Raw genomic sequence first — 72,089 nt, 5'->3', positions numbered from 1 at the left:
TGAAGTTTCATCTTTCAAATGTTAATAATAAAGCCTATGAGTGCTCTTCTGGTGAATCAGTTGCCATGGGTATTGCTCAAAAGGGCTCAGTGTTGTCAAAGATTTGTCTCAGTGTAGGAGATCAATATTAAGCAGGTTCTCAGACAAAATACAGGTTTTGGAGCAAAGGAGTGATCTTTCTTATGATTATGAAATGGCTTGGTTGCTGCTATTGGGTTGATGGTACTACAGCAAGATCTATTCTTCTAAAGTTGAGGTAGGGAACTTACAGCTATCCAAAGGTTTATCTAATGCTTAAATGCATTCCCTGTCTTTCCTTCAGGTGCTCAAGGCAGTGTATGGAGTGCAGCCTCTTCCCAATCCCCCTCTCTCCCAAAACAATAACCCTGGGAGGTAGCTACACTCCCAGCTACATTCTGTGGCTGTGGCTGTGGCTGAGGCTGGACTTGAACCTGAACCTTCCTGGGGCCAATCCAACCTCTTAGCTGCTACACTATGCTGGCTGTCTTACAAATGCCCATTAACCCCAGTGAGCTTCTGCAGAGCAGATAATGGATGGTAAGAAGGCTGTGGTCACATTGGCACTAATGTCACTGAGAAATGTTGGAATCAACATTCCAATCTTAGAAGCCAAACTGAGGCAGTTAAGTTACTAGGATGTTAGGAAGTCTAAAGTGGGCAAAGGTAGCATTCTCAGAAATGCTCTATGCCCATGTGCAGGAACATCTAGACAAACAGCACGAAGGCATGGATGAGATGTTGGAGGCCAGAGGAATGTTTAGATTGCTTAGGCACTAGGGAACTTTTTGGGATAAACTAAACCTAATGGAAGATCCCTAAACCTAGGTGGTCCCAACAATCACAGCTACTCAGTCTTGGTAGGACTGAATCAGAGTTGGTTTCACTCCATCTGGCCTGCACAGCCTCCAGGCACTGGGGCAGAGTTTCAACAGTCCCATTTGGCTGGGCTGGGATCAGAAGATATAATTAGGTGTCATCAGCATACTGGTCTCACCCAATGGTGTCAGGTAGGTATTGAACAAGAGGGGGACAGCATCAAAACTTGTAATATCCCACAAAAGGGGGGCTTAGGGAGCAACCTCTGTCTCCACCAACACACTGGAACTGGCCTCAAAGGAAGGAAGAGAACCATTGCAATATGGTGTCCCCAGTTCCCAACCACTGGAGTCAGCCCAGAAGGATGTCATGGTTAGAGTTGAAAGCTGCTGAGAGATCAAAGAGCACAAAGATGGATGCACCATCCCCATTCCAGCTCAGTTGCAGGTCATCAATAAGCGTAATCAAGGCTATCTCCATGCCAAATCCCACCCTGAATGGGTCTGGATAATAGCTTCCTTCAGGGTCCTCTGCAACTGCAACCCAAGTACCTTCTCAAAACCTTCCCTAAAAAGGGAAGTTTGGAGACTGGATGGTAGTTGTTTAAGATAGTTGAATCCAAGGACAGTCTCTTGAGGAGGGGGCACAATGATCTAGGATTCCTCCTACTCTTTAATATATGCAAGCTATTTCATGTTCTTCAATCCTGTAGCCAATCTTACTTTAAGTCTTTGTTATTGATCTCAAAATTCCCTTTTTGAGAATTTTTTGGGGGAATAGTATAAGATTGGGGGAACAGCATAAGAACTCCAATCTTTCAAAGCCAAAGCTATTATCCTGCATTTGTTCTAGAAATGTATTAATGTTTATTTATTTATCTAGTCAATTTATATGCCTGAAAGGTAGAAAGTTCAACTGAAAAATAGTCCCACAATTCAAAGAGGGTTTTTTTTATTGTATACAATAAAGGAAAATCAAAGACCAAAAGGATTTAAAAGCAAACTTGGATTAAAACATGAAGTTGGCTTTAGAAATTGTGCAAAGGCACTTTGGCAGGAAGCTGAAGAAAACTAATCTGCGTTCCTATAAACATTATCATACCTGTAAGCATCATTGAACTCAATGAAATTTATTTCAGATTAGATATTTGTAGGATTGGACATTAAATCAGATTAATTATCTTTTCATAAAGAAGCTTGCATGCTTACTGCCTCAGAAATATCATACAGATACTTTGTTCCTATCTAGTGTGGTTGTCATGGAGTTGCTACACAATTTTTTGCTTGCCCCTTTCCTGAATCTAGGCTGACATATATTTCGTGAAAATGCTTGGAGGGAAAGGCAAATTTCTAAAAGACATTTCTAGTGATGTTACTTCCAGTTTGTTACTCTTCTCCCTAAGAAGAGTTGAAATGTTACCAACATTTGAATATTGTGTCAGTTTTCAATTGTATTAATTTACAATCTGGAGTTTTGATGTAAACATTTGACTTCAACATTTGAAAATTCAAGTAACATGAAACATATATAAATGTGTTTCAAAACTGTAGTGTCTCTGTAAGGTTTAATTACACTGCATGAAACAATTACAAAGGAGCTGTGAGGTCAGCATTTGAAACTGACTGTGTAATTCTTCACTTATCAAAAAGATTCTTTAAATGTACTAATACATGCTATTGCATGTCAACCAGGAGGGGCATAGTTCCAGTTCACAAAGCTTCATCAGAGTCCACAGGCCAGAAGGGGCCCCAGATAAAATGACAAGATGTCACTACAGTCTTCACCAGGGACCCTGCACCTGAAGAGTCGAGCCTTTGGCAAAATGGAGTGCTTTGTTTCTAAGATGCCATGCAAAATGTGTGAGATCGACCAATGATTCCCTCTGCAATAAGGAGTTCCTCACCTTAAAGAAGGCAGCTGGCTGAAGGCTTGCTGATGTAAGAAGGGAGAGAGCTTTACTTTTCTTACCACCATGGGGTAAGCTGAAAGTTGAGCTCATACCTGTGCTTGGTCAGGGTCAGTTTTAGTCTTCTTCCCCTAGTACTCCAGGTGTTGCTTCTGCTGTTTCATTTCCCGAAGCTGTTCCATAAACCAAGGACCTGTGTTTAGCAGATAGGGATAGTTTGCAAGCCATCGTGTAGAGAGTCTGGGTTGCCTCCTGGTTGTCAATGGCTAACCAGGCAATCAATGGAACTGACAGCCTGATCACTGGGAAATCCCCCAATCCTGACAGAATCCTACTGGATCCATAAGGCATCTGGGGTGGGCTTTCTAATAGGGCTGTTCATGCTGCTGAAGTCATGGCTGGCACCAATTTCACCCAGACCAGAAAGTGATCTTACCAAGGCAAAGAGCTACATGGCCTCCACAAGAGCACATGACAGTGATTTCAGGCCACAATATTCTATCCTTCAGTCATCTTGGTGAGTTGAGTTACCACTGAGTCAGTTTGACTCCTGTTGGATGCTTACACAAATGCTCTCCATGCTGGTTTGCCTTTTCGCTGTCCCAAGGCAGCATGTGTCAGGTCTGAAAAAGCATGCCACAAAAATAACAAAATACTAGAAAGAGAGAAAGAAATAATGCTTATTGATGGACAAGTTTGATTTCAATAATCACTGTGGTAGGGTTAAGGACCCCAAACATGATGAAGAGAAATAAGTTTCCCAGGGTTCTATATATGGTTTTACTGACACCCTGCCAAGTTCCTGTAACAATCACAATGTTTGAACAGTACAACTGCTAGCCACCAAGAAAACTTTGGGGGATGAGGATTAAGATGATTAAAACCACACACTTTCACTTCCCATTCCTTGTGGGAAATCAATAACTTTGGAAGTGAGCATTGCATTGCACATTTCTGAACTGATCAATCAAATACATGCCTTTTCCAGGATCTTTTGAGGATGCAGTAATAAGTTAAGGTAGTCTCATGCTGATTTAAAACTGTGAGTGCTGGTCTACTGCCTGCCAAAATTGCAGATTCATGCTATCTCAGATAACTGAATTCCATAGTAGGCAAAAGGAGACAAGTGGAATCATGACAGAAGTGAAGGCCTTTTAAGTGAAGGTCATTTAAGTGAAGGCTTCCTCTACAAGGTAATTTAATTGCAAGATTTAACTAGAACTAGTAAGGTTTTTAAATCATCACAGTAAAGCCTGACCCAATTACTAATTTTGAGGGACAAATTATCCATAAAAAAATAACATGATGGTAAAAATCCAGTGCAGTGTTGTGTTAAGAAGTTGATTGAGGACTGTAGAGACCCTGATTCAAGTCCACCTTCAACCACAGAAATTCAGTAGGTGTCTTTGAGACAGTTACTTTATTTCAGCCCAACTTAACTCACAGGGTTGCTGCTGTGGGTGGAAAAACTGAAGAGAGAGTTCAATGAAAGCCACACTGAGCTCCTGGAACTGTAAGATATCAGTCCACGTGGTCATGCATAGCATATTTGTGAGCACTTGGATATTGCAATTAACAACAGTTGGTGACAGCCAGTCACAAACAGGTCATGCCAAGCTAATCTTATCTCCTTTTCAAACAGTTATGAAGCTTAATAGATTGGGGGAATGCCAGGGAATGTGCCTTGACCTCAGCAAAGCATTTAACAAAGTTTCTCATGATATCCTTACAAATAAATTGGTTGCTAGAAGATACAACTGTTAGATGGATCCATAGGTGACCAAATGGCAGCACCTACAGAGCACTCAGAAATGGCTCCACATCAGAGTGAAGAGTAGCACTGAGTGGAATGATCCAGGGTTCTGTCTTGTATCCTGTGATAATCAACATTTCATTAACCTGGAAAAAGGAGTAGAAGGGATGATTATCACATTTTCAGATGACATGAAATGAACATGAGCAGATAGCAGATAATACTTCAGAAGAGAAAGATACAGACAGGCTTGAAAAGAACAGGATGAAATTTAATAGGGATAAAGTCCTCCATCTGGGTAGAAAAAAGGCACAGATGGGAAGACCTGGCTTGGCAGTAGTACATGTGAAAAGGATCTTGGGGGTGCTAGTAGATCCCAAGTTGAACATGAACCAAGAGTGCAATGCAGCTGCTAAAAAAGCAAACAGTATTTTGGGATATATTAACAGGAGCATAGAGTCCAGGTCACAGGAAGTAATTGTTCCACCAAACTCTAGTTAGGCCCCACTTGAAATTCTGTGTCCAGTTCTTGACTTCACAATTTAGATAGGACATCGGTAAACTGGAGCAAATTCAGAAGACAGCCATTAAAATGGTGAGGGGACTGGAAATCAAGCCTAAAGGAACAGGATATGTTAAGCTGCAGAAGACAAGCCAGAGGAGACATATAAAAGCAATCTTCCTATATCTTAAGGGTGGTCAAACTGAGGAGAGAGTGAATTTGTTTTCTGTCACCCTGGGGAGGACAGCTCCAGAACCAGTAGATTGAAACTACAGGGAAGTAGTTTAAGGTTATATTTTAGGAGGAATTTCCTGATGTTAACAGCTCTCAATAGTGAAATAGGCTTTCTCAGAAAGTAGTATCTTCTCTTCACTGAGAATCTTCAAAGAGAAGCTGGGAGTCTTCAAATGGAAGCTCTCTGCAGGTGTTTGATCTGGATGACTTTTGATAACTCTTCCAGTTCTATAATTCTGTAATAATAAATAACATAGATAAATAAAAATATTTTTTTCTGCCTCTCTCAAAATCTTAGGATGAGGTAGTTTTCCAATCAAATTAAATTGTTGGGATATTCAGCACAGATAAAATGAAGGTGTGTGTTTTTTTTTACACAGCACATAATTAATCAGTGGCATTTTTGACCCAAGAACATAGTGATGACCACCAGCTTGGTTGAATTTAAAAATATTCATCAGCCAAATTCATTGAGGATACTAGTTGGATATGGGCTTGAAGTTAATATCTGGCTATCTACCAACATACTGGATCAGATGGAATATTGGCCTGCTCCACAATACAGCTCTTTTTATGCAGGGATGTGTTGCTCTTTGAATGTAAGGATGTACCTTGTACCCCGTAGCCTTTTCCCATTGCTTGAAACTTATGATTTTGTCTAAATCCTATTGTGTATTATTATTTTGAAAAACTGCTTGCTTTCCTACAACCCAGTGCTCTTCTTTTTCTTTCCTTATTAATTATAACTGATTTTTATTCCTCAGGACTATACAGAGTTACTTTCCTTGAGGGAAGCACTACTACTACATGAACAATGCTCTGTTGTCAGACCACAATCTCTTTTTACAAATATCTAATAGTGCTGTGCTGAAAAACAGCATCCTTGTTTATCTCACCTCTGTTCAGGAAGAAGGGAAAACTGCAATTTTTCTGAGTTAAATTGGGGAGAAAGGATTTTTTTTTTATATTCTCTTTTGTCTTCTCAAAGAATCTTCATATGCATTCAGAAGCAGCATGAAAGATGTCCCACCCTCTTTTCTTTCTTAATAAAGAGTGACCACCTGACCTCATGTATAAGTATAAATGAAAAGCAAATGAACCAACAATAGACAGCTATTCCTGGAGTACTTTGTAAGTATTTAATTATGTATGGGAGCTAACATTACTGATGCTTCTTTCTTTCCCATAACAAGTACCTGAGTGGCCCAAGTCATCAGGCATTGCAGTTATTGAAATGGTTTAATAGTAAGAGAGAGAAAAGACTGCTTTTTGTTATTTGTCTAAATATCATGCATTATTGCAATGAATATGTTATGTGACTACACAGGAACAAATGTGGATGGGGGACACACCCACAAATGCCTCAAATGCAAAAGAATTTCCCCAGCCAGCAATGCAAGGAAAAATGAAGTGTGTCTGCTTATACTCTATGGATATTTTTGCACCTTTAAGGAAAGTGTGTGAGCGTGTGTGCAAGAGAGAGAGAAGGAGAAGGAGAAGGAGAAGGAGAAGGAGAAGGAGAAGGAGAAGGAGAAGGAGAAGGAGAAGGAGAAGGAGAAGGAGAAGGAGAAGGAGAAGGAAGGAAGAACGAAAAAGCTTGGGATTAACCCAAACAGATCTTTGATAAACAGCCAGGAGAAACGTGGGGTATAAGTGAATCCTTTAACTCTGAGTATCAATTTAACAATCCCAATATCTAGACAGAGGCCTCACCAGGCCTCTTTCTAGAGCAAGGATAGGCAAATTTTGGGTGGCAGGAAGTTGCATCTTTGGAGGAAGCTATGGGCTGCAATGGACAGAAAGATAATGTAGAGCTGTTAAGGCTAGGTCAGGCCATTTTATCTCTTGGAGGTTGATGATATGTATCCAAAAATTCTATGTGATTTAATCATAGTTCTTCAGAACAGTTATCCTAGGGCTAAAGAATTAAAAGGCAGCACATTCTGGCTTGCCCATCTCCTTGAATAAGGAGAGATCAATTAAGGCAGAGAAGGGTTAAGAGCAAGGCCTTAAGGGCAGTTGCTTCACCCATCCCAGTATGATGACTGAACACCAGATTCAGCCATGGTTAAGTCATGGGGTGCAGTCAGATTTTGAACCTTCCATCTTAAAAACTAAAAATAAAACAAAACCATTTTATAGCTGTTGGCTATGTTAGAAACATCCAACCTTTGTTATTCTTAGGAGCGTGTTAAATTGTATCTACAACAATTATATGGAAGTCTGGAGCCGCTTTGACTGCCCACACTTCCAAATCTGAAAAATCCCCATGGAATAGTTCTGTCTCAATGCCTTCCCTTCCCAATTTAATTGGAGCATGGAAGGCAGAGAAGCTTCAGAGAGGAAAGATGGAAGATTCTTACACATCCCTTAGCTTCCCTGTATCCAATAAGTACAGGAACTCCAAACTCCACCATTAACAATTTCTGTAAAATTCTTTTCCCCTTTGAGGGGAGCAAAACAGCAACAACAATTTTCATCCAGCTGAATGAGGCAGAGCCTTCCATGGGGGATCAAGGTGAGCAAATTATGAAAGCAGCACCACGTCCGTGCAGGGTAAAGTCTTCCCCTTTGATGCAAGCATCATGACATTGCACACACATAGAAAAGAAGCAGTGTTTGCATTGTGATACTGCTTTTGCAATGTATTATCATTTTTGGTGAAGTACAACCACCAAAATATAATACAGAGAAATAATTTTTTAAAATACAATGTTGATACAGTCAGAAAGTGAATGAATCCATGATAGTGATTAAATGAACTAAAATTGAAGGAAAAAAAGAAGGATCCAGATATATATTTTATTATGAAATCTAGACCATAATGAAACATTTTGCTCCATCCTCTCCTTTTTGCAATTATCAAGACATTTCAAAAATCAATAGGGATATTCTGGTTTCTCCTCCAGTTGTACACATCTGTTCCAATTCTCTTCCAATTGTACAGATTTTTCCTGCCTTCCATTGTATTATTGTTACCTCCTGTACTGATAAACTTCACTATTTTTTTTACTAGATCTGCCCATAGTTTCAATCCCTGAGTTCTTCTCTTCCCTTTCTTACAATCGACACTGTGATTTCTAAACGATTCCCTAGCTAGATACTCATTATTTCTCCATGCCTTGGAAACCCAACTAAGCAGTTTGACTGCTCACTTCTCAGGGTTTTCACATACCTTTTGCCCTGTTAATATTTCACATTTTCCTTCATTAAATACAATAGAGAGAGAAGACTCCTGTTGCTTTGTTTGTAAAAGTGGGATGGGTGAATTGGTCTAATTTTGCAACAATCCTGCTGGCTTCATAATTACTGTTTTTAAGCATGATTATATTTTATTCCCTTTCCTGTTAATATTAGCAGTATTATGGGCCATTATGTAAACATCATCAGCCCATGCCTCGCGTGGTATGTCTGTTCAGTGTTGGTTCCCTTCCTCAGAGAGAAAGCTTAATACTTCAACTAGTTTGTGGACTAGCTTGGCCTGATTGAAATTTCATCTTTGGATGTTAGCAAGGTAGCAAATTATGATGATAATAAAAAGCTGCAGTCTGTTGCTACGTTACCAACCACTCAGGACTGACATGGGAGGACAAACAAGAATAAAGGGGATTCTGATCTGACAGTTTCCCATCCCTGATCAAGCATCTCCCACTGAAGTAGCTAATAAAACAAATAAAATCCTTCTACATGCTGATGACCTTTGATTCTTATAGAATAATCAGATCTAACAGTTCCTAAACTAATGGCTTTAAAAGAAACTTTGTGAAAGGTTTCAGGTTACAGACTGAGGTTACATCTGTGGCTACATCTAAGGTATTCTTCTCATTCAGTTTACAGACTGGGCAAGATTTTCTATGTGATCCCTAGCCTATATTAAATATGGCATCTTATTTTGGAGTTTTAATTTATTGAGGAGTTTCTCAGTTGATTTAGGCATTTCTTTGGGAATTGCAACTATTTATTTGATTTGTATCTTAATGTTGTATTAAGAGATGATGTAAGCAAGTGGGAATGTTTTTTGATTGTATCAAGATTTAGCTACTTTGGTGTTATAAGGCATTATGGGTTTATGATGATATTATGGGTTTATGTCGAATTTATGTTGGTGGTATTTATTATTACTATTTGATATATTTGATAATTTTGAATGATTGTAATATTATTATTGTTGGTTGCAATCTGCTTCATGTTGGATTATTGAAGTGGCATCAAAACATTTGTGTGTGTGTGTCTGTCTGTACTGCACATAAAGATGTTGCAGCTTTAAGGAAGCCCCTCTTTAAAATTAAGATGATTCTTAATTTTCAGGCTGACATGGAATTCTGAAAAAAGTTGGGTTACTATAATGAATAGCAGAGAGGTACTGCACTCATGGATGGTCTAAAGCCCTTCTTCCAAATAATTTTTATGTGTGTATGTGTTTGTATATAACTAGAGGTCTGGCACTTATGATTTCTCAGAAATATTTTTATTAACCAGAGAGATTATTTTATCCCTTTGGAGGGAAGGTAAGCCCTCTTGAACGGTCTATAAAAAACTAGCATGACCATGGTTTAAGGACAATCTTCTAAAGAAAGATTTGGTATCATATGGTAGGGTTCCTCAACCTCAGCAACTTTAAGATGGGTGGACTTCAACTCCCAGAATTCCCCAGCCAGCCATGCTGTCATATGGCATTAACAATGATTGCATTTTGGCACAATGATTTGGAATTGGAATATTCATTATGGGCCCATAGGAACAATATGGATCCCACTGTCCTTATCCAAGATCAGAAGCTAAGTAGGGTCACTCCTGCTTGGATGATTGATTACCAAGAAATCTCAGAGTCAGATAGGAGACTGGGAGGTAACACACACACACACACACACATCCCAGGAGAAGGCAGTGACAAGTCACTTCTGAGTTGTACCCAAGAAAATTGTATAGTTGTGTCCATGCAAACACCAGGAGTTGAAGTTGACTTGAGTTTGTCTTTATCCTTATCTTAATAATGCTAAAACATACTGTTTTTTGTTGTTCAGTCATTAAGTCATGTCTGACTCTTTGTGACCCCATGAACCATATCGTGCCAGGCCTTCCTGTCCTTCACTGCCTCCCTGAGTTTGCTCAGTTTCATGCTCATTGCTTCAGTGATGCTGTTAACTATGGCAAATTTCATCCATCCATCCATCCATCCATCCAGATTTCGGCATCGCCTGGCTCCAGAACGACTCTGGCTGGCTCACAGTATTGAACAAATAACAAGATAAAAAACACAATACAATATAAATAAGCAAGATAGCATCCAATCAATCACTATATTACATATATGGAGATCCATCCAACAAGGCTTAGGAGAGCAGTCAGGTTTTCAAGGCCATATAGAATGCAGGGTGAGAGCCACACAGATCTTTGGAGAGATCCCATTCCAGAGGGCAGGTGCCACAGCAGAGAAGGTGTGCTTCCTGGGTCCCAATATTGTTTAATTAAAGAGACCCAGAGTGTGCCAACTCTGCCAGTTCTTACTGGATTAGAAACCATGGGAAATAGGTGATTACTCAAATAACCTGGCCTTGTGCCATGCAGGGCTTTATAGGTGATGACCAGCACCTTAAGTTGCACCCAGAAGTACCCTGGCAACCAGTGCAGTGATGAAGCAGAGGTGTCACAGGGGCATGTCTGCACCGTAGCATTCCGGACCATTTGAAGCTTCCAAGTGATCTTCAAAGGCAACCTCGTGTAAAGCACATTGCATTAGTTGAGCTATGAGGTGACTAGGGCACGAGTGACTGTCTGAAGAGCTTCCTGATCCAGGAAGGGTCACAACTGGCACAGAAGCTGAAGCCATGCAAAGGCTTTCTTGGCCACAGCTGCCAAGCAGGAGCTGTGAGTCCAAGAAGACCCTAGATTGCAGACCACTCTTGAGTGTGGAAGTGCAACCCCAGCCAAGATAAAAGATGGAAAATTCCTGGATCTGGGGTGCCCTAATATCCACAATCACTCACTCTTGGTAGGATTAAGTCAAAGCCAGTTTTTCACCATCCAGATCACTCAGCCTCCAGGAATAGGGACAGGACCTTGACAGCATAACTTTTTGGGGAAAAAAAAAAAAGAATAATTTTCTGGCCTTCCTCCGGTCCGTCCGTCCGTCCATCCATCCATCCATGTTTAATTATTTATTAGCTTTATATCCAGCCTTTTGTTCAAGAGTTCAAGTGGCAAACATAGCACCTCCTCCTCCTATTTTTCCCCACAACAATTTTGCAAGGGAGGATAGGCTGAGAGAGAGTGGCTAAGATTGGATTAGAACCAGAGTCTCTCTGCTCCCAGTCCAACGCTGTGATTACACTTCTATGTTTTTATGGAAAAACAATGAATATGAACATTGGGATTGAAAGAAATGGGTTTAATTTTGGCCCTATAACAATGGTACAATCAGGTGAAGAAAGGAAGCATTTTAAGAGGTCTGATAATCTTAGAAATGAATCAGATTTTTAGAAACAGCCTTCTGGCAATCAAAAGACCGTAACATGGAAACGTTTAGGCAGATGCTTTGGCAAGCAGTTTGTAGAATCACTAAAACCATTCTCTTGAGCCCTCCAGCTTTCATTTGTGTATATAGAACATGAGGCAAAAACATCAACTTTAAATGAGCTTTGTGTCAAGTAGGCATCCAAGCAAGAGCTTCAGTTACAGGAACACATGGGGAAAATATTTTTGAAATTGCAAATAAACATATTTGGACACAAATGCAATTTATCAATATAACATTATACTGAGAGTTTGCCGAGCTCTTAATAGATTTTTGACCTATTCTAAAACTTGTGGCTCTCATATCCCTCATTTCCCACTTGCTTCTCCAAGTCCCATTTTGGCTTCCAATTTGTTGGCACTCACCACTAGTGAATAATGAAAGTTCTAGCACTATCATTATCTGAAATAACCTGAACTGGCATGCTGGTGAAATCCAGCTATCTGATGTTGCTTTCAGCACTGCTATTCAATGATGGAATCAGCTAGAAGTAAATTGGATCTTCAAGGTTCCTCCATGATTTATTGAATACACAAATAGTTTTGTCCTGATTGAAGACCTTGAGGAAGCCAGCTACTTCAAGCTACTTCAGTTCCCTGGAAAGTTCACTGCAAGAACCACAGTTATTCTAGGACCTATCATCAAATGAAGCCTAAGGACAGCTGGTAGGACCAAGTGACCTGTTCTCCTTTCAAGCTACTGACTCTAAAGAATCATTTTTGCAGCATTATGGCTGAGAAACTGTAGAGTGTTTGGAAAGATCAATGTCTGAACAATCAGATAATGGGAGGGCTACATCTTCAGGCTGGGATGGGACAGAAGATAGCATAGAAGGGAATATTAAAGGGCTCCTTAGGATTCAAGCATCATCTTCAGGGGCTTGCTGGGATCCTGATTCTTGGCTCATGACCCCAGTTAGGCTAGACAATAGTTAGGATAGAGATCAGCACTCCATTCAGAAATCATGTCTGATCATTCTACCTTCTGTCCAAATCATCATCAATTTATTTGGCAGAACACACTGCTTTGCCTGTCACTGATTCTATTACAGAACAGGAGATCCAACATTTTATAAATTCTCTCTGTCTTTCCCTTCTCTCTCTCCCTGACTTGGTCTCTCTGGTGCCTTCAAGCCAGTCTTGACTCCTGGTGTCTGCCTGGAGAAGTCCATTTTTTCTTGGCAACATTTTGGGATGTGCCTTGCGATTGCTTTCTTCCTAGGGCTGTAGAGAGCCTCAGAGATGATCCTGAGGAGTTAGGCAGAGGCAACAATGGCTATATAAACAAAAGCATACTTTGAACCCAGGCTACAGCAAAAGCATGAGAAAGATGCCAGGCAATCTGCTATAGTATAAGAGAAAGAAAGAGGAGAATTCAGTCAGGCTTTCAAGATTTTGTTACTATAGCCCAGGGTTTCTCAACCTTGGCAGCTTTAAGCTGTATGGACTTCAACTCCCAGAATTCCCTGGCCAACTCCCCAGAATTCTGGGAGTTGAAGTCCATACAGCTTAAAGCTGCCAAGGTTGAGAAACACTGCTATAGCCTATATCCAATCAGATTTATGGAGGGTGTTTCCTGGCCTGGCCTATTCACCCAGCTGGCTTCATGCCTAAAGCAGGGCTAGAACTCACCCTCTCCCAGTTTCTAGCCTGGTGCTGTAACCACTACACCAAACTTGCTCAACAACTTTTATTCTCTAGTATAATGAAATAGATGCACTGCATATTTCATAAACATCTCGCATGTTGTAGCATTTCACCCATCAGGCTGCCTTAAAAACAACTAATATTTCCCAGTCAGAGGAGAATAGATATATTTTAGAATAATGCTTGATGCTCTTTTCATTACTGGCATGGAATCTTTATCACATACCTTGGTCTCATCAGTCTTCATTAATGACATCTTAGGTACGATTTAAAGGTTTCAGGGAAACAACCTCTGAAACAACAGACTGACATAGGTTTACACGAGGAACCTATAAAATACCATTAAGAAATCTTGTGATTCTTACTGATATACTTGAAGGTTGCCCCAAACCTCTTGCATAATTTGCAAAGGTATCAAGGCCATTCTTTAAATTAAAAAAATAGTGAGCAAAATGACTTGACTTATGGAATTTCAGGTTTCGATGTAACCTGGGAAGGCAAGGCCTCTTTTTTGTCTTATGGGGTGCATCTAATAAGGGCATCTGAAACATGGGAGGGGAAGTCTAAACCCACTGCTCAAATGGTGAAACGTGACATCCCCTTGAAGATTTCAAGGCCCTTGCCACCATTTCAAGGCCCTTCTCTAGGCATGCATGGACATGAAGAAAAGATATTTGCAAAAGGGTTTGTACTGAAGCATCGTCCTGCACTAAATGTCTCCAAATGTTTCAAAGAGTCCTAGTACCAACATCTGAAGTGAGAGGGAGGAAAAACATTTTGAGATCAAGTTGTTCTCAGTATTTTGGATGTCAGAATAGCCTGTTTTGAGGTTGGACCACTTCTGACACCCTTGGAATGGCACATTGGCAAATGAGCCAACATTTTGATGTAGGCATGTTTTTCACACCATATTAGAATATTATGAATAGGAATAATAGAACTTTTAATGCACATACATATATACTAGGGCTGTGCCTCTCTACTACTAATGAATTTTTACAGGCATTCTCATGAGCCTGCAAAAAAATAGGGCTGCTTTAAAGAGTCAATTAATGTGACTTTCAAAGAAGCTATGTCTTTTTCTCAGGCTCCTTTAATTAATAGCAAAGAGATGATACACTCACACTTATATGAATTCTAAAGCACTTCCCCCAAATCATTTTTGAATACCTCTAATATACATGCACATATACATATAGCCAGGAGTTGTATATGTGTGTGTTGCATATCCCAAACCTGATTTCTTTTCCTTTTCACATTATCACTGTTAAAAAAAAAAAACCTCTTTTCTTTTAACAGACAACGCACAAAATAAATCCGAAAATATCAATTTTTGCTTTTTTTTATCGTAGGGGGAAATCACAGGAAGCCTGGAATCCAGAAGTTTCAGCATGTAAGCTGAACTTTGCCAATAAAAGCCTCTCTCTTCCCTTCTAAGCTGTGTTACTCTCCAAAAACAGCCTCTTTCCCCATTGAATAATATATACGTAGTTGAAGTTGGTAATCCACCAGGCCAAAAGATTGAATTGAAAAATGGGGGTGGGGGAGAGAATATAATTTTTTTCCTCACCCAGATATGATTTTCTGCATATCCTGGCTTATTATGCAGCTGTGATAAACAGGGGGGGGGGAAAAACACATTGCATTTTGCTTTATTTCAGTGTTTCCTAAGTATTCCTTTTAGCATAATGGCTGTTTTAGTTTACAATTCTCTTACAAAAAACAGAAGCACATTTTTTTAACAAATGTACTGCAAATCTAGCCATTTTGGATGTCTACCAAAAAAATTACTTAAATGGATGCATGGGGAGTTGGGGGGGGGAGGTAAAAAGCATTAACATTTAAAGTTGCTATCATATATCCCCAGGCAGATGTTACTGTTTCATGCATGACACTAGCATTGCAAAATGATGAAAGGCTCCAAATATAACATTTCTATAAAGATTTCACACTAAGTGGGTGGATCTCTGTTAGGCAGCTGTTCTGGCTTCTGGACTGTAGAAAACCCATATTAGTTACAGTGCATATAATGCTGCTTCAGGAAAGTCCCACTGAGTTCAGTGGGGATTATTTCCCAGATACTGAAAGTAGGATTTCAGTTTATAGTCAAATTTACATATTAGGGATTATTTCTGGGTCACATGCAAAGGAGTACACTACTAAATTCTTAAGCACCGAGAAAACAGATTTTACAGTTATGGTTTGCAAGCTTTGATCACTGTGTATCAGATTATGGGATGCATACATTTGCTTTCTTTCTTCAAAACTTGGGTTATATAATTTTATCAGAAGTAAAATAACCAATAATCACCTGGCTTTCTGCAGAATATATCCGAAGTGTGATATTAGTCAGCATGTTAATCAGTAACTCATTAACAAATTAATGAGTCATCATCATAAGACAGAGAACTAAAATAGTTACAACCTCCACCCTAGGAACAAAGCATTAGTCCATATGCCATGATATTTTTTTTTGTGTCTAAAGACTAAGGTATTTAGGGAATTCTAATCATTGTACTAGATGAAAAGTGATTCCAGCTTCTTGAACTACTTCTATGGTTATTCCTTCCTTTTCCACTTTCTGGGGGGGAAAAGAAAAATTGTTCCAAAGAGATAACTCTACTACTGTATTATGCTACTACTCTGCTACAAGCTATGAAGTGGTATTGAGTTCCTACTAGTTGTTCTCCTGATCCTCCTCAAGTAATCACTTCATGATAGCTAGGACACATCACCCTCCAGAATGGCTTTAGGCTTGCTCACCACAATAATGTTCAAAGAAGCTGCTTGGGTCCAGCCGACTGACCCTAATTACCAGGTTCGGGACTTGGTGCGAGGTGAACAGAACATCAAGATGAAAATCAGACTTTTTATCCACTTTATTTTAGAACTCTAAATAAATTGGAGACTCCCAGCGAAAGGAGGGAGTCCTGATTACAGATTTTACATAGCTTATATACTTTTTCTCTGTAGGATCCACGTGACAGCTTAAACAAAGAAACCGGTTAACTTCTTATAAACATCTGTTTCACCAGGTCACGGTGACTTCAACCAAAGATGGACATCCTTCCGGCTATTCATTAATTATTACTCATTATCCATCTTAAACTTATCTTAACCCCAACTCTTTTCCCCTTACCCTATCAGGATAATAACATTACAGGCATATAGATCTTGTATGTCCTGTCAGTTGCCCCAGCCATGGCCCCTTATCAGACTGACCACAACTGGTCTCTCCCATCTCTGCTATAGGATTAAGGAAATCACAAATCACACAACCATTCTTATCTTCAAGGATGCAATGAAAGCATTAAAATAATATAGTTATATTTAAACCTTAAAGATTACAAAAACAAGCAAGGGGGTTACAAGGAAGTCATAAAGGACATAACTATCTTTAAAAATTGCATAGACATGTCATTTGCACAAAAACAAGCAAGGGATACATCACCCTTGACCAGAATGTCATTGGGAAGGAATACATCACTCTTGACAAGAACACTGAGTACAGTTTCTATCACAGATGCACACATTCTCATAGGCCAGCCCACCACCCATGTCTTCATATGCAGGTACAACTTCCACATACTCAGGTTCACTATCAGATTCAGTCCCAATGTCCATTCCCATCAGAGCCTATCCTTTCTCTTAAATCTTCTCTGAGAAGCTGCATTTTCTGATCCACGGTCTGTGGCGTATGTGTGTATGTATGTATTCATTTGACTGTATAAGGCTGCCCAACTCTGTAATGACTCTGGCTGCCTATAATGAAAATGCTGCTTCTAATATAGTACGTCCAAATCCTCTCCTATAATACAGTACTCATTATTTGTGAGTTTCCCCACAGGACAGAATGTAGGCAAGCTGTAACAGGTAGGCTGAGATTAGTGTGAGTTCTAATAACGCGATGTTCAATTTAGTGAGAATTTTAAATGGATGCCAGGTCATGTTTAATGTGACCCAAAATTCCGTTAATGTGAAACTAGCCTGTGTGCAATGGAGGCTAGTGCATACGCAGTTGTGGTTGAGGTTTTAGACACTGCTAGTCATCCGATGAGATGTTGGAATGCCTGAATTTATGGTAGAATATGCTTGTTTTTATTTTGCTTTTGATAACTACTATGTGACTTTGTTAACCATAAATTTAAATTATAAGTATCTTCTTTTTATCCCTTACGATAATATTTCATTGATATGCATATAAAAATGTGAGACTGGTCCTTATTTAACAGATCACCGAAAGTTAGAATATGAAGACATTATGTGAAGAGAAACTCAAATTTTGAATGTGGTACAAACCCATATATGGAATTATAACCCAAAAATGGTTTCGAAATGGAGTTAAATTCTATGTCAGCTTTACTTTTTAAATATGAAATTATTCTGAACATTGAGGGATACTCCCACAAGTTAATTAACCATTCCTTTGCAGAAGGATCTGCACGTACTTTCCAATAAGAAATATAATACAATATAAGTACCCTTGTAGCAGTTATTACGTTGCCTTATTTTTCACCACCTGAAATTTTCAGACCTTGTGTATCTTGGCTCAAAGATAAATCCCATTTAAATCAATGGGACTTATTCTCTGGTCTATGTTCACAGAACCAAAATCTCAGATGTCAGTTCTATTGGATTTAGCAATTCATGTTAGAGTAGGGAAGGATGAAGTTAACCCATTATGCTAAAATCTGTTTAAGAGACCTGTTACTAATTAAGATACAATATATTTACAATAATTCTTACTTGGTATTATAGCAACAATTTATATCAATTTGAGCCAAATTGGATTCATTAAATCACTGATTCAGTGCAGAAATCTATAATATTATATATTACAGTCAAAAACTCATACAAGGAATTATTATGATTCTTATCTCGTTGGATGCTCCCAAAGCATATGCTGAAATGTTCCTTTACTGAAATAATGAGCAAATAAGCAAGATAAGGAGGATACATTTATTTGTGTATTGCATTAATTGTACAAGTATAATGTGGTAAATATCTAAATTAATGGATGGGAAACATCAGGATTTCTGTCATGAAGAAGCATGAAACAAGGACCTTCATTGTCCCCCCTGTTTTTTGCTTTGTTTGCTAATTGAATGCTTTCAGATGAATTCATGGTGCTAAAATTAAAGAGAGCCAGTTTGGTGTAGTGGTTAAGGAACCATGCTAGAAACCAGGAGACTGTGCATTTTAGTCCCACCTTAGGCATGAAGCCACCTGGGTAACTTTGGACCAGTCACTCTCTGTCAGCCCTTGGAAGCAGGCAATGGCAAACCACTTCTGAAAAACCTTGACAAGAAAACTGCAGGGACTAGTTCAGGCGGTCACCAGGAATAAAAAATTGACTTGAAAGTAATAAAATAAAACAAACTATAATAAAATAAAATAAAAATTAAAGGCAGTTTGAACAAGATTGAATTTTTTGCAGGCAATACAATATTCTGATTTATACAACTGGTACTGTCTTCCAGCTAATAAAAGACTATGGAAAACATGCAGGATTACATGAAACTTGTGAAAGTCAAATTTGCTGTTCTTTCATGTTGTAGAGGGCAGAGGAAACAGCCTTGAAGGACAGGAAGAAGAGTCGCTACCAAGGCAACAGTCAGATAAAAGGGGCCTGAACCCAGATAAAGAATGTAATGTGAGTAAATGTCTCAGACAAGCCTCTCTGTAGTTCACATGAAGATAAAGGGAGGAAGAGGGGACGTGCATTCTGACTTCCAAGATTCTGTTATTACAGTTTACAATAAAAGTACTAATCTACATGCCATTGGTTTCCTAGTCTGGCCTACCTTGAAGGGCTGACATCTGTACTTGAAACATAGCAAGAAACTTATTAGGGCTTCTACCCTGTCTACTAATATAGAATTAATTCCATGTTTGGAGGTAAAATTAATGAACATACATTTTAAAACTGCATTTAAGTACCATTAGTCATAAAATAAAAACAGATCTGAAAAAAATGGACTGAACTTTGGTTATCTTGGACAGACTAACTATTGTAAAAATATGCATTATCTAAATTGGCCAACCTGTTTCAGGTACTCACAGTTAATATTATGGAAGATTGGTTTAAGTGTTGGTAAAAGCTGATGAATCTGTTTATCCATAGTGCAAAAAGGGTAGACTGAGAAAAAAAAAAATCACTTAAAAATTGACCAAGAAAATTGGCCAGTTTGAACTGATCCTGTATCTTGAGGTCAATTCAAGTGAAAACAATGATTTGGTACTAACAGAAAAGAACAAAAAATAATATAGCATTACTATTTAAGAACACAAAATACATATTTCTTATAGATTCAGTAAGTTAGAAACAGAGGAAAATAAGTAGTATACAAGAAGGAACTTGGACATTCTTTCAGGAACTTTGTGCAGTTAATTCCAAATATAATCAGATCCATCCTGGATCACATTAATTCTTTTAAAATCTACTAGACAAAAAAAAATCTTTCTTTTTTATTGCTATCCATTGCTTACAATAACTCAAAGAATGGCAAATGATGAAATACGCCCTGTGACATCACAGTGAAACCCAGTGACTTGCATCTGCTATCAGGGTACAAGCATGACAAACTAGATTTGTGTTGCAACATTATGATGCATGTTTTGTCATTCTTTTCATCATTGTAGTTGGCATCATTTATCGCTGCTCAAATGGTTGTAGCCTCTCCTTGGAAAATGAAGCTGGATATACAATTAAAAGGTAATATAAAATTGTCTGCCGACTGGGCAAGCAAAACAGTTTAATAATAAAGCAAAATGATGATGATGACGACGATGATATAAACAGTGAAAGAGATAGCTCACATGGAGATAGCTTTGCCATTAAATAGCTGAAATGCATTTATTATTTTAATAGTAAAATATATTCTACTCATCCACCAATTTCTAATGGTACTCTTTGGACTGATTTATGATAATTCAAGTTAGATATTCTGAATTGTTGTGCATGGAACACTGCTTGCCAGATGTTTACAATACTGCAGGCTGCATTCCAGACATGGACTACAATCCTCATTAGGGAGAGATGTTCTTTGTCATGTACAAAAAGGCAGATACCTCCATCCTGTTCTGCTGGAGACAAAAAATGGCTGGTATTTTCAAAACTAGGGAGTACTTGGATGGAAATCTGGGAAACTCAGATTGAAAAAGAGTGGGGTTTACCATCTCATCAGCAGCCTGTAACTGAGGTGCAATCTTCCCCCAAATGCTGGAGGAAGTCTATTAATTGGAGCAGAGGAAGTATCTGTTTCAGGAATCTTCTATTTCTGTAGCTGTTTAGCCAGAACAGAATTGTGCTAGTTTGATTTGTTTTCTGGGTGATTCAGAAGTCTCATTGTCTCATGTTATTTTTTCTCTGTACAAGACATTGCTTTTATTTCATACTTCAGGCTGTTCATGAAGCCATCATATTTCTGTAAAATCTTCCTGTAATTGGTAAAATTAACTCGGAACTCTCTGCCTCATCTTATTATGGAGCAGAATAGCACAATCTTGTGGTCTGCTGGAATGTATTTTCTTTGGGGGCTTTATGTTTTAATTCGTTGATAAGCAGCTCATCATAATTGGGCAGCTATGTAATTTATACTTCTCCAGTACTGAATGTTTGGCTTTTAATATGTGAAGTATGATTTTGTCAATCACTTCTGAAAGTGGTCTATTCCCCAAGGAGAGATAGAAGGGCTGATACCTTGCCAGGATGTGATATTATTGAAATCATTTCACTTTTGGTCCTTTGGCTTTTAATGGCCACAATTAGGTTGTGGAGAGCCCTATGTCTCTGACATGCCAGGGTTAAGAAGGAGGTGCCCAGTGAGACACTCCCTGGCAGCCAGAATTATCAACCACTACCTCAAAGCAGGAGGTGAAGCCGGTGTATGAAGTCCCAGTGAGCTTCTGGTGAGGAACATCTCCAGTCTTCCACCATATGGGCTTGCCATTTGCTATACCAATGTATACCTTAAACACATTGATCAAGTTAAAAAAAATTGAATTAATTCTTTTATAATGGCCTTGGGACAAATAAAGAAATCATTTAATCCTCATGCTGTAAGAAATTATTCAGCTACTGGAACTGTTATTCTCCTCTGCAACTCATTTCCTTAGACCAGTGTTTCTCAACTTTAGCAACTTTAAGATGTGTGAACTTCAACTCCCAGCATTCTGGCTGGGAAATTCTGGGAGCTGAAGTCCACAAATCTTAGAGTTACCAAGGTTGAGAAACACTGCATTAGATACACATTAAACTGTATACAAAGAGAAACAAACCAAGAGGCCTTACTACCTCATTCTCTTAATTCTTTAGAATGTGTGATGCAAAAGCGGATAAGAAAATAAACAAAATCCCATGAAAAGCTCATAGAAGGACAGATGGATAGTGTACTCTGCAGCTGAATCGGAAGGCTCATTATATTCCTTGACACCGGTGAAGAAAAGGAAACTGCCCTTTGAGAAATCATTTCACCCCGAAATATTTTGACACCTCTCTTGTTTGTTTGTTTGATTTATAAGGCCACCCAACTCAAACAATCTGACTCTGGATGATGGAACTTTTATTGCAAAAAGCCAAAGCAAGTGAAAGGAAGAGAACAATAATACTAGTTACTCATAATACTAGTTACTCATATTGAATCTGGGGTCTCTTCTATTTTTCTCAATTAAAGTAAAGGGGAATGTGTATGTATGTGTGACGGTGATGCATAATATGCTACAAAATTGATCAGGTTATTTGTTTAGTCAATTAAAAATGATTAATATAATGCCTAACAGTTTACATGCCCATATATTTTGGTTACTATAAAAGTAATGACCTGGAGGGCTCATAGTGTGGCAAGAAAATTGCACAGGGAAAGAATTTTGGAAATCTAACACCTACTGCATAATACAATAAGATTTTTGATTTTTACAAAGCAGTTGGGTTGATTTGGAACCTCTAGAGATTTCATGTTAGTCTGTGAATGAATAGGAAACACTTCATGTTTTAGGAAAAAGTCACCTAAATCAACTTGCCTATTTATTGTTGTTGTCAGACTGGATTGGCATTTTTATCCACCTATCGAGACCTTCCCAAGGACCTGGGATAGGCAGCTGCTGTTGTTTGATGGTGTTAAAGATATTGGTGCAGGATATAAGCTGTTCCAAGTAAAGCTGCCTTTTGCAATCGACCGATGGTGATTTTGTTAATACCAGTGGTGTTCAGATTATTATTAATTCAGGCAAATGGGAACTTCATCCATGATCACTGTTAATTATGAGGTGATATCTGCTGCACCGAGGATAATTCAACATTGTTTGATATAATACTGACCAAATTATTGATCTAGGTTAATGGTGCTGAAAAAGCTATTTTCTCCATTATCAGGTGTTCTGAGTAGTAGACTCTGGCAATTTAGGAGAGTTACTCTAATCACCTACATGCCATAGAAGCAGCTTTAGAACTTTCAGTCCTTAGAAACAATCACCAAGCTGTTTTTGAAAGGTTGCAAAGCACACTGAACTTGGCTATTTTTCCAAATGTAAATTCACTTCATCCCATTTCTGCACTATATCACAGTAATAAATAAATAAATAAATAAATAAATAAATAAATAAATAAATAAATAAATAAATAAATAAATAAATAAATAAATAAATAAATAAAGCAAGCAAGCAAGCAACCAACCAACCAACCAACCAACCAACCAACCAACCAACCAACCAACCTCCTGCACAGGTGTCTGTACTGATAGTCACTGGCTTCAAAATGGTGGGGGTGACTAGATGATTGAAATGCCCATTTTCACGTGTGCAATGCATGCAGCATATATTAAAGATCAGTAGGACTTTGATTACCACATCACACCCACCATTTTGAAGTCAATGACAGTGGCTGAGGACACCTCTGTTTCTGCATTAGGATTTATTCATTTTGGTGTGCATTTTGCCTAAAATACATCTCAGAGGATTGCACTAGATCATTGTTTTTCAAACTTAGCAACTTTAAGATGTATGGACTTCAACTCCCACAATTCCCCAGCCAGTCCACACATCTTAAAGTTGCCAAGTTTGAAAAACACTGCACTAGAGGTGGTCCTGTCCAAATCTACAATTTCTCCTAAAATACTTTTGTGTATTAATGTATTAGAACTGAAAATGGAATGCAATTACAATCCAAAAATCTGGATTTGTTATCAAGAATGTGGATCTATTCTGCTTGGACAGTTGACAAATATTACGTGTTGGGCAGGCACTTGTGTGTCAGATGGTCAGATTGGTTCAACAAAATCTGTCAACTCTCAGCTTTGGAATTAGCTCTTTATCAGCAGAAAGGAGACTAGACAATAGGATTCTATGTGATCAAGGTTTAACTTCTTTAAGAATTGAGTTGTCACAATCTTTATATAGCTGTAATAATTACAGTGGTATTGTAATAATGTGGAACAACTAAGTCATTTTTTTTCTCTTTATAATCATGCTAGTTAATTTATTAGGATTATTATATTTTATTTTGTTTTATCCATGGTTTGATGGGTATTGAGACACACACACACACACACACTGTATGTATGTATGTATGTATGTATGTATTTTATTTATTTATTTATATTTCAAATTTAGATACTGCCCATCTCACAAAAAGTGACTCTGTGTGTGTGTGTGTGTGTATTCCTATGGTCAATGGCCAGTTTTTTCAAAATTTTCATTTTCAAGGATTTCACTGTATTCTATTGTATCGTTGTATGCTTGCTTTCTGCTTAGGTTCATTTTGGTGGTAATTTTCCCATAGAGAGATAGTTAACTTGTAATAACCTAAGGCATGTAAAGTAAATGCTGCTTTTACAAATACCATAGCAAAACTTATTATAAAACTATCATAAGATTCCTGGCTGAAAAGCAATTCAGGAACTTCAGGAGAATCCAGAGGAGCTTCCCACAGAAAATTTTCTGGAAGACTTTGCGTAGTTAAAACACTTTAATGATCAAAGTATAATATGTTGATATATTGTTATCCCAAAGTATAATATATTGTTCCGCTAAGTTAAAACCAATGGGGTAGGTTTTAGGATACTGAAATAAACTGCCATAATTTTCAGAAGAAAAAGGGGTTTTCTTAAACTGTGACTAAACTGCTAAATGGATGATAAAGATACACAAAGTTATGAAGTTAAAAGGACCACAAATGCTCACAGCTGTTCAACTGATTCAAGAAGGAAATTCAAGTGCCATCTAGCATCTTGTATGCAAAATGTCAGCATATAACAAGTATTAAGAGCAGTTTGGTACCTCTTGAGGAATGTGGTTCAGATTTTACTACATTATAAACTTTGGCACCTCCATGGAGTGCATTGTATGAATGAATTATACAGTGCTTGATCGGAGCACAGTGCATTGAAGGCGTTCCTAGTAATTAACCGAGAAGCTCCTTCAGAACCTATTTACAGAATTACTATCACAAACATAAGGAGGAAAACTTTGAAGGAAACCCAGAATTCCTTAGGAAATATCAACACATCTGTTACTTGTGATTTCACCCCCCAAAAAACTTTGTTAACTATGATGAATTACCCAGAAATGGAATTGGGACCAAAAATGGTTTGTAAGCATTTATAATTTTCTTTTCTTTTTTTTTTTAAGGGTCGATGTATATTTTACAGATCAGCAATTTTTAAACTCTACTGAGTTTCTCTTTAGTCCCTATCATCCTACTAAATAAAAGAAACACTATGATTGAGAAAAATCAACTAATGTGGGTTTGAGGTGCCATCTTGTGCTCATTTCATAGAATTTCATTAATACTGAGTATACAAAATTCATGCATTTTCTACTGCTACAATTATTTCTCATTTTCCTTGACTGGCTAGGTCAATTGCACAAGTATACTAGCCCCAGCAATCAAAGATGTATTTTATATCAATTAAAGATTAAGAAAAGAATGTGATGATGCTATGACTATGGCAGAACAAATGACTGGAATTCCTCTTTTCTTAACAGAATTGTAATTATTTTCCTGAACATTTGATACTGACATAGCATATTTCAGAATCTCAACATGTCTTTAAATTTATTTTGTTTTATAGTGTATCCCTAAAGGGTGCTAAGCTCCATTTAAAACATAAACATTGTTTAAGGCTCACATGTCTGGGCTGCATCAACTCAGACCCCATGAAATTTCTGTATCATTTTACTTCCAATGGATGTATGGCTTTTTGCAACCCAGTGTTGGTAGCCCTAATAGTGTAACTTATAATAAACTGTTAGTTTTTAAGGTGAAATTCTTCATTATTATGGATGGTTGCAGTCAGCCAGTTGTTTAGACTGGATTTGCCATTTTTATCCACCTATTGAGTCCTTCCAAGGATCTGGAATAGGCAGATGTTGTTTGATGGTGTTAAAGGTATTGTTCCAAGTAAAGATGCCTTTTGCAATTGATGATGGTGATTTTGTCAATACTGATAGTCTTCAAGTGGTGCCCCAGATGTTTTGGGACATTATTATTATTATTTAAGTTTTGGAAGGCTGGTGGGCAGATCAATGTCGCTTACTCTCTGTTAAGAGAAATGCAGGACGATAGCCCAGGTTGTTATTACTCCTATATATTTGACTGACCTTCAGGGTATCAATCAAACCGATAGCCCAGTGTTTCTCAACCTTGGCAACTTTAAGACGTGTGGACTTCAACTCCCAGAATTCCACTGTGGAATTCTGGGAGTTGAAGTCCACACGTCTTAAAGTTGCCAAGGCTGAGAAACACTGCACTAGAGTATAGCGCGTCTTAAAGTTGTCAAGGTTGAGAAACCCTGCTACAGTCATTCCCAGGTATTAAGCCCTACTATATTCCATAGGGCTTTCCTCTGAGCAGGCACATATACCCTTGCACAGTAGGAACTAAGCCTCCCTTCAACTCTTTTCTTTTCCCTCTTAAATCAGGCGGAATCAAACACGACCACCTTGGCTGAGATCCCGCCGGCGCCTTCCCTATTTACCAAAGCGACTTCCTGCGCAATTTTGCCCCGCGAGCAATTCTCCAGCAACCGTTCCTAGGCAGGAGCGACGGCCGCTTCCGAATAAATTGCCCTACAGCGCCGCCCTTCCTCGCAACCCCAACAGCGCGTCTTTAACTCGCCCTCCGAAGGGAGAGAACAGAACCGAGAGAAAAAAAAAAGGAAGGGAAGGAAATAGGGATTGGACCAGGGAGGAGCCCATCAAGCCGTTCAGCCAATGCGAGAAGCCAACGTAGGAAGGAAGGCGGGGATCCGGAAGACAAGAAGTAGTCAGCTGTAAATCTTCCCTTCCGCTGGGGAGGGACGGCGAGTGACAGCTGGCAACCATGTTTCAGTTTTTGGTAAGTTTTTGGCAAAGGGAGGAACGGCCCGGCTGGGAGGAGCGCAGCCAAAGGAGAGTTTTCAGGTGGCGGCGCCTGGGTGACTTTGGGTGGGCTGGGAAGCGACGCAGGGTCGGGTCTCGTTAGCGCTTGAACGGGGGATCTCCAGGGAATACCTGGCTGTAGGCTAAACTAAAACAAAACAAAACAAAACTTTCCGAAGGGCTTTGTGTTGGGGGTCTGTCCAGCAAAAGACGCCCGGGAATCTCGGGGTAATTGATTTATGAACTTCTTTAAATGTATTACAGCCGCCCACCTCCCACCGTTTAGACTTGCCTAAAGTTCCCTGCGTTATTAGTCCTTCTTATCCGATGTAATCTACCGGGAATTATGCCAACCTCCCTAAAGAGATGTTGGACTTTAATTCCCATAAGCTGTGTGGTGTTCCTTGAGGTGAACTGCCATGTGAACCTCAACTGTGGAACTTCTTTCCAAGGATAGATGTAGGTTTGGGTGGAAGGCATCCCTGCCCATAAAAATAATGTTTCACTTCCCCCCACCCCCAATCCATCTATATGCTGTATATTTTTCTACTTTTCCAAAAAAGTGCAATCCTCATGCAAGTGGCTGTCCAATTTTTTCTTGTAAACCTCCAGTGATGGAGCAACTGGAGCAGGCTGTTCTACTGCTTAGTAGGTCTCACAGTCAGGAAATTCATCCTTATTTCAAGTTTGGGTCTCTTTCTGTTAAGCTTCCACCCACTGGTTCTTGTCCTAGCCTTGGGTGCTTTGGAGAAGAAAGCCACACTCTCTGCTCTGTGACATCCCTTCATATATTAGAAGACTGCTGTCATGTCTCTCCTTAGCCTTTTCTTCTTTCGACTAAACATCCTTTAATCACTTCTCATAGTATTTAGCCTCCAAGCCCTTTATTTTCTTTGTTGCTCTTCTCTGCACTCTTTCCAGTTCTTCAGGATCCTTGTATGATGGTGACCAGAACTGGACACAGCAGTTCATGTGTGGTCTGACCAGTAGAGCATAGAGTGGTACAATCACCTTCTGTGATCATGAAACTATTTCTGTGGATGCAGCTCAAAACCTCATTGGCTCTTTTGGCAGCTGCGATGCATTGCTCGCTCATGTTTAATCTGTGGTCTACCAAGAATCCCAGATCCTTTTTGCAGGTACTATTCCTAAGCCAGGTACCACCTATCTTTGCATCTGGTTTTTCCTGTCTAAGTTTAGAAAAACATACATTTTTCACCATCATCTTACATTTGAATCTTGAGCCTGTGTTCTGGGGGGTTTGCACTCTCCCCTCCCCAGCTTTGTGTCATCTGCAAATTCTGGTCTGTCATCAAAGTCATTTATGACTTATGGGTTTGTCTCCAGATGTGTTTAGGTAGGTCTCAGAATAGCTAGCCTTGTATGAATATTACATAAATAAATAGTATTAGATGTGAGCTATCCATGTGAGCTGTACTGGTCCCTTGTATAATTAACCAGATGAAAAGGATGTAGGCTGATCTACTTTCATATTCATAGACTGCTGGATCAGCAAACATAACAAACTTTGGCTTCCTGCAAAGAACAATTTGGCCAGTGATCCAATGTGATCCCTCTGTGTGCTTTGGATTACAGATTCTGTCACCTCGTCCTGCATAATCAGTGGTTTGTGATGTTTTGGAAAAAAGGAAACTAGGATGGTTTGCACTGTTAAAAAAAAAAAGCTTGTGATTCTATGAAATACAGATTCTATGAGATTCAATGTGCTAAACTATGGTTTGTTTAAAACATGGTTTGTTGACTAAGCTACAATGACTGGGTTTACCTATAATATTAAGCCATTATAGTTGGTTATATTTTGACAATATAGAAATGTAAGGAATAAATAATACTACATTTTACATAAGAACATAATCAAATTAGGTTCATTCTGTAAATTGTTGAAATCTACATGTAAGGTTCGTGTAAACATTCTCCCCATTATTATCATGAGTGTTTGATTTTTATCCTGCCTTTTTAATATGAATTCTTATTTTAAGGAGTTTAGAGCCAATCAGGATTTGGAGCCAGTATTTCTTTTCCCTATGCCCCTGGGTATTGCATAATTAAGACTAGCTTTTGAAATAAATGCTGGACAATTCTGTTGGATTTATTTTTAACAATGTGCACATAAGATATGAATTGGGCATAAAATCCACATCAAAGTATGATCAGAATATACAATGCCAACTGCACTGTTGGTGTAGTACAGCAATTCCCCTGGGGCAATTTCTAAATGTGTGAATTTCAAGTCCCAGAATTCCTTAGCCAGCATGGCCATGGCTGAGAATTCTGAACATTTCATGCATCTGGAAGAGACCCATGTTGGAAAACACTGGTGTAGATTTTTGTCATCAGTGCCTGTAATTTTATGCAGACTCTTGTGAGAAACACAAGAATGTTGTTCTTGTCCAGAATCACATTTCTCAGCTAGTTCTGGAATTTTAGCATCGAGAATAGTTTGTCTTTCCATTCCCAAGAAACCAGACAAACTTTGAGGAGCTGAAGGAAGCTGCACTACTCCTTGACAAATTAATGGAAAAAGGGTGTGTGAAATCCTGTGGCAGAACAATAGAAATAAATAGGAAGTGGGAATACAGATCAGAGACAAAGAAAATTCTTGTATAGTCAGGGTACCGTGGGTATAGGAACGTGTGTGTCCCATTTGCCAGAGCCAATTAAATAGAAGGTCCTGTTGTTCTCATGTGGAATTTTGAGGTTTGCCTTGCATTTTTTGTAAAAAACTGATCTCATTGCAAAATTCCAGAAAGTGGGTCAAAAAAACATGAGTACAGTCAAGTTTCCATCCACTAGTTGATGGAACAATGTCAGCGTGTGTTTTATATTTTCGGCCTGAAGCAAGGGAGCCAAGTTTGCTGTAGCAGGAACAAGCTGGACATACTAGAGAAGTAAAATACTTATCTCTAGAAGAGTAAAAGTATTTCACTATCCATCCTAAAAACAACAGAACTCGGTACGGTGAATGTGATGACGATGATGAGAAATGGTTGCTGTTGGAGTTCAGAGAGAAATGTGAGAAATCTCAGAAGCAAGCATGATTTTTCAGGATTAGGAGGAGATGCTCTACTGTAAATCTCTGTGTTTGCAAGTTTCACATGATGTTCTTTGCCTGACCAGGAATGGCAGAAAAATGTTTCTCATTTAATATGAGAAACAGAGAAGTAGAAGTTTTTAATATTTAGCTCCGAAAATTATTCAGAGTGCACCTTTGTCTCTCTGTCTGGAAGAAGGTGGTAGATATTACTCAGAAATCTTCAGATTACTATGAATATTTTCATGAGTCAGCCTTGTGCTTTGCCACCTTCCTCAGTATGGAATTACTGCATCATAGTGTTCCTTGCTCAGTGGTAGGATTCTCTGTTAGCTTCCATATTCATATTTGGAATATCAGGTAAATGGGGGAAAAAGGCTTCCTAGGATTCTGGATTGTCAGTCCTCATTAGCATAGTAAATAATGCCATATCAGAGAAGAGAGTGTGTAAGCACTCTAAGCCAGTTTTCTATTTTATGCAGGTAACTTGGAGCCCAGTTATTTTGCTTCATAGATTGTAACGTTCTCAATTTATATGTGGAATATATATTAGTGGGAAGCTGGATGGAAGATGAGTGTGGTTTGAGAATTGGAGGAAGAAATGTCAATAACCTGCGCTGTGCTGATGACACTACTCTGATAGCTGAAAACACAAGTGATCTGCAAACTCTAGTAATGAAAGTTAATGAGCACCATGACAAATGGGACTAAGGTTAAATATAAAGAGGTCAAAACTAATGACAACAGGAACAGCAACCTCAGAATTGATAATAAAGATATTGAAATAGTGGATAGCTGCTGCCTTTTAGGATCAACCATCAACAGTAAAGGAACCAGAGGTCAAGAAATATACCTGCAGACTAGCACTTGGTAGAGTAGCCATGAAAGCCTTGGAAGAGCTATTCAGCTGCTGGGATGTCTCTATACCTACAAACATCAGAATCGTGGAAGCCATGGTTTTCCCTGTGACACTCTATGGAAGTGAAAATTGGGCTTTGAAGAAGCAGGATAGGAAAAGTATTGATGCTGTTGAACTTTGGTGTTGGAAAAGACTCCTGAGAATACCATGGATAGCCAAGAAAACAAACAAATGGATCAATCAAACAAATCAACCCAGAATTCTCACTCAAGGCACAAATGATCAGACTCAAATTGTCATACATCAGATATATTATGTGAAGACCTAGCTCCCTGGAGAAGGCTTTGATCTGTGAAAGGTGGAAGGAAAGAGAAGATGAAGACAACCAGCAATAAAGTGGATGGACTCAATTACAGTGGCAATATGTGCACTGTTGGACGACCTGAAGGACCAAGCTGGGGACAGATTGTGATGGACAAAGTCTATCTAAGTAGTTATTAAGAGTTGACAATCTCTTATCAAAATCAATCTATCATTGTAATGTTCAGTGGAACTTACTCCCTAGGAAGTGTGCTTAGATGTTTGTTTTTGTGTCCTTGTCTGGCTTGGCAGTTGTCTTGAACATTTCCTTGTTGCAACTCCTATAGTATAGAAAGACTAGTCGTGGCAAGTAGTATCAGGAGACCAGTTGTTATTTGCTTTTCTCACTAATCTGAGTTAGCAGTTATTGACTAGGTGAGGTTGACTTCATTTCTCAAGAGCTCAATCCAAATACTAAACCTCACACCTGGCAAGAACTTCACGTTACCTTACTGGGAGTTGACTGTGCCACTTTTAGAAAGTCATCATCCAGAGCATCTTTAAGATAAGACTGTGAAAGGCAGGATGTTATTGATCACTGAGGAACTGTGGACGTAAAGGGAGATTTTGAACATGTACCTAATTGTTAACTAATTGTTTGTAATTTGTTTTGGGTTTCTTTTCAGCATGTTTTATGGAGGTTATTATTTCCCTGCCTTCCATCTCATGTGTTTATATTCCAAACAGAGAGGACTTGGGGGTGGGAGGTGGAAGGAAACAGGTCAAACATAGCTTCATGAGGAGTATTCCATGTTTGTAAGTGTTGTGTACCTTTATGCAAAACGTTTCTTTCAGCATTACGGAGATCAGGGCGACAGACTCATTGTGCTCACCTGCAGCAAATGGGTATTGTGTCTGGCCTATGGATTGATGTGCATATCAGATTTGGGGCTTTTCTACTGTTGGCATAAAGGGCTATGTCAGATATAAACTGTAATTTCATAGAGTTTCCCATTGCAGGAATGACTCTAACGATAGAATGGCTAGCCATTGCTTAAATGTCCAATCAATTTGCTTCATCGTAGAATACTGATGATACACTCCAGTCTTGTTTTCAGGGGTTACAGTGTGATATATCTGGAGGATAAAAATTTGTGAAAAGCCTGTTTATGCCCTAATAAATATATTAGCCTTTGATAGTGACTTCTATGGTGTTTTTGCTGTTAAATAGAGTCAGTTTACATATTCAGTAATGTTAATATGAAGTAATGTACAAATAAATAGTTTGAACAATATATGAAATAGTCCTTGGGGAGTCTCACACGGATCCAAAATACAAATTGTCATGGATGTTGTAAAATTAAGGTAAAATGATCATAAATGTAACTGCCTTGCCCAAATTAATTCAGATACAGTGAACTTGCCTGTTATTTCAGGGAGATGTCTAGATGAAAAATTTGTCCATTGCAACCTATTTGTCCATTTGCAAGTCTATTAGATGGGGGTCTGTTAAATCAAGATTTTACTGTCATAGCAAGCACAATGCTTGGCAAATTGGATTGGATCTGGTACTTGGGGGAAAATAGTGATTTTTAAATTCCCATTTCCAAGGAAGTAAAGCAAACAGAGGGTCCAAAACAGCTTTCCCCAACCTGAGGGTGATGGGAGTTGTAGTCCAACATGTCCAGAAGGCATCATATTGGGGAAGGCTAAATTAAATGAAGAATAAAAATGCAAGGTTATTGCTTCTCCAGAGGAGACTATAAAAATAGTGCAGTGTATATTATTTAAAATGGATTTTCTTGTCTTTTTGAGCACCACATCTACTGTATTGTATAGGATGAGAGGTGAATGGCATACAATGGCCTGTTGAAAAAAATCATAATTTTATTGCTGATATTTTTAATAGCTCTTTCTGTTCTTGGTTGCCAATAGAACCTGCAGTTTATTCATGGTTGGAGCGTAGATTCTCAAGGGCTAAAAGCAATTAACCTCCAGGCATTGCAATATTATATTAATGTTTCGTTACTGTTTTAATGTTGTGAATTTGAAGACTTCATTATCCAGATGGAAACCATTTAAGACATGCACATGTAAATTAGTCTCAAAATCTTGCTTTTGGAAAATAGATGAACAAAATTGGATAAATCTGTACTCACAGGAGTAAGCCACCACAAATCAACAACAGTAGTACTGGGCTGGAAGTGACTATGGAGCTGTGTTAGGCAAAGTTTTTTATGTGAATCAAAGCTTGGCATGGATGGACATTCACCAACATTTAATCTATATCTGTCAGTCTGACTACTCTTCCACCTTGCTGCCATGTAGGCATCTTTGAAATGACCATGAAAGTACTTAATGAAACTTCTGCCCTAGTTCCTTGATGTAATTCTTGTGATTATGATTTTTTTTCAACTAGGGATTTATTTACCTATTTATTCATTTTCTAGGACTTATATACCACTTCAATGAGAAATATTGACCCAGTATGTATCAATATAAAAGAGAATGTATATACCTTGAAATGGGTAGACAATTGATCTGTAGGTGACCTCATTCTAATGCCCCTTTGATTGTGCTATGGAATGATTTTTTAGGCTTGTCTGATTTTTTGTGTGTGTGTGTGTGTGCAAAATTAAGGTGCAAAACACAGTTATACCTCTGTTGCATAGTTTTTTTGCCCTTTAAAAATCCTCCAGACTTAGTCCCCTCACCCATCAGCTGTCACTGGGCCATTGCCATTCTCTCTGTGGTCCTGAGAAGCCCCAATGTCTTTTAAAGGAAAGTGTATCTTCTAGCCACAAAAAAGTTACCCACTTACCACATTTCCACATGGTTTGTCATCTTGATATTATCCCACAGTTGAGAAGGAGAAACAGCCATGAGAAAATGCTGGCAGCTGTGATAAGCTGGCAATTATGGCAGTGAAAAAGAAAGTCCCCCTGCCCCATCCCCACACTGAGAGTATGTTATCTGAAGTTTCCCCAAATCCTGGCCTGACTGTTTGCACAATTCTAGTGCTTAAATTGCAAATAGTGACGAGAGGAATTATGTGTTTGTAGCTTACGTGGAACTCAGTCAAATGGTGGAAACCATTTGGCAAAAACATTAGCTAAAAACATGATAAACACTTTAATGAAAATCAGGTTTTGCCCCGAAACTGGCAAAACATTTGTTTTAAAAGATAGAATGGAAAACTAATGGAATTTCTAAAGTACATTTCATGGGTGGTGAGGGAGAGAAGTAAAATCCTCAATGTTGTGCTTTCTGTTCTTTCTTCAGCTTGGTTTTGCAGTTGGCAATGTAGTTGGAATGTATTTGGCCCAGAACTATGATGTAAGTATTTTTGCTACTTTCAAACTTATGTTAAAGTTTGGACTTTGTGAGGATTGGAGAACCTGTCAACCGCTAGATGATGGTGGACTCCAGTTCCCATTTGTTCTAGAATGTAGCGGTCAAAGGTATCTAGGATGATGGGAGCTGTTGACTTGCAATATCTGAAAGGCTATTGATTCCCTATTTTTGTTCTAGGTAACCACAATCCAGCAGTTTTTGATTTCTGTAATAAAGAGGGTCCAGATCAGTTTTACTTACCTTCACCCATACCTTCATTTCATTCTGTTTCCATACAGAATGTACTTAACTTACATTAATCTGCATGAAAGTATCTGTGATATATTTTGATACTTTTCCATTGAAACCTGCATTACAGGTTTTAGAATGTTTGTTTTTTCTTAGTGTTTGTCCCAGAAGGCACCAAAGTTTGCCTGTTTTTGCACTGCAACTAATTCTTACAGCAAAGCTTATCAATGCATGATTCAACCAGGGGTTTCATTTATCAGCTGACTTGTCACAGAGACTGAGGCTGAATAGGCTCAAGATCACTCAGGTGACTTCCATGCCTAAGGATGGACTGGAACTTGGTTCTCCCTGCTGCTAGTCCAACACTTTCACCGCTACATCACAATGTCTCTCTCACCTGCATTGCAGCTTTCAGAATGATGTATAAAATCAAGGATATACCAAAAATGGAAAAGGTAGAATTTCTTAATCATCCTTCTCTTGCTGATCAAATGTCTTTAAACATTTCAGACCAAAGACTCAAATTTAATTTAAAATTATAACATGGAGTCCATACATTGTCATATGCTGAAAACAAACAGATGGCTTTTTTCCTCCAGGCAAGTTTTTGGTTTCTATAATGAAAATAGTTATATATCCCCTTTTTCTGGTTATTTTATTATTATTGTTTTGTTGTCGGAAAGTGTTTATACCAGTATGCTATACTTGCTGAGACAAAAGAAAAAAAGAAAAAGGATGCCTTTGGAAGATTTAGTTGTTTCATTAAGGTGTTTTATTTGTATATCTTTCTTGATGAAATCTGGGGATGTTGTTTACTCCTGTGCTGCTGACATACCCTAGAACTGCTTGTCTTGACTTTGGACTTCCCAGATCTGTTGAATTACAATTCAGAGAATACTTAGCCAGCATACTGAGAGTGGGATCCTGTGGAAGACCCATGTTGAGAAAAGCTGATCTGGAGGGTCTGTGTTGGAAGTCTACACTGTAAATCCAGATGGGATAGGATGTCTTGTATCTGTTCGAGAAGATTTAAGGAAATTACTTTTCCTGGGTGAAAGTTGCATTCTAAGAAAGCAAATACTCAGCTGTAGGATTAGATATGTGGGCAGATTGACAGATGTGTTGAATTCAGCCAGTTTCCACTATACATCTACATGGATTGGATTGTCACTGTGGATTTCTTTTTGTTTGTATTTGCTCATTTATGTGCTTCTTACTCCCAACCTTTTTGGGTGTTTACAAAAAAATATAAGTCATATAATGTAAATGTTATCATCATGAAACATTAAAAAGCCTGGATGAAAATATTTGTTTTGAATCCCCTTCAGTTGGTAATACAGATGGTGCCTCCTTCAACCCTAGTTTCACAATAGAAACCCTGCCATGGAAGAACTAATTGTCAGTGTGAAATATATCTGTGGTCAGACTTGCAAAGGCACTAGAAGTGTTTCTCAACCTTAGAAACTTTAAGATGTGTGGACTTCAACTCCCAGAATTCTCCAGTCAGCTTGTAGCCAGCATGCTGGCTGGGGAATTCTGGGAGTTGAAGTCCATACATCTTAAAGTTGCTAAGGTTGAGAAACACTGCACTAGAGTATAGTACAGAGCAGATTGTAGAAGAAGAGACATTCCTATACATATCTTGGACCCAGAAATTACCTTGAACTGACTCTCTAAACTGCAGAGGTTCTTATATTCTTTTATATGTTTTATAGGTTCCAAACATTGCAAAGAAGATTGAAGACATCAAGAGAGATGTGGAAGCTAAAAAGAAGCCTCCAAGTGATAAATGATGTTGATTTAGGCATCCTTCTATTCAACATAGATGGTATACTTTAACCATCCAGCCACAGGTGTAAACCTTTTATATGACTTTAATGAATTCTCCCAGGTCTGGTCTCAGAAGACCTTAACAGTCCTCAGGCTTAATATTACTGTATCCATGTGGCCTCCTTGCACATTCAGGTTATTTGACTTAAAAAAAAATCTCATACATGACAAAGTATACAAATTGGACTTTTGTTCTCCATGTATAGATTCTGTAATATTGTGCATTTAGTAATAACATGATTTGGGAACAGAATAATGATATGCCATTAATTATTCCAAACTAAAACACACAACCCTACAGATAGTGGTACCAAATCTCTGATAAAAATGCCCATCTTGTTGCCTGAAATAAGAGTTTTCTGTTTTATTATTGGGGATCCTTGCAACATGTATAGTCAACTATTGTATCTCATGTAAACTGAATGTGAAAAGTTGAGCTGTTCAGAGAGGTATGAAACCCAATGTTTATCCATTGTTTTTGACATTGTGAAACCTAAAAAAAAAAATTGAACAATGTATTCAATAATGAATTGTACCAAGGTATCAATGGCATACTCATCTTCTAATTCTTAGTATATAAATCAGTATTTTAGTTTACAATATTTCTAGGGGTTTACCATGCTGGTATAACTAAGAATTGATGGAGTCCTGTGCTTGCATTATGATGAAAACATGAACCAAACTATACAAAGTTACTGGGTTATATTTGTACTGCCTTGTATCTATTGTAGCCCTTTCTTGAAAGAAAGAAAGATGCATTTATCTAAAGATGATAAGAAACCTCATTCTTCATTAGAAATATTTAAGGAGAGGCTGCACAACCATTGTGGATATTGCATTGCCTACATAGGGGTAAGCATACCTACTGTATGCCCCCTCTAAACATTTTTGTATCCCATGCTATTCTGACTGATCACTCTACTCCATTTTGTTAATGGAAGTGCTGAAAATTAGCAGTATGAAACAGGCTTAGCATGACTTAAAAACCATCTGTCCCAAATCCAAGCCTCCATTCCACTGAAACCCTTCCTCACCACAAATATAGAAGTTCAAGTTTTGGCCGCCTAGGTTTGCTCATCTCTGAACTAGATGATGTAGGTTTCTTACAGCTCTGGGAGGCTGTTCTCACTGAAGAACAGCACTGGATGGGTTACAGAGATTTGGTTTCATTTGTTTTCCTGTGTCATCTTCCCCACCAGAGTCTGAGAAGACTCTCATTAGCTACAAGGCAGTGTACAAATTGGAGAACTTTTGCCTCATTTATTTCACTGAGTGGAAGATTACATGAGGTCAAGCCCTATCTAGAATCTCTTGATATATTCTGTTACATTCAGTCCAGAACTATTACAATTCTTTTGGGTTGTTATATGGTTTGACATCAAATAATGGACTAGATAATAAACTTGTGGTCAGATTAACTTGGAATCTAGAATTCTAGTTCCATGTCAGATGCTAAACCCATGACCTATATATTTACATGAGAATTACTTGAATTTTTAGTTTTCTTCATTTATTAAATAGCAAGTTATGGTATTCATAAATGTGGGACTATAACAATGTCCCTATACTATGCTGAATACAGCTTTATGGATTACCATGGTGCATGCATATATCCATAAAAAGTGTATATACTAAACTATTGTGAAACATTTCAGTTTTTAAAAGGTGTCTGATTCACAGTGATGTAATTGAGAACATTTTCCCTTAATTTGGCTTTTAATTCTGTATGTAGACTGTAATCCATCATATCAAACCTGTTGGGGCTTTTGGGATCACAGTAACAAAGATTCTCTTTGTATTATCATTTTGAGCTCTTGACCATCACATATAGATGCACTGTTAGAGCATCGTTATCAGCTGTCATTTCAAAAGAATGCAAAGTGTTTGGGTAAAATTGCTTGAATTCCCTGCCAATCTAATTTTATCAGAAAGTGTTTTTTTTCTCTCTTTCAGAATCTTGTCTATACTGGTAGACAGGGGGAAGGACTGGAAAGTTGGAATGTTGTCCCAACTAATGCAAATTTTCAAAGAGGATGACATTCAGAGGTCAAAGCTAATTTTACATAAAGCAGCATGGAATTGTTTCTCTGGATTGCATATCTGTTACTATTAAGTCAATTGAGCCGTATGTCAAGATCAGCAAAGCTCTGCTTTACAACAGTGACCGTCTTCTGAAATTGACAAATGGGCTTTTGAAGAATTAGAAATTATTTCCCAAGTCTGCCTGTAATGGTGCAAAAAAAAAAAAAAAAAGTATATATAGTGGTACAAAATAAAAGCTGTTTTTTTACTTCCTCTGAGAGTTGCCAGTTTTCCTTTGAGTTACATTCTTTCAGTGCCACTTAACACACACTGTATCTAGAACAGTTTTCCAGTGTGGGTTGGGGAAGGGATACAACAGACATGAGTACTAGAAGTTTTAGAATGAGAATATGGGTTGCACACGAAATATTTTAATAAAGTAGTGCATACCCTATCAGTATACTATGTGAATTGTACACAGATTTTATTTATTTATTTATTTATTTATTTATTTATTAATTAAACAAATTTATATGGCCGCCCAACTCACACATAGTGACTCTGAGCGGCTTACAGAATTAAAACCCCAATACAAAAAAACAATACCCCCCCCTACCCCCCTGGTAGCAACAAACACATTCAAATTAACTGTTTGATTGGCTCTGTTTCAGCTTGGGTCCCCAGGTCCCCTGACTAAACCATGTCTTCAGGGCCTTTTGGAAAAGTATCAAAGTGAGGGCCAGTCTTATCTTCAGGGGAATGATATTCCCTAGGGAGGGACCACCACCGAGAAGGCCCTTTTTCTCAGTCCCACTAGATGGACCACCCTCATTGAAGGGACCTGCAATATACCCTGCCTCCCCACTGTGGTGGGCCAGGTAGATGTAACTGGGGAGACATTTTCCTGAAATTATATTGTTTGAAAAGATGAAGTAGTTCAGTGTTTCTCAGCCTCAGCAACTTTAAGATATGCGGCCTTCACCTCCCAGAATTCCCCAGCCAGCATGCCAAAGTTGAGAAACCCTGTCCTTGTCTTGTGCAAAGAACTAATCATGATGCACATTTTATATCTAACTATCTACCTGTCTGTCTAGGAGTAAACATATGCAAACTAGGTAAATGTATGTAGAGTCTGTGGAATAAAGGAATTCAGCTTAGAGAAATTGGCTAATTTCACACATTACATTAAACCATAATGTTTGAGTCTTAGTGTGTCTTTGAATTACGAATTTGAAGATAATTAAGAGTTAAGGAATAAGGATGCAGAGGCTCTGGACTATATACAGATTTATTGTTCCTTTGATGTGATGATCAGGAAACAAAACTCACATATTTGGAGGGTGTGATACAAGAAGATAAGTATGTTTAGCAATGTTGAGGGAAAGGGAAGAAAGGGAAGGTAACAGATAACATGGATGGATGGGATTAAGATTATTGGAATGTCCTTAGAAAAACAGAATTCTCACTGGAGACAGGTCAAAGTGGCAATCTTTTATCCATGCTGTCAAAGGACTTGAACCTGATCTGATAACATCTAACTCATTTTATATTCATAGCCCTTAAAACAATCAAATACATTAGCCTGTACTGGCATCCTTAATAGCAAAATGACAATACAATTTTACTTATAAGAGTTAATACATTTGGACAGAAATGCTGGCACCTTCTTGGGTATGCATCTGTAACTAGACTTATGTACCAAATTTTAATCTGAGAAATTATTTAAACTGGTATCTTCCCATATAATTTTTCAGTAATCAAATCAAGTGTCCTAATTATGCAAGAAAGTTTTATTTTGTTCCTTTTTATTTGCAAATTGTTCCCATTATGAGACTTATTTGTTTCTAATCACTCATTTTAATAACTATTCATAGGGTACTTATTTTCTTCTCTCCATTATTTCCGAGTAATGTGCAGAACAACTCTAGCTGTTTATTATGTCTGTGTTTATATAATACTCTGAATTATTTTCTGCTTAATTGTATTTTATTGAATTGGCTGGGTCCATGCATCATTTATTTATTTATTATTTCAAGGTATGATAAAGAAATATGATAAAGAAAATACCAACTAAGTCTATATTAAATACAGGTGTTGAAAATGACTTCATATGCCCCTGGCTTCTACATCACTCCATTTCAGCAGGGGAGTTGTTTTGTTGCTATTGTTTAACAATTGTTATTAATTTGATGGTCTCATTCTGAGGTGAAGAACAGAAGGATAATAACTGTTACCAATAACATAGATTATTTTTCTCAACCCTCTCCCACTTTTACCTTCAGTCAAGAGGATTTTAAATTGGATATAAGTATGTACTGTAGTTACAAGACATCAGTGATATTCTTTGCCTATCTTCAGGTCTTTAGTAAGTTTAACATTTTATTTTTCCTAAGTTCTTATTATTAGAGAGCCTTTTCATGTTAGACAATGCTGAGGAAGCTGGCTATCTATACAGCCCAACAACACAATACTCTTTAGACTAATTGATACATTAGGTTAGATGGGAGCCACGTGCTCATGATTTGTTTCCAGGCCTTTCCTGTATCAAGTGAATCAAATACATAGCTAGGGTGGAAGGATGGGGTAAAGTCTGAGAAATTCACTTGTATAGAGCAAAGAAGTGCCATTGAAGAGAGTGTGGTTCTTAGAATGGATCCTCTGTCTCTAGCCATGCCCTGTCATTCTGTGATACAGATTTACTTGCTGCCTGTTCCCCCTTTTCCTTCAGAGAACTCACCTAATCCTTAAAAGAAATGACCTTGAAAGCCAGGGACCTGCCCAATTCATCTAAAGAAAGGCATGGCTGATGGGGATCTGAATTTGCATCTTCCCAACATTTGGCCAATATGCCAACCACTGCAGCAGATGGTCATGTTGTTGGAGTTGTGTGAGAAGTGGTTGCAGATACTAGCTCCAGGGCTACTGCAGTGAAGGTGAAAGGTGCTTTTGTGTCTTTCAGTGAGCCAGTCAGCTCTATGGCTGGAAGACTCTTGATATAAAGCCATTGTTCAGCAGAAGCTACTGAAGTCCAAGCTGAAGGTTCTATCAAAAAAGCACAACTGGCAGACAACTTTTCTGGGGGATGACACTTTTTATTGTTACTGATTTGGCTCCTGAGGGTTGCAGAATTGTCTGATATCAAGGCAACATCACTAAGGAGAAAGGGATGAAAAATGTTATTCTGTTATATCTTTTCTTTTTTCATGGTGGGAAGAAGCTAGGGTTTATTTTTAAGGGCAAAATGGGTGTTTTGATCTGGAGAAAGGCTTACCACATGGGTTTTGCACCTTTATAGCATGAAAGAAAAGCAGATCATTGTGCTATAAATATGGATGGCTTGCTGCCAGGTACTTATGGAGATAGTCCTCCTTCTGGAGGAAGCAGCTGGATGCATAAGAGGACATTGGCCTAACCAGCCAAGTCAAAGCTGTCATTTAGTGGAGTGACAGATGTTGTAATCAGGTCACTGTCATATCTCTAGAGAAGGATCCTTTTGCCATTTCTGTTCCCTGTAGGAATAGCATGCCCGCCTTAAAAACAAAGAAACAAACAAAGGGAAGGAAAGTATTTGGACATCTCTATTATAATTTCTACAGACCACAAGAATATTAACAGTTTTTAGACTTTATTTTATTACCAAGCAATTTCTGCAGCAAAAACATTTGCAAATGGAACAAAAGATGGTTATTACTTTTCTTAATGGGAAAAAACATACAAAAGGTAGCCATGATATAATTATTGCAGTTAATATTTCATCTATAATAGGATATGAGTACATAAGAGTTATGAAAATAATATGTCTATTGTGAAGGCACTTAGTACCTTCTTTAGCACAGGATAAATCCACAGGAATTTGAGCAGTGCCATCAGAAGATCTTTCTAGGGGAGCGTGCATGATCCTTCTGGAACTCAGCAAAGTCACACTGGCATATTTGTGTAAATCTTGCACATAGTCTGCAGCTCCAGCAAGTAAAAGCAATGCTTTCAGCAAAACATTTTCATGATGCAACCACAATCTTCCTTAAACCTTCTTGCCCTGAAATACTTCTTCCTGGGGTGTCATTTTCTGCACAACAGTTTCCCCTAATCTTGTGCTAAACAGTATAAGGAATTTCATGGAAAGGTATAGCTACAGGGCATCTGTTTTTATTCGGCATTCTCAAAAAATTAGTTATTGTAGATTTTTAGCTGAGGCTAATGCCAACAATGCCTTCTTCTGTCAAAGCTGTTTCGCAGAGCTAAATGAGGATTAAATAGCTTAAGTGCTTGTATTTACAGCTAAAATAAATGAGATGATTTTAAATGCTTCTTACACTTATCAGTGGCATATTTCAGTAAAGATTCCTCTTTTTCCAAATTGCATTTTGTAAGCAGATTTATCATTGCCAAAGTGTCTTTCAGAGAGACTCTATATGGATCAGATTAGAAACCAGGCATAATTTTGCAATATGAGAAAAAATAATCTTTTAAAATGGCTTAGTCTATTTTATGAAATGTTTAATTGTGTTGGATAATAATAATGCAATACAAAAACACATAATCAAATAGAACATCTAACCAGCAGGTTTTGTAGGGTTTTCTTCAAGATGAATTTTATTTATTTATTTATTTATTTATTTATTTATGCATGCATGCATGCATGCATGCATGCATGCCTGCCTGCCTTCGAGTCATTGTTGACTCCTGGCGACTGCCTGGACAAATCCCTGCAGTATTCTTGGCAAGATTTTGGAAGTGGTTTGCCCTTGCCTCCTTCCTAAGGCTGAGAGAGCATGACTGGCCCAAGATCACCCACCTGGCTTACTGCCTGTGGCGGGATTAAAATTCCTGGTCTATCAGTTTCTAGTCTGCTTAACCCCTACACCAGACTGGCTCTCTTGATCTAAATTAGCAAAAGAAAATAAATGAGGGTGGGAGATGGAGAGGGCACAGTAGAAAAGCAACATGAATAAGAGTGTACTTGCTGAAGAGTAAAACATCCAATTTAAATATTGAAAAGGAAATTTTAGTGACTCAGGAGACTGTATGAATAGGATGGCTTTAGATGAACAGTATATGAACAGAACCCACATTTGCACTGGGATCATCAAAATAATGTTTAGGACCCTGATGAATGTACTTATAAAGTAGCTTCTATATACAGCTTTCTGCATTAAGAATGTATGAACACTCACAAAATTAACAGTTAATCTTTAAATAAATTTACACTACGGGACTGTAAGTTACATATATCCCATCAAATAAAAATGGAAGAAACAGTTTTCAATATTTCAGTATTCAGTCAGAGGTTCCCAAGCTGTCCTGATTCACGGCACTCTTAGTGTGTCGGTCATTGTTTCATAGTGCCCTTAGTGGTTCCCAAACTGTGTACTGCAGCACACTAAAATGCTGCTGTGAACTCACTAACAGTTTCATTAGTAAGTAGTAAAATATCCTGCAGTGCCCCTGTGAGTTTGCTGCAATGCCCTGGGGTGCAACAGTGCACAATTTGGGAACCATGATTCTAAAACAGAAATAATAGGAAAAAATGCAGGAAAATTAAAAAAAAAACCCATATCAGTGCTCTTTTGAAATAAAAATCATAGATGGTAGATGTAATATCTGGGAAAACTTCAAATAAAGTTACCTCTTATTTTATTCCCATTCCTGGAACAATATACAATCGAGGGTCCTTGCTTAATATATGTACAATGATGTTTCTCCACTTTCTGAAATTTGGCAATTTTTGCCAGTCTTGTCTATGATGGGCCAGTAATGTTATTACTGGCTTGGGCCCAATCAGGAAATACGTCCAGTTGGAAGAGTCTAATTCCCCAAGTATTTATGGCCAATGTAACAATCATTAGCCCAATGACATTGACACCAAAGCCAGCTTTGATCTATGAATAAAAAGAAAAACCACAATCATGAGTTTGGACAAGAGTTTGCAGTTCAAGCATGCCAGGTCTGGATGGCTTCTGGCATTTTTTTCATAGTCCAAATCCAGGGGGCATTTAGACCAGCTATTTAATTGGATTAAATAATTTCCTTCTATTTCCAGCTGTGTCCTCATTTTCACTTTGCCAAACTAAAGCCAATACGGTATTAATGGGGTTGAAACATCCTTAGATCTATCTCTGATCTATCTATATTTTCTGTATGAGATTTCCTTAATTTCTAATCAAGACCTTTCCTCAACCATTTTTTAAGGATTGGAGATGGGGGTGGTGGTAGTAGTGATGGTGGAAGCTATAGTTTCAAACTCATCATAAAACAAATGCAAATAATGTAAATCTATTACTACTATATTACAACAACTTGTTGATGTGCTTCATTGCTTTTGAAATCTACTTGATTTAACTGTGGGTTCTTGGTACATACCATATCTTTGATCTGACAGTGCCCATAATTGAAGACAATGGCATTTGGAGGGTTGCCCACTGGCAGCATTACCGCAAAAGAGATGCACATGGTGACAGGGATCAGGGTGTACAGTGGGTTGATCTGTAGGCTTTCTGACTACAAAGAGAACAAGCAAAACTCATTTTTTTGCTAATATGCATAACAAAACTGGAAAAAGAATACTATTAGACCTAGGGACATGGCTTTGTACTAGGCTAAGATACAGGTTATCTGGATTCAAATTTCCATTCAACCATAGAGCTTTATAGGTAGAGTGCAAGATATTGGAGAAATATACTGCACTGGTGCTGACAAAACTGAAATCTACATGTATTCGAAAGAGAATGCATGTAGAAAATCTAAAGAGGAGGTCAACCACCTATAGCCAATCATCATGTATTTTAATTGTAATTGTAATAGAGTAGTACTGTAATTGTAATTGTAACTGTAATTGTTAGATGTTGTACTATGTGAGCTGCCCAGAGTCCCCTATGAGGGGAGATGGGTGGAGATAAATCTAGTGTAATAATAATAATAATAATAATAATAATAATAATATAGTATCCAAGATTGACTATAGGCTCGGCCTCCTACTTAGATTTTCTAGGTCGATGAGTCATAGGCAACATGGTGCTCCCATCCTGCATAGCAAACTGCAGTGCTGCTAAAGTGACGATAAACACACAGCAATGTCATCACACAAATGTCCCCATTATGTACTTGTGTTCCAAAGTCTGATGCAAGTATATAAGTTATAGCATTGATGGGAGGACACCAACAGGAATGTTTCATCATTCCTCCTGCCCTTTTTTTGGGTGGCACCTTGGACTTTCTATCTCATCTGCCTTTAATTTTCTGTTTTTGATGCTTTTAATTAAATATTAAATGAGAAAGTGATATATTACCCTTCAACATCAAGCACTTTCACAATAATGCCTTTGGGCCTCACCAAGATTCCACTACATTCTTCCAAAAATGAAAAGGGTGAGAGCCTCCAGTTCAGTGCTTTGTTTGGATATGTCCCTATCGCTTCAGAAAAAAATGACCAAGGCAAAATTGCAATATGAACTATTCTGGGAAGGTAGGAGGGGTAGCGGGGAACAACCTTGCCTGTTTGCCTTCTGATCTCTTTATATCTTGTGACTAGCCATGTGAAAAGGAAGCTGCCCTCTCCAAATCTGAAATGTGCCCCTTGTCTTAAAGGATTGCCTTGTTTTAACAAATCCTAGTCTGTACTTACCATACCACATAGAATTGGGAGGAAGATGGTTATGGTTGCAGGATTGCTAACAAACTCCGTTACTATGGATACCAGGAGGCAGGCCAGTAGACTGACTGCCCAGGATGGAAGGCTACTCAGGGACAACATTTGCCTCCCAATCCATGTTGAAAGTCCAGACGTCTGAGGGACGAGGCAGGTATGAAAAGGAAGGCAGGAAAAACAAACAGGTCAGGTCATTCTAGTCCTTGCAGTAGCTGTTCCAAGCATCCATCCCCAGTTCTGCAGGAATGAAAAGGGGACTTTAATGCTCCCATGCGTTGGTGGTTAGGTTGTTCATGCGATGTGTGGATTCTCCTCGGCTTGTGGAGTCCTTGAGGTTCTCTGAGCTTGGTTCTTCTCTTGCAAATGTTTTATTGCCCAGCTAGGTAACATCTTCAGTGCTAGAATGGGATGGGGTTTGCTTTCTATTTATATACTGTGGCCTGCCTTGCCAGTGCTGGTGGGGGTGGGGGTTTTGTTTTGCTCCTCTGGTGGTTCCTTGATTAGCATGTGTTTACTTCTTGATTGTGTGCCTTAAACTATGGTTAAGTCTGTCCATGTGTTGCCCACCAACAAAATCACTCCAAAATATCTTAAGTAAACCAAAAGACCCAGTAGCACAAGAAGAAAAACAGGAGTCATCTACAACATACAGTGTAAGGACTGTAACAAACACTATGTAGGACAGACAGGCAGAAGACTAGCTGAACGCATCCACGAGCACCAACTAGCAGTCAGAAGACATCTCACAACACATGGACAGACTTAACCATAGTTTTAACTGGGAAACTGTCAGCATTTTAGACAAAGCTAAATTCAAACATGCAAGAGAATTCTTGGAAGCCTGGTATTCAGACAAGGCAGCAATTAACAGACACATAGAGATAAACAGCATCTACATACTATTCAAAAGAGACAAAAGACCAGAAGATCGCCTCACCAGCAATCATCACCCAGATAAGCAAAGGTTACCATGAGGCACACAATCCAGCAGCAAACATATGCTAATCAAGGAACTACCAGAGGAGCAAAACAAAACCCCAACCCTCACCAGCACTGGCAAGGCAGGCCACAGTATATAAACAGAGAGCAAACCCCTCACTGAATGAAGATGTTACCTAGCCGGCCAATGAAACGTTTGCAAGAAAACAATCAAGCTCAGAGAGCCCCAAGGACTCCACAGTTCAACCTTCAGCTACACATATTTGCCTCTATTGGTCTCCTTGGCTTGCTTCAACATCCAGTCTCATTTACTACCTTCCCTTGAGACTCTGTTAAAAAGAAGTCTGGAAAAGCTTTGGGGGAAAATGAATCAAGTGTGTTTCTGTCTGCTTTGTCCCTCTTCCTAAGCAGAAGCAACTGAGAAAGGTGATGGGGTAACAAATCACAGGAAGGAAGGGTTCAACCAGAGACTGGAAAGAATTCTGCTTAATAGGAAATGATAGCATCCTTTCTTGCTGGAAAACATAGAGCAAGTAGTTTTCCCCACAGTCCGAATTAATCAGGAAGAAACTGTAGTCCAATGGTCCCTGGCACTTTTTGATCAGAAGCATCCTTTCAAATAAAAGAGATTAACTCTGCCCCTAATGTATGTTTCTCAGGAGTATGTTTATCAATGGAGAGTGGAGATCTGGCAGGCAGATTATTAGAGGCAAGAATGCATCTATTTTGAGCCAGATTCAAATTCAGGGGGCTCTGAGGCAAACTTATAATAATTCAATCGTTTTAAATCTCCAGTTCCCAACGCTCTCCGTTACTAGCTGGCCCAAGCTGCTGTTAAACTGCAAACTTTAAAAGAATCAGCTTCAGAGCAAAATGTGAGCCTAGTTTTAATAGGACATTTGGAAAACAAGGGGATGAAAAACAGCAAAGTGGAACAGGCAAGATGAAAAAGAATGGAGTGATAGGAACTCAGAATATATGAGTGTTCTGTTGTCCCGGGCAAATTGTAGTCTCCTGCCTCATTTCGAAAGCCTTTTGAATGTGATTATTTCAGATTCCTGGATGGATTCCTTCCTGTGGTAGTCACTGGGCAAAGGAGATGGGAAGGGAAAATTGAGTTGATAAGGAGAAGGGTGTGGGAGAAGCGGGTGGACCCATCCTCTTTTGAATTGGGGCTTTCACAGTTAGCTTGCTTTCATCAGTGTGCTACTCCCTGAAGGAATGAAGCTATTGAGGGGGGGGGAAAGGTCATCCCTCCAGCAGCATCTTAGTTTTGTTAGGGATGTAGCGTTTCATCGCCCCGAGTATTACCATGGGGGAGCAACCTGAGGTTAATTGCCTTACCTTGCATCCTGCTGCCAAAGCATAACCTCCTCCAACCAGAACGACTATCTCCCATGGCATTGTTTTCTCAAAGTCCTTCCAGGTGATTATGGGCTCCCTTGAGTTAACCTCGGTAGAATCATTAACATGACCTATGACAAAGTGAAATAGACTTTCTGGATTATTTTGCCAATGTAGTGAAATGAACTACTGTACACTGTACACGGTGTACACTGTACACTGTTTAAAAATGTCTACAAAGAAACAGTTTCTCAATGTCTAAGTAAAATCTGGTGCCCGTCAGGGACGTTAGACCAAAAAGACCAATGTAACCGGGAGGTATCAGGTTAGGAAAATCTAGTCCAAGCTAATAGATTCGTAGTTGGAAAAAAGAAGAAGTTTCTATCACAGAAGGCCATGATGATTGGGCTGCCAAGTGCTAATATTTAGCCCTATCTGAAAGCAGCAGCTTCCCTATCCTGCCTTTTGCCCTTGGTGTTCACAAGCTAAGATCAGTCCGAATGTCTGTAATTGCTAGCCTATGGCAAATTATAATTTTTGTCTCTTGCCCAGCTAAACATCCACCCTAGGAAACCATCTGGGAAGTAACAGACGAATATAATTGTGACCAACAATTGTGATTTGAGTGTGTGAGCTCATTTTTGGATACTGATGTCGGCTGAAATAAAACCATGCCAAGTATTGCTCTCTATATAAGCCCTCATACCTTTCCCCTTTTTTCCAAAGCATGGCTTCTTTGCTGGAATCAAAAAGAGAAGAAAACCAAGGAAAACAGAGACGGTGGCATCTGTCCGATAGCCTTTCCTAGGAAAAAGCATTAAACAGTTTTCAGCAGGCAGTGGCTGTAATCAGCAGATAGATTCATTCTCTGAAGCATGTCCTCTTTTCCCTCTATGGCTACACACACATGTAATGTTAGATTATTATTATTATTTTTTTTACAAAGCATGGTTTGTTAAAGAAGCCATAGCATCCTGGTTTTCACATAATTCTAAGCTATAATGCCTGGATACACATTATATCACAATTGAGCCAAGCTATGGCTTAGCATTATGTGTGAAGGTTTACAAGGACATTCTATAATGCTTATCAAGTCATGCAATTTTACCTTGCATGTTATAGAAATGATTTAAGGAACAAACAAACAGATAAGAGGAGGAGTACTGATACTGGTCTGTATTATTGCCTCCTCAGCCAATGAGATAGTGTGGACGGTGTCTTCCAAAAGCAGATTACAGATATTTCAAAGGAACATATAGTTGTAGAGATGGTGACTTAATTACCCCAACATCTGGTGGGAGACACATTCTGCTTAGTATGGTCCTTCCAGGAAATTCCTAACTGGTGTTACTGACAATTTTCTCATTCAAAAGGTGGAGGAAGGAACAAGAAAGATCCATATTTATGACAGTACTGACCAGTAGGGGAAACTCAGCTGAGAAATGGGAGCATCAGAAATATTGGGGAAAAGTGATCATGTAATGCTGGAGTTCTGAAACTGAAGCTGGATGCACTGAAATGTATGTGTGTGTATGTATACAGTGTGTGTGTGTGTGTGTGTGTATTTAACAAACTCAGAGCAATGATGAATAGGATTCTATGTCAGGAGAAACTAATGAGAAAAAGATCTCCAAATTGGAGTTCATAAAAAATAGTTCTTAAAAGCAGAGTTAAAAATATTTTCAATAAGAAAAAAAAATGAAGGACAGTAGAAGACATTATTCTAGCTACACAAAAAACCTTAGTGAAGATCTGAAAACACAAAACAACATTTATAGAAGGTGAAAAGAGAGACAGGTTACCAACCATCTGGCACCTCCCTTTTTCATAATATTTTTATTAGAGTTTTACATAATTAAAAGCTAATACATAATTAGAAAAGACATGCAAACAAAAAAGAAGAAGAAAGGGAACAAGAAAGAGAAAAAGGAAAAGGAAAAAGATAGTTGTGTGTGACAGGAAAAATAGAGTGAACAATTGTAAGTTATACATAAATGGTGAAAAGCAGAAGCAAACAGGTGAATATGATAGAACACTGATAAACCCTTTACTAAAAATGGGAAAATGGATGGAAAAATTTTAAGATGTGCAAATTCTGGTAGAAAGCTAGTAGATAGTATGTGGTCTGTTATAAGGAATGAATGTTTGTTGAAAGAAGCAAAATAACTGTGTATAACAGCATGCTTTTATCTTGTTACATGAAAGTGAGAATTAGATATGTCAGGAGAAACTTATAAGTAAGTTGAATGTGGTGGGAATGAGGAACTTAAAAAGAGGAGATGGTAAAACAAGAAGAGAAGTGGTCAAGAATGACTGAGTCCTAAATGAATGTGGATTGAACAAACGTGAGTGATCAGTATTAAATGAGTACACTGAACTGGTTTTGCTATATAGAGAGAATGAATGAGGATGGAATTGTGAAACAATGAAGACACAGTGAATGGATTAAGAGGAAGGAAAATCAAAGAAGTTGTAGTTGGACAGCGTTTTTTGACACCTTCAAAAAAAGAGAAGTGAGAAATATGAAAGAAACAAAAGGCAATGTATGAAGCAGTACATGGACATGGTGGAAGTAAGGATGATTTGTAAAGATAGAAAGGTATGAAAAAGTATAATGAATGGTGTTGGCATAAACTAGTTTTAGCAATATTTCTTTTCTTATTTCTCACATATTTAATTTATTGGCTTAGTACTTCATATTTATAGATCGCTAGTTTGGTGTAGTGGTTAAGGTACCAGGCTAGAAACAGAGAGACTGTGAGTTCCAGTCCAATCTTAGGCACAAAGCCAGCTGGGTGACCTTGGGCCTGTTGTTTCCTCTCAGCCCTAGGAAGGAGACAATGGCAAAATACTTTTGGAAAATCTGGTCAATAAAACTGTAGGGACCCATCTGACCAGGAGTCAAGACTGACTTGAAGGCACCCTCCCCACCAAAAAACAAAAAGAAAAACTCTTCATATTCATTTTTTTGTGCTTTGCATACCCCACTGTTTGACAGTGTAGGACAAAAAAAAATGGACTGCAGTTATAGGATAGTAGATTCTGATTAAATTTAAAAAAAAAAAACTTTGTAATGGTCTAGTGGTTAAGGCTCCAGCCTAGAAACCGGGAGATGGTGAGTTCTAGTCCCACCTTAGGCATGAAAGCCGGCTGGGTGACTCTGGGCCAGTCACTCTCTCTCAGCCCCTGATGTCAGGCTTGGACGACAAGCCAGTCGGTCAATTCCTGTTGCAACCAACAGATCAACGTTTGATTGATCTGAAAAAAGTGGACTCTGCACATGCAGGAAAACACTAGGAAGAAAAAAAAATTCTGTTCTGCAGTAATGAGTCTGATCTAGCTAAGAATCTTCTGCTAGGCCTAGCTAAAAGTCAAACTAAGCCGTTATATATCATGAGATCTTTGATTTACAGCTGAGTCCTTGTCAGGAAGCCTGACATTGTGTTTCTAAATAGATATTCATTCATTCATTCATTCATTCATTCATTCATTCATTCATTCATTCATTCATTCATTTTATAAAGCCACCCATCTCAGACCAGTGACTCTGGGTGACTAACAATAATAAATACTTACTGTTCAAAGAAGGAAGACCAGCCTGGAATAAACCCGGGCTCTCTTGTAAACCAAAGCAAAGTCATCAAGATGAAAAAGAATGCAGTCATCAACTCAGGATAACTAGAAAGGAATTTTTTTTTTTGAAAAAAGCATTTAATAGCAAAAACCGACAAATATTTTGTTGATTAGTTCTATTCAAAATGTAGAAGTCAACTCCTCCATGTTGATTTCATCCATGCTGTTCCTTTGATCTTGGTCCATTGATATATAAATGAGTGGTCTTTCCCAATCTGGCACCTTCCAAATGTACTGGAACAGCAATAGCTGGAACTTCCATCCTGCCACCCTGGGTGGAAATCATAGGAGTTCTAGTACATCTGGAAAATACCAGATTGGTGAAGACTATACAGTAAACAAACTGTGTATCTGCTTCCTTACCTAATATTTCCCAGCTTCTCATATTCTTCTTGGATTCTCTTCTCAGACATTTCTTCCCGCTTGGTCTTCTTCTTCTTGCTTATTGAGCAGGTCTCTTTGAAACTGAAAATAATATGAGATGTGAAAATAGAATGCAGTTAGAATATGGAACTACAGCAAGATTTGCAACAAATCTATATTGGCCTTGAAATCCACACCCTGCCGATAGCTAAATTAATGCCAGAAAAAAGTATTCAGTTTGCCAAATATGTTTGTTTCTCAGTACTAATAAAAATGTACAGAAGGAAGTCCTGTGTAGATTTAGCCTACAAACTATTCAAAGTCCTTTCTAGATATTTCCCTGAAATGAATTGGATTCACACCATAGCTCATTTTGGGATTACAGTTTTCCTAAGCACAACAATTTAAGAAGAGTTTTTCTGAATCAGACCAAAGGACTATCTAAGCCAACTTCTTGTTTCCTACAATGCCCTACCAGGTGCTCACATCTTTTCCTCAGATGGCTCTTGTTCCTCAGCCATTCTAATGCTGATTGTGAAGACCATCATGATTAGTAGCCATTGGCAGTTTTATTCTCCATGGCTGATGCCCAAAGCAAACATGGAAGAAAACTACTTCCATCAATTTGTGATACATGCTCTTGAAATGATTTGCACAAATCAAAAAATATGTTTTCCAAGCCTGGGTATCTAAGGAGTAGATTATACAGTAAAGGCTTTAGCTGTTATTCACTGTCTTTTATTGTTCTTCTGATTTTTATTGTCTGTCTGTCTGTCTGTCTGTCTGTCTGTCTGTCTGTCTGTCTGTCTATCTATCTATCTATCTATCTATCTATCTATCTATCTATCTATCTATCTATTTATCTAGTAATATCAGAGATTTGAGATCCCAGATCTGAACAGCCCCACCCTGTTGGTGTTTCGATGGGTGTTTCGAAGAGGCATGAAGACCTGGCTCTTCATGCAGGCCTTTGGTGAGGATGTCTAAAGCCTCCTTTTAACCTAGGTTGTATTCTTTTGTTTCTACCCAATTTGGCCATCTCTACCATTTTTTGTTTCTTGTTGTTTTTATTGTCTTGTTTTTATGATTTAAGTCATTTGTAATCTGCCCAGAGCTGCTGGGAATCAGGCAGCATATACATTTATATACACATACATACACATGCACAGATACACATATGCATATACACACATACATACACATACATGTATACACATTTATTCTGTATATGTATGTGTAGTTGAAAGTTGTCTTGGTAGTTGGAGGCTGGTTATGTTATTAAAAGGTGGGATAATCTTAAATATTTAAATCATACCGTTAACTTTAACAAACACATAGGCTTGTCTTAAATTATAGTCAGGGACTATAGTTTATAGTTGGAGTAAAGCATTTGGAAATCAGTCACCATTTTAGAAGCTTCTATGTATTGTGATAAACTATTAAGTTTTTCTTTTTTTTAACTATGACTACTTAAGCCAGGATTGGTGCAACATGCTAAGCCAGAAACCATGGTTTACAAATGATAAAGGCAGGGTTCATATACAGTATGTTAAACCAAAACAATAGCAACCACAAAATGTATTATAGGTTAGCATGATGTATGAATCGAGTCTTTGTGTAGCTTAGCAGGTTGTGTAACCCAGGGTTCCTCAACCTTGGTGACTTGAAGTCCACACATCTTCAAGTTGCCAAGGTTGAGGAACCCTGGTCTAACCCACATTATTTACTGTCAGGGCAAGTAAACAATGTATACTTTAAGTCTTTCTCAGTGTAACCAAAGTATGAAGCTCAAAGCCAAACAACTTACATCTCAGTTTGAACTTGCGTGCTGCTTTTTAACAGAAAGTTTTACATCTCATCACCCTCTGTATGAAAATCAGGAGCGTGACTTCTGATCAAGGAGATCCCTTTTTCAATGCAAGATCAGACATCCTGATTTAACTGAAGCAGTTCCAAAATCTTACTTTGCTTTCCATTTCTCTTTGCTCTGGGTTTGCATTTTATATCATACCAAAAGATATGACACTCATGGCCAATGGCATTTGTGGCTATCCTGATCCAATTCTGACAACTTCTGAAGCATGGGAAGGAAATTCTACTGACTTGGGACTCTCTCTTTTAATAAGAACTGTTTTTTTTTTTTTTTTGCTTGATCTCTGTTCTATGCGCCATCTTATCTTTCAGCTTTCTACTGCCATATCTGTCCCATCACTTGGAACAGACAACATGGCTTTGTGCTTCTTTGTATATTCCAGCTTTTGGATTATTGCTATGTCAAGTTTCCAGTATAATACATTTTTGAATGTACTGCAATAAACAGAATTACAGATTAATAAGCCTCAGAATCTGCATTTTGTAACTAAAAAAAAAAAATTTAGGGTTGGCAGTGCAGCTCAAAATACAACTGCTCTTTGTGGAGGAATCATGTTCAGACTTGTTGCAAAAGTATACATATTTCTGATTTGTTATATCCTATTTTTATTAGGAAACAAAATGTCTCAGGAGATTGAATGGGGCCCTTCCACCTTCTATGCCAGATAAGGCCAATGGCAACTAGAGGTCATTGCCAACTGCTAGCATGAAAACAATTTCTTTCTTTATAATAAGCCTCAGTGTTGCAAAACAGGCTACCTTAAAAACAAAACAAAACTAAAACAATTGATTCAAAATCTAAAACAGTTCAAAATGCAACCTGCTATTAAAAACAGAAGAATACAAGAATCATTCAGGCTACCAGAACTGGGCTGCAAAAAATCCCAGCCACTAAATTGTTTCCTAATTCTGTGTCCTGATTTAGTAGACATCTGTATTTTTACAGCCCAGCTGTGGTAGCTGTAACTGTGAATATATTGTCTGATAGTTGCTGATGCCGGTCCTTGGCCTCCAGTTCACAGATCTGATTTTCCAGAGGGGACACTGGGACGTTGTCAATGTAATACTAGCATGATTTAACACTCGCACTGTGGACGGGGAATGCCTTCTGTCTCCTACTCTAGTCTGAGGACTGCTGCATAGATAGGGCAGAATTCACTTACTTGCAACCAAGGAAAAGCCAGTGCATCCAGAACCAGGTCAACACCAACATAATGAGAGAGATAGGTAAACTGAATAAGAACCAGGTTCCAAAATTCACCACGTCAGCATTTGGGTAATGGCTGTGAAGAAGTGAAAAAAATGTATTCACAATCAATTTATTTAAAGCTTCCTCAAGCTTCCTGAAGCATCACCAATTCACTATGACTCTTACTCTACCTTAGAGTGACCTTATAGTTTTTACAGTAATACAGTTACAATATTTTTACTTGTTTCATCAGTCTCTTCCCAAGGGAAGAAGACCAAAACTGGGGGCGGGGGGGGGGGGGTGCACAGGGGAGACAAGAAAGAAAAAAGTTTGATGCATTGAAAAGGAGAAAAGCTTAGTGGTCAGATTAGCAACTGAGTATGCAAACATTAGGAAATGCCTTCCCCTGTGATGATTCTCTTAGCTGTAGCGGCAGGCTTTTTGATGAAGTCCTGCAGAATGCAAATTGAATTCACCTACCCAAAGTGTCTGTTACATCTTTCTAGCCAAGAAGAAGATTGAAAGCTACCTATTCCAGCTAAACCTTGTATGAGCAACATTGATTTATTGGGATACTGAGGGAATGCTTATGAAAAGTAACAATCTGGTACAGTTTTCTCAACCTTGGCAACTTTAAGATATGTGGACTTCAACTCCCAGAATTCCCAGCCAGCCATTTCTTTCTTAACACTAACAGTTCAATGCTTGGTAACTTCATCTTCTCCATTTGAACTTTCTATAGCAAATAGGCTGGGTTTTCCAGATGTGTTTGGCTAGTGGATCATGTTTAGATACTTTCTCATTATCAGGTAGGGTTCCTGAAGCTGGGAAGAACTCAAAAGCATGTGAATGCTTAGAATATGCTTAGAACCCCTTGTAGGTGTTCTCACTTTCTGCTGAAAAGACAGAAATGGAGCTATTTCTGCCGGGTGGGGGGTGGGGATATTATGCGTAAGATCAGCTCCCATATTTTCATGTGTCCTGTTTTCTTTCTGTTAGATAAAATTTGTAATAGTGGTAGAAACTGACCAGGGTAAAAAAATCATACTATCCTTTTGCCCTACCACTTTCCCAGAAGAAAAGTGCCTGTTGGCAATTAGCAACTTTGGATAAAGGGCAATTTTAGTTGTTGTTGGTGTATGTGTGTGTGTGTGTAAGAGAGAGAGAAAGAAAGAGAGAAATGGAATGATTTTTAAACCCCTCCCTGTATGCCCCATTCTTGATTGTATCTCCTCTCATGGTTGCTCTTTTACCAGAAACAAGCAGAAATGAGAAACAGCTTGATTCCCAGATTCACTAGCGTCACTGTCAGAGTTTATAAGCACATGAGCAAAAAAGCAGATATCCCCTCATTAGTGTAACACTTTCAGTAAACTTCAGAAATGATAAAAGCCTTTGACTTTTGGGTTATATCGTCACACATTAAAGAAAAAGCTTCTGCTTTATTTTGTAAACTGCATATTATTAATGCTCTTAAAGGGAGATTTAAAAAGGAAAAGGATTCGGAGCATTTTCCTTAAATTCTGCTCTTCCTCTCAAACATTTCATGTTCCCTATCTTTCTCTAGTTCTTAGAAATACATTTGCAAACAAATATTCATAACAATCAGATCCTTTTGTTCTTTTGAAGTTATGCTTTTGACTTCATTAATTAGCCATCTATTGATTACATAATTTGCTACATTAAATAACATAATAAGTTTGCATTTGGAATATTATTACTTTGCAGGGAGCCCTTTGGGCCTGCAATAAAGGTGATAACTAGTGTTGGGCATAGAAATCCTGCATCTCTCTACTAGCTGTCATGCAGCTTGATGAAAGAAAATTTGCTTTAGAAATTCTTTCAGAGGAGCATTGGAGAATTTCTCTTGAAAAGAGTGTGGCGTCCTATATTTATTTAGTTACAATTTGGCCAAGGTAGACATTGTAGGAAGACAGCCGTGGCAGCCTATGGGAACCAAAAATCTGAAGAAGTCTAATAGCATTTTTCTGACTTTTATTAAAAGGCATAAGCTTTTGTGAGCTATAGCTCACTTCATCAGATGCAAGGAATGGCTTTAACTATTAATCCCATTCCTAGGGAATCCTGCCCTTAAGGAATTTCTTGATAATTTCTTCTTCCCCATTGGCCATAATTTTAGTAGGACATTTGAAAAGGCAATTTGTGCTCTAGATACTACCATAATAAATATGGGAGAACTTAGGTTGAAGTGATATGGCTAGCTTGGACTATCAGGAGCAAAGCTTATACAAAGACTAATGAAAATATTTGAGATGTAAGAAAAATAACATCTTGTTGAAGTATCTGTGATGTAGCTGTACCGTCATGACATATATAATTGGAAGGCATAAGCTTCTCATGCAATCTTAGCTTCTTGGGTTTTGTGAGACAAGCAGGTAGTCCCCAGTTTAAGAACGACATCCATTCCCAAAGTCTGTCCTTAAGTCGAATTTGTATGTAAGCTGGAACAGTATTATTGTATAATGCTGTATAAGTAGTATTGTGTAATGAACTCAAACCATTGTGCATTTAACTTGAATCATTGTGTATTTAACTCGCATTTTGCTATAGTGGGCTGCATTCTTAACTATGAGTCATCCATAAACTGGGCACTCTTAACCTGGGGACTATACTGAAGGGACCATCAATAAGTTCAGAACTTATATTTTGCTAAAGGTACTTTATCAGTGCAAGCTTTAGAAGGAGTTTCTACAGGATGTTAACTCTCAAAGGGTCTGAGCTTTCAAGGGATGGGTGAGAAACTTTTTTTTTTTTTCATTTTCATACAAACCAACTTATTCACAGTTCATATACTAAGCAGTGAACTGGAACAAGGTTCTTTTTCAGATTTTGAATTATTTTGATTTCTGTGATGCTGTTCATTCTTCAGAAATGCATACAAAATGCATAACCTAGGAGACATTGCTTATAAAACATATCTTAAGGAACTGAAATTTGAAAAAAAGGATATGGTAGAGAAAAACTGCATACAAAAATGTGTGCATTTAGGAAAAATGTGTAAAAATGCCTTTTTTTTATGGACTTAAAAAAAATCAATGCAGAAAGGAGATGGTACCAATATTTCCTTTTAAAAAGGAGAACATGATGTAAAGTACATTAGCCAGGTATTCAATGGTAGCAAATATATGTAGTTCAGGATTGAACTGCTGGGTTCTTGGTGTTCTTTGAGTTCAGTTGTTTTCCTGTAGACATTTTGTTATCAAGCTAGATAACGTCATCAGTGCAATGGTGAGTAAAGTTTTCTGGTTATTCATATATGGTAGTTTGCCCTGCCAGTCTTGCTGGAATGTGGTTTGATGGTTCATTGATTAGTGCATTGTTTATCTGGTTATTAATCTGCTTGATTTGTCAGATTAATCTTTTAACATAAATACCCTAATCAAGTACTATCAAGAAAGAAAGCACATTGCAATCAAGACTGCAGGGCAAGCCACTATATGTAAACAACCAGCAATTTTCACTCTCTTGCTCATTGTTGATACAGGAAAACAACCAAGCTCAGAGGACACCAAGAATCCATTCATCAGGTATGTTCATCCTATGCCACTGTGTGTTGTCTAATCAAATGCTTACACAACTTTGGGGCTTTGTGATTGCTTTGTGATTGTGATTTATGATTGCTCACCACCCTGAGGTGACTACACATGTGAACAGTATTACATACATCTAGATTTTGCATGCTATACTCATGATATCCCTACTTAGAACTCTATTGTAATAGGGAAGAGTATAAAACAGATGAGGAAAAGGACACAAAACTTCAGTTCACTGGTTTCTTGGCTTCTCAAGTGCTCTCCTATCTTCCATCAAACTCATAGTCTTAGATGTGACCCCTTCTATGTAGATGAGCTCCATTAGTTGCTGTGTCACCATTTGCAGAAAACAGGAATCATAGAACTGGAACAGATTGTATTGAATCCAACTTTTTGCTCAGTCAAGATTCCAGATTAAAGCATTTGCAATCAATGACGGTCTAATTTCTCTTTGAACACATCCAGCAAGATGGAGCTCACCCATTCTCTTATAATTGGTTCTACTGTCAAACTGTTATCTTTAAGATGTTCTTTCTTAACATTCGGATGGAATCTGCCATTTTTCTAACTTATAGCCATTGTTTTGTCTCTTGCACTCTTAAAACAATACAGTAGAGAAAAAAAATCTCAGCCCTTTTCACTCCATCAAGTGTGATCGTATCCTCCTTCAGTTTTCTCTTCTAAAGACTAAACACACCCAGTTTCCTCAAATTCTCCTTCTAGGATACCATTTCCAGTCCTCGGATCATGATGTGATGGAAGTCTCTTCTTACTTTAGCAATTATATAAATATGATAAATAAATAAATAAATAAATAAATAAAATTGTGGGAAGAACATCTTGCCTGCCAGTTTCCTTTATTTACAGTAAATATCTTGTGAAACTAACGGATAAGAAAAAATTATGCCCAGGATCAGGCCAACCACCCATGTCTTCACATCAGCTTCACTCAGAGTGTATTAATACTTACTTGTTGAAATACTCTAGGAAGATGAGATTGGTGGAAGTGCCTATGATGGTTGTGAGTCCACCAATAGTTGCCGCATAGGAAATGCTCAGTGAGAGGCATTTGCAGACCATATGATCATGCTTGGTTGGATATTGTTGTTTGCTATCTTGATCCAAATTTTGAGGCTGGGATGGCAGAACAAGGATTTGAGCCTGGGAGGGAAAAAAAATACCCACATCATATATGTTTGTTTGCTTTAAAAAAAAAATAGAAACCAATTTTCATTCTTCTAGACCAGTGTTGTCCAAACTTGGCCACTTTAAGATGAGCGGACTTCAACTCCCAGAATTCTCTATTCTATTCTCTACAAATAGAATCAGTTGTCTATGTTTATATTTACTAGTTCAGCGCAACCTGCTTGAATTTTTGATGCTTTTGCTGATTTGTTGAAGTTGATTTTTAAAAACTGAATGAATGCTAATTCTTTTTTGTATGTTTTTGTGTTATTTATTTACTTCTTTTAATGCTGCTTTATCCTTACTTTATTATTATTAGCCAATGTACAACATTTTTAACAGAGAGACAGGAAAGATGAATGGATAAAGAAGGTCACTCTTGTTCTATGAAAGGAAAGGATGAAGTGATTTTTTCGCCCTTGTTTATGAAGAAAATCTTTAAACACAAAGTTGAAAGCTAAGACTCTATTTTGTTCTGGCTTTGCAAACTGGCCAATGGTTCATTGAATGTACTCTGTCCAGAAACATTAAAAACATGTTTATCTTAAGTCAGTCTATTTGTTCTTCCAGCCACTGAGTTCCATACTCCATTTTGTACTTATAATGCACTGGATCTAGACCCCTGTTCCTGCTACACTGCCTAGTCATTAGACAGCACAACTAGTAAACTGCACTGAAACAAGAAGTCTACTCTGATTAAAAAACTCTGAAAGAATTGGCATCAGGAGATGTTTGTCTTACTACAGCACAGGAAATTATTGTGGTTAACCATGAAATTGCAGCATGTTTGAATTTAATCCTTTTCCTGGAGCGGGCTAAGTTTAATTCCATTTTTAGCTAGCTGGAGCCACAGGATCCCCAAAATAAGCTATGATGTGATTAGTTAACTTCAGAAAGTAAACCTTATTGGAGGAAGAGTAGATGAACCTGGACTTATTGTTTGTCTCCACACAAAAGAATGTCCTCACCTGGGGTAGATGTTGCCCATTCGTTCTGGAATTCTTTGTTCCGATTGTGTTGGCTATCATGTGTACCCCATTCATGTTCTGAGGGACAAAAATTATTTTATTAGAAAACATCCCTTTCCATCTTCTTCAATCAGCACCCTCTCCCAACCCTGAGGTAAATTGTCTAGCAACTTGGTCAAAACAACTGCCTGATCTACTAAGAACAAGTCTCAGTGTAAAGAAGGTATTTTCCTGGAAAGTCAACACACTCATGACCTTTTTCTTCTGTTACTTTCTTCTGAGTAATGAAATTTAGAAGAGCATAGATTGTATTGATACTGTCCATGGGAGGAAGGGGATACATTTTCCTAGTAGTTCTCATTCAATTTAGTAAGAGGGATTTTGATTCTGAAATGCTTTCAAAGAAGAAGAAATTTCCTAGGCAGTCCACACGCCATTAGCATCCAAATGCAATGTGGAATAACCAGGTCTTAAACATCTTCCTGAAGGAGAGGAAGTCTGGGGCATTCTGTATTTCAGGAGGCAAATTACAAAGTGTTCCTAACTGTAGAGTCAGCCACTGAGAAGAAGTGTGGCCAACACCCCCACCCCCTCCAGTGTAATCTCTTTACAAGAGCACTCAGAGTGAGCCAGATCTTGATGGGAGAGGTGGTTGTATAAATGTCTAGGAGTCAAGCCATATGAACTGAAATTGGCAGCCAGGGCGGTGACCATATACCGGTGTTAAATCTGTTATCATTGATTAGCAGATGGGACTCTACACTTTGGACCAACTGAAGGTTCCAAGTGACCTTCAAAGAAAGCCCCATGTGGAATGTGCTACAATTGTCTGGATGTGAGGTGATAAGGGCATGAATCACTGTTATGATTCCAATCCAGACAGGCCTGTAATTGGTATACCAGCCAAAGCTAGCCACAGCTTCTATCTGTTCTAGTGAAAGCCATGAGTCTAGGAGGATCCCCCCTAATTGAGAACCTGCTCCTTTAAGGGGAGAATAAGCCCCACCCCATCCCCAAAGCCAGACCTATAGAACCATACAGAACCATGGTAGACCTAAATTTATCACTAACAAATAGCAGTTTCACCAACTGCCACTTCTCTGGCAGCCTTCTTTGCCTTTTGGGCTGCTGCATAGTCTTATATATAGTCATATAGTCTCCTCCCCAGTTTCTGGCTGGTGCTTCTGTACCCAGAAATGAATAGGTCTAGGTAGGATCTTTGTGAACTGCTCTAGCACTATCAGCTGTAATAGATTATACACAATTCTGCCTGGGACATCCACTTGTAACCAATTAGTAGCTGCCTTCTCCAGTTTAGCCCATGTTTCATGGAAGTCTTGCTTTGCAGAGAACACATGGCCCTGGAACTTTTGCCTGTAAGTCTGAGGAGTAACCTCATAGTGTTGGAGAATTGCCTATTTCATGGCATCATAATCTCCTGCCTGAGCTACTGGCAACCGCATGAACACACATAGAGTTCTTCCAGCCAAACATGGAGCTGATCTAGCTATCCTGCTTCTTTTTGACCAGCCTTGTGTTCTAGCCACCCACTCAAACGTAGCTAGATAATTTTGAGGATCCTCCTCCAACTCCATCCTATGTAACTTCACCGGCACAGCTGTGGCCTCAGCCCCCACATCTTGTCTCTCAGATTCTCCCTTCCATTCTAACTCTTTCCCATCCAATCTCCCTCCCTCCTTTTTCAGCTTCTGCACAAGCTGCTTGAAAGCCCTCTCCTGGCCTTCTTGTTTAGTTTCCCATTTCCTTCACTCCAGCTCAAACTCCTTGCACAAATCATGCATGACTCTCTCCCACTGTTGCCTCTCCTCCATTTGAGATGTTACTTTGGCATGCATAGCATCTACCATTGCCCAGGTGCTTTTGCTACACCCTGCCTAGAGTGATATTCAAATTTGAGCAAATGCAAATATTTTATCCGTGAGGAAATTTGCAGACGTGACAGAGTAGCCCTTCATTCTTGTCCCTCCTGAGAAGGGAACAAGTAACTTTGAATGCAGCAATTGAAGACAAGTCTGCCAGCACAGTAACTGTGAAGAAGTGAGTATTCTTCACTGCTCTTATCACCACAGTATGCTTTCACTCTGGAACAAAGAAGCCATTTTGCCGATGCATGGCAGGGCAAAGAGCAGGTCACTGCTGAACACTCTTTCATTGGTACTCTCAGCTGTGAAAGAGGTATTTAGATTGGATTCTCAGCACTTATTTTCTGCCTAAACTGGGTCTTCTGTTAATCATGGTTTATAGAATAAAGTCACACATTGCACTAAGCCACAACAAATAAATCATTATGGCTTAATGAATATAGCCTTGTGTGTGTGTGCGCGCATTTGTGTGTGTGTGCCTGAGAAAGGTGTCTGTACCTGAGCTTTTAGATCTATAGATGCTAATTATAGCATCTATAGATCTAAAAGTAACATGAAATAGGGAGGGATGTAAGTAAGAATGACATAAACTGTTTCCAGACTATTTGCTAATAAAAACTTTAACAAAGATTGGCTTTCATCAGCTTCCCCAGAGAATCACAGGGTTTTAGATGACTTTAGATGGATTTGCAGTTAGAGAGATTTCTACCCCATCAACCCAATAGCCAAAGAACAGTCAGTGCCTACAGAAAGAACAGTCCATCTAACAGCATGAATAATTACAATGTGAATATCCTGTTGACAAACTCAGTCAGATTAATTATTTGTGGATTAACCACCCACAAATAGAACCTCAAGGATGGGGGAGGAGAATCAGATTCAGCCCAAATATCAATACTTGTAGTTCAGACCAGGAAAAGGTATTATATCAACCCAATTGTTTTGAATTACAAATCCCATATTATCAAGCCATCTTCATGCAAATGGAAGATTAGTGGAGATATAGCCTGAACAGCTAGGAGAATATTAAGGCCAGTGTCCTAAATATGTAGTTCTAGAACTGGATAGAACTCTAAATTAGGCCAGATTATCGATATGGACACTAAATTTATTAATTCAGTTTAAGCTTATATTAGAATGGAATATGGGAAGTGTGCTTTAGGTTTCTGAATCTACCCCCTGTTGAGTATAGGAATGCAAATCAAAGACTCCTCAACAGATTATACTGGTGTAGGCTTTCACAGCCGGTATCTGTTGGGCAGTGTGGAGCTTCAAGGCTTAGTGACCATGGTCTAGACAACAGATTTTATGATGGTTCTCTGGCAACTGCGCCTGGCATCTTCAGAGGCAAGGTGGTCTGCTATGAAGACCACAGGCAGGTGAGCAGGGGAGAGGATTGTTCCATCATTATTTTACTACTCCTTGTAAGAGATGTAGAGAGTTACTTAAGCACAAGTTCATCCTCTAAAAATACCTTGGACTGCATCAGAGAGCTGAAGTCAGCAGTTGTAGCACTATAGATAACAAGGGAGAATAAAAAAGGATAAACATCATATTGAATCTTTGGTGTGCCATAGCATATGCTCCCAGGAAATCATGGTGGTCTTTATCCAATTCTGTCATCACAGCACTCTTGCAATGAATGGCTGATGCTCAGGTTCATGCAAGTGGTTTAAGAAGGTCAAACATGCACCTGAACACCTGCCTTGCCTGTGAGAACAAAGGGTGAGAGGAGACCAGCTTCTTCTCAGCCTTGTTTTCTCCAGCACATAAAAGAATGGGGAATAGCTGTGCCATTTGCACCTTTCCAATAAGCTGCTGTTAGCTCCCAAACCATTGCAATATTGGAAGAGAAGACTGTGACTTTACAAAAATGTCTTTGCAAACACAGTTTTTAAAAATCCATCTCAGCTTTGTTTTGTCTTACAGAAAGGTCATTGGAGATTTGCATCCCAATGCAATTCCACTTCTGTTTTGTTCTAGTTCTGAGTTATGCAAAAGGAGTACAATGTGATGGAATGGAGAAGGAAGGAGCAGCTCCTCCTCCATCTATCTTGCACTGTCATTGCTCCCCTTCACCTTAATCAGCAAGTGGGAAATCTTTCAAGGTGGGGAGCAGAGTCTGGTCTTGGGATTATGGGAAGGAATCAAGGAAGTTTAAAAAACAAAACAAAAAACCACTATACTGCTCCCTTGGGGAGGGAGATTCTATCAAGTTGATTTTCTTTCTCATTGGTGAAAATTCTGGTGAAAATTGGGGGCAGAGAGGGAATTGTTGAATATTAAATTTAACTAAAAACCAAGTATGTGCAATGTAATAAAAGGTATACCTGGTTTTGTCCTCCACCTCAGGGGAAAAAATCTTTTCCAATTATCCTTCCTTCCTTCCTTCCTTCCTTCCTTCCTTCCTTCCTTCCTTCCTTCCTTCCTTCCTTCCTTCCTTCCTTCCTTCCTTCCTTCCTTCCTTCCTTCCTTCCATAAACATCAAAACAACACATGTAATTCTTCCCTCCCTTAAACCTGTCCAGCCTCTAAATCTCTCTTTATAATCTCTCATTTTCTGCTCCTGGTTTACATGTTATCTCATTGTGACCTGAAAGGGTTCAAATGTCCATTAGAGCTGGACAGGCTTCATTCTTACTCCTCGTTGATGAAAATGAGCTCCAGGGAGCCTTGACCATGTTTTTCACCGAGACCTGAAAGAAAAGAAACAAGAAAAGGAGGGAGGATTAGGGTAGTCTCAAACATTTCTTGATTATCCAGCAAAGCCTCTGGGCCCCACATACACCCTAGAGATATTCTCAGAAAATAAAACGATGGATGAAAATCACTTTTTAAAAAGCCTATAATACGCTTTCAAAATTCCAAATGTGCCCGCTGACCCCTCTCAAGTTGATTAAAGCTACTGATAAGCTATTAATAATCTTGTCCTCCATGATAATTAAGGGGGATCATGAAAGATCTTTGTAATTGTGGAGTATTGATTTGTTTTCTTCCAATCTGTTACTAATTTGTGAAACAACTGGAATCAGCTGCTCATCAGATATGCTTCATTTATCTGATTTGCTTCCTCTTATCTGGGTCCTGGATGCCTTATCTTTCTGAATGAAACTAGCTCTTCCAGCCAGTTTAGACCTGTTCCTTTATTCGGATAAACACATTTGGAGATTAAAATTGGGCATATATGCTGACTCTGCTGTTTTGTCTCCCCAGTTTCCATGATTTCTGCTGGAAAGCTGAAGGGAAGCTGAGCTTGCCTTTCTTGGAATGCAAGTCCAGGTCTTTGTGCAGTCTGGAGCTATGGTTCACTAGGGTTCTAGATCATATTCAAGCCACCATGAATAAAACTCTCTTTCAAGTTTTTAGGTGAATGCAGAGGGCATGTGTAGATATGACTTGACTTGGACTGTGCTTATCTCTCTCTAGAAGAATTAGAAAAGCAATGAGGATTATCACATACTTATTGTCTCTCTGTCTTCCCGGATGGGGGTTCCTGTGGTGCCATTCATCTCATGATCTTCCTCAGCATTCACAAGCTCCTGAAGAACTGCCTCTACAATGGGCATCACCATAGCTGTGGTGGATGTGTTGGAAAGCCACATGGATAAGATAGTCGTACAACACATAAAGCAAAGAAGCAGCCTAGAGTTCAGGAAAGAAGAATCAGTTGGGGGGCACTGTTAAAAACTCTTTGTCCTCTTCTTTATAGTTTAACATTTGGTTAAATAATCAATGTTTTCTACTTCTTGCTATTCAAAAATGCTACAGCAGAGATCCACATTGTGTGGTCTACATAATCTGCTGCAGAGGAAAGGAACCTTCATATGCCCATTATTTATAATAGAATCAATGAACCCTTGATAACCTCTGTAAATGTAAAACAGAAGCATCGGAGTAAACAGGCAGAGACAATAAGAGAGCAAGCAGCAAGAGAAATAAAGATGACAATGTTTTCTAAACTTATTTTACCATAATGTACTTGTATCTTTAAAATGCCTTTATTATGCATTTATCAAATGTTTGTTGTGCACTTTATCCATTGGTTATTCTCTTGTAGCAGAACACTGGCTGGCTAAAGACCATCATCAGAAAAAGCCAATTCACTCACATGCCTGGTTTTGCTCCAGCCATCATAACCATGCGCAAAGCGATCCGTTTGTGCAAATTCCACTTTTCAACAGAGGCTGCCACACAGATAACCCCTATAAGAAGCAATGTGGTGTTCTTGATGTATTCAGCGGCTACCTATAGACAGTTGAAGTTGAGGCAGGTAAATAGATAGAGTAAACTAGGTGCATATCATTTACAGTCCCCTAGAAATTGGGTGTATGTCATTTCCATGTTTTGGGATGCATTTCTGGGGAGCAGCATTTAATCCCCACTTTCTCTGAGTGGGGGTTAAATGAGGCTCTGAGTACCAGAGATTTGCTCTTGAAAGCCCACCATGGTCTTGGCACAAGTTATTTTCTTAAATCTTTTTTATTGGAGAAGACCAATGGTGTTAAGAAAATAACTTGAGGCACCAAATAATTTGGTCTTTTCGTTTGTATAAAAAGCAAACAAACATTGGTCTTCTCCAATAAAAAAGATTTCCAGAGCAGGGCTCATATAAAATCCCATTTGGCTGAAGTTGATGTGCAGGACGTGGAATAGATCTTTCTTAGTACTTGCATCCACATTATAAAATTCCCTTTATGGGGACATTCACGGGTCCAACCCTATTGTAGGTTTTATTAACATTACATCAGAATTTAAAATGTTTATTTTATTTTGAAAGCCTTTAGGGGGCAGTGAATTTTAAACCCGCCATCTAATTTTAGGGAGAAATATTTTAGAGTGGCTTTTTCTTTCTTCCTTTCCTTAATGTCCGTCTTGTCTTGAGTTCTCCTTGGAGGTTCTAGCAAGATTCCAGTCTTAAAATAAATAAGCATGTCTCCTTATTTGTTAAGTGCCCCACCTATGGATATATCCAAACTACCATGTAACTATCTTGGTTAATTTTTTTTTTTTTTTTGGCTTATTTCCATTAGCCCTTGCTCCTTTCCCAGGCTCCCAGCCCCTACTTTGCACTTCATGGTAATCCAGGCAGATTTTTTTTTTTTAAGTCAAAGAATTCAATGTAAGAATTGAAAAGAATCCCTTAACAACACAAAACCTTTCTTATTCCATTTTATCCCTTTCACCCTTTGCAGGGTGGCTGAAACAAAGGCCCATATTCTTAAAAGCCAAAGACCCTGAGTAACTGCCAGCAGGTTTGCCCTACTGGGGATAGAAATTACATCATGCTTTCTAAGAAGATTTACAAAGCACTTTGGAAAGATATGAAGATTTGTTCTGCAGGGTGCATGGGTTAGCTAGATGAGGTTAGTTAGTTGTTTTAGTTGTCCTTGACTGTAAACTGCCTGGAGTCCACTGTTAAAGTCTATAAATAATTGCATAAATAAGTATGCCAGAGTAACTTAACTCTGTTCCTCTAAACCAGGGACATCCTAGTGTTACTAATTTGTTCTCGGAAGAGTTAGTACAAAGATAAAAATGTTTACTCAGGTGAAGGGCTAGTTTGTATTTCACTAGCAGTGACATAAGGAGCTACGGTACTATAATGTGACAGTCCCTATATCACTTCAGATGATTTACTTACTCCCTAAAGCAATGCCTGCATTTCATTCCAGAAATATGAGAAGCAATGTTGGAGGTGTCGTAATGCAATACTTCTTACACCATCGCTGATAATGGATGAACCATCTATTGCAGCCATTCAGATACAGGCATGTTGAGGGAATTTGAAAGGAAAGAAGTGTTATTCTATGAGCCCTGCTATCAACTAGCTCTCTGTCGGGCTGCTTTCTCAACAGTATCCAGCTGGTCATGATATAAGAACCACGGTTCTACTTTAAGAATTGATGCCTAAGCTTGCTTTTTTTCCCCTTTCAGGTCATATGATTTAGATTGCAAGCTTCCCTGTTAAAATATGAACCAGGCAAGCCCCATGGAATTCAGTGAAATGTATAACTTAAGAATGCTGCTTTCCTAATACGTGGCATTCCAACTCAATATCTAATATTGTGATATCTTTGGCGAGACAGAAGACATGGCTGTCTGATTACTGGGTCATCCATTATTCTGTCTGTCACTGCTTTCTTTGTATCAACAAGATGCTATCTTAAACTCGATAAGTGCAAATAATTACACTTGAGAATGAGTGTCAGTGGTGCAAGTTCATCACGTAATGACTTGTGAGAATGAAGAAGCTATGACAGACATGGCTTTCCCATTAACCTCCCACTGCAGGAGATCCAGTGCTTTTCAGCTGAATCTTTTTCCATTCTGCAGGTATTCATGGACATAGAAGGGCACATTTACTATGAACTCGTGTGGTCATGTAACTGCTCTGGCAAAGGTCATGTTTAGGGGTCTCAAAGTGAGCTATTTATTAATTGTCCAATGAACATTTATTTGCCATATAGGCAGATAGGATTTATTAACAAATGAAATGTACACAACATTATCTAATACTATGATGGCTGAAATGCAAATAATAAATGCAAACTTTAAAAGGTGGCCCAGTTTTCACAAATGGTGCCAGCTCTCAGTGGGTTCCCTTTATCAGATTAGACAGTTGCAGGATCTAAAGCCTAAAAGACCCAAATAACAGGATAACAAGGAAAAAAGAGCTTGCCCCTATACTCCTTAAAGCATCCTTTATTGCATTTTATAGCAAAGAAACCACAAGAAACATTACCTGTGTTTTAAAAAAAAGAAAAGTGACTTGAGGATACTTTAACAAGTAATAAGGTCATTATGTATTTTTACTATCCAGGGATGGCCACCAATCATTAACTATAAATTCAGGAAAGGATGTTTCTACTTGGGTGAATTAACTTAGCCAACTGTTGCTGATTCCGGAAAGCTAAGCAGGGTCAGGCCTGGTTCATACTTAAATGGGGGATGATCAGGAAGTCTCAGGGCTGTACACCAAACTAGGAAGTTGAGAAAACATCCCAGAGGAAAGCCACAGCAAGCTACAGCTGCCAAGAAGGTGACATGGTGGTTCAAGAGTGTGACTCTTGAAAGCTTGATCTTATCACTGGAAGGAAAAGTACACAGTTCTGACCTCACTGGACTTCATGACGCCAAACAGTGGATAGAGGAAAGCAGGAACAAGAGCTGCTGCTCCAAGGGGCACTGCTTCAGATACCCAATATATTGCTGTGACGATCAGCACATAGGCACACGAGGCTTCCTGGGGGCAGAAATAAAGGCACAGTTAGGGTCATGGGAACCTTCTGAACTTCAGCTGCTGGCTGGTGAAATGATTCAACTGAGATGTCTAAATGTTATGGATATGGATTGCTTCTTCAGCTGTGCAAGCTGTGCAAATAGGTGGAAGAAGGAGTATTAGGTATTTTCGCCGCCTTGAGTTATTTATAAAAATAATAAAGATGGGATAAAAAAAAATCTTTTAAAAAATTGGTCGGGTTCAAGAGACACTCCGTATACACTTGGGGCAAACTTAAAGGATTTATTTATTTATTTCAGTTTTGAGGCAGCTCTGGGAGGCTTACAAAACAACATATATCAGGAAAGAATACAGCCAACTGGAAGCCCGACTCCATATTCCCTTCCCCCTGACAAAAAACTATAAAGACTTGACAACCATCCTATCCCAAGGCCTGAGAGAACAGCCAAGATTTTAACAGTTTATAGAAAGTCTATAAAGTAGGAACAGTAGGAATCTTTGGGGGGTTGTTGTCCCAGAGGGCATGCTTCCTGGCTCTCACATGACAACATTGTTTGATTGATGGGACCTGGAGTGTGCCCTCTCTACCTGACTTTACCAGATGGGCAGAAACATATGGAAACATGTGATCCCTCAGGTAGCCATGCTGTATGGCATGAAGTATTTATAGGTGATAACCCGGACCTTGAATTGTATCTGAAACCTGACTGGTAACCAGTGCAACTGCCAAAGCAATGGGGACATGTGTGCGTACATGCCCATCACTACCCATGCTGCTGTTTGGTCCAGCTGTAGCTGATCTTGAAGGGCAGCCCCACGTAGAGTGTATTACAGTAATCCAACAGTGAAGTGCCCAGGATCAGGCATAACTAGTGCACCAGACAGGCTGGTGCAAAGGCCCTCTGACACAGCTGTCACTTGCTCTTTAAGCAAGAGCTGGGAATCCAAGACCCCCACAGAAGTACAACCCATTGAAGACTAAAGATGGAATATCCCCAGAACCTGGAGGAGAAAACAAACACGGCAATTTGGTTTTGTCAGCTGCAAGCCTGAGTTTGTTCTTCGCCATCCAAACCCACAGTCTCCAGGCATTGGGCCAGGACAGCATCACTTGGCCAGCCTGGAGTCAAGATATAAATGAGTATCTTCAGTAAATTGATGATACCTGACCCCAAACTGATGGATGATCAGTGGTTTCATATATATGTTAAACAAGAGGGGGGAGAGAGTTTTGAGCCTCTGGCACTCCATAAGTGAGAGGCTGTGGGTGTTACCTCTCCCCCTGTCAAAAAACAATTGAAACTGGCCACAGAGAAAGGAGAACTACTACAAAATGGTGCTTCCCATTCCCAACCCCTGAAGTTGGTACAAAAACTGATACTGTGGTCAAAAGTATTGAAACTGGCTGAGAGATCAAGGAACATCAAGATGGACTTATCACCCCATCCCAGCTCTGCCACAGACCATCAATTAATGTAACCAATGATGTCTCCAAAATAAATCCTGACTGAAATGGGTATAGCTAATTGGTTTCCTCCAAGGTCCTCTGGAGTTGAAGTCCAAACAGGCTCTCCAGGACCTTCCCTAGAAAGGGGAGGTTGGAGACTGGACAGAAATTGTCCAGGATGATTGGGTCCAACAGTGGCCTCTTGAGGAGAGGCACACCACAGCCTTCTTCAAGGCTGAGAGGACTGACTCTCTCACCAAGAAGTAAAAACCACAGGACACTTCCTGGGTGACCTTAACCAACCAAGAAGGGCCTGCATCTAATAGACAAGTGGCTGAGATCATGGACAGGAGGACCTTATCCATTAAGAGTCATAAAATCAAGCTTGCTCTAGATAACCTACAAGGCCTTGCCTTGGGCACCTCAACTGGACC

General features: G+C 38.7%; 2 protein-coding genes across 5 annotated transcripts; one reads left to right on the top strand and one right to left on the bottom strand.

Annotated features, from left to right (window-relative positions):
* Positions 1 to 26,601: 26,601 nt before the first annotated feature.
* On the top strand, positions 26,602 to 38,666 carry STMP1 (short transmembrane mitochondrial protein 1). 4 transcript variants are annotated; one of them, XM_025168636.2, is made up of 4 exons: positions 26,602 to 26,725; positions 34,242 to 34,295; positions 36,257 to 36,394; positions 38,325 to 38,666. In XM_025168636.2, exons 1-3 carry the CDS (start codon positions 26,711 to 26,713, stop codon positions 36,332 to 36,334), a joined length of 147 nt encoding a protein of 48 aa, XP_025024404.1. In that variant the 5' UTR covers positions 26,602 to 26,710; the 3' UTR covers positions 36,335 to 36,394; positions 38,325 to 38,666. The 4 variants fall into 4 exon arrangements, with proteins under 4 accessions (XP_025024404.1, XP_087997293.1, XP_087997292.1 ...); XM_088141166.1 differs by lacking the exon at positions 26,602 to 26,725 and adding an exon at positions 27,685 to 27,887; XM_088141167.1 differs by lacking the exon at positions 26,602 to 26,725 and adding an exon at positions 27,440 to 27,887 and having other exon boundaries at positions 36,257 to 38,666.
* Positions 38,667 to 43,958: 5,292 nt separating this feature from the next.
* Positions 43,959 to 71,180, bottom strand: SLC13A4 (solute carrier family 13 member 4). Its single transcript, XM_088141518.1, has 16 exons — positions 71,052 to 71,180; positions 70,083 to 70,211; positions 67,077 to 67,213; positions 66,429 to 66,610; positions 65,610 to 65,664; positions 64,443 to 64,482; positions 61,086 to 61,163; positions 59,903 to 60,093; positions 55,353 to 55,472; positions 52,318 to 52,419; positions 51,898 to 51,999; positions 49,028 to 49,125; positions 48,322 to 48,452; positions 46,015 to 46,176; positions 44,754 to 44,891; positions 43,959 to 44,272 (listed from the first exon to the last, which is right to left on the bottom strand). Exons 1-16 carry the CDS (start codon positions 71,178 to 71,180, stop codon positions 44,132 to 44,134), a joined length of 1,935 nt encoding a protein of 644 aa, XP_087997644.1. The 3' UTR covers positions 43,959 to 44,131.
* Positions 71,181 to 72,089: the final 909 nt, after the last annotated feature.

The sequence above is a fragment of the Python bivittatus genome, unplaced genomic scaffold, assembly GCF_059951505.1.
Source record: "Python bivittatus isolate LINGU-HERP-01145 unplaced genomic scaffold, Pbiv_v1 ctg000330_np1212, whole genome shotgun sequence".
NCBI classification, from domain to species: domain Eukaryota; kingdom Metazoa; phylum Chordata; class Lepidosauria; order Squamata; family Pythonidae; genus Python; species Python bivittatus.
The sequence above is the reverse complement of the archived record's forward strand: the minus strand, read 5'-3'. Positions and strand labels throughout refer to the sequence as shown.

Excerpts from the sequence above, each read along its gene's own strand:
- STMP1 (XM_088141167.1), top strand. The coding sequence starts at position 27,771 with ATGAAACTATTTCTGTGGATGCAGCTCAAAACCTCATTGGCTCTTTTG. Across the intron at positions 27,888-34,241 it reads ATCCCAGATCCTTTTTGCAG|CTTGGTTTTGCAGTTGGCAA; the intron begins GTACTATTCCTA and ends TTCTTTCTTCAG. Across the intron at positions 34,296-36,256 it reads ATTTGGCCCAGAACTATGAT|GTTCCAAACATTGCAAAGAA; the intron begins GTAAGTATTTTT and ends TATGTTTTATAG.
- SLC13A4 (XM_088141518.1), bottom strand. The coding sequence starts at position 71,180 with ATGGGTTGTACTTCTGTGGGGGTCTTGGATTCCCAGCTCTTGCTTAAA. Across the intron at positions 67,214-70,082 it reads GCGTCATGAAGTCCAGTGAG|GTAGCCGCTGAATACATCAA; the intron begins GTCAGAACTGTG and ends AACTGTCTATAG. Across the intron at positions 48,453-49,027 it reads CTTTGGAAAAAAGGGGAAAG|GTCATGTTAATGATTCTACC; the intron begins GTATGAGGGCTT and ends ACTTTGTCATAG.